The following is a 72,089-nucleotide window of genomic DNA, read 5'->3' on the forward strand; positions in this document are numbered from 1 at the left end:
CCATGTTTGCAAAACTATTGGAAAGATATTTTTGGTATTATTTCAACAGTTCTGAATATCAAATTGCAACCACATCCTTTTACTCCAATTTTCAGTTTACCAATGGTGGATAATAGCCGTTTATCCCCACCCCCCCCCCCACAGCTTGGCGGATAATTGCATTTGTTACATTAATGGCTAGAGGATCTATCCTATTGAATTGGAAAGAAATTAATCCTCCAACGATATTTCAGTGGTTTTCTCAAACTATTTCTTGTTCGAGTTTAGAAAAAATTACAAATGTTGTCTTTGACCCTTCAGTTAAATATGAAGAAACTTGAAGACCATTTATTCAACATTTTCATATGAGCTAAACTGACTTTTCCTGAACCTGACTTTTATTGTCCTTAATTATTTGGATGGAGGTGCGGAGTTATTGACGGTACTGTGTATAGTTGATATAATGAAATGGCCCATGTCGGTTAGGTATTTTTTCCATTTTTTTTTTTGGGGGGGGGGGTTTCTTATTTTCTCCATTTTTTGTAACCACCATGAGTTTGGGAGGTTATTTTCATCTATTTGTATTTATACCTTAAACTATTAATTATGTACTCTCAAGCTCTTTGTATTCATGTTTCACTTATGTTTGTTTAAAATCTAGAAAAAGATTTAAAAAGGACTATTCTGAGGAAAGGGTGGAATAGGCGCAACGGGCCGAATGGCCAGACATGCTCCTGTTTGTTATTTTCTAAAGCACGAGTTTACCTTTGCCCCTTGTTCTCCCTTGGTTTTCAGCCGTTCGGATTGCACAGGGGAGCGGTGAGAGCCCCGGAGATCCACCGGCAGCCGCTGCGGGGCAGCTCCCGTCTCCCAGCAGGAAGGGACGGGTCTGGGAGACAACTCCAGACAACAGGCCCCGATCCTCGGCGGGGAAAGGCCGGGCGCCTCCGTGTAGCTGGAATATCTCACGGAATCTCCGCCGGTCGCTTCAGCTCTGCCTTCGAAAGGATTCACGACCCGCCGGTGGTGCAGCCGAAACCCGAGGCGCAGCTCCCGGTCTCCGGCCCACTCGGTCCCGGTCCAAACAGCGTCCCGCCCACTGACACCCCTCAGCCAATGGCAGCATCCCTCTCCCAGCGGTGATCGCTGATTGGCTGTGTGTGTGAGGACGGGCTGCTACTGGGAGCTGGAGATGTCAGTCACAGTTTGTCCCCAGAATTAAAGGAAAATCCCCGAAACTCAAATTTCAAAAATAAATTTTATTATCAGAGTACAGATAAGTCACCACATTCAACCCCGAGAAGCATTTTCCTGCGGACGTACTTAGAAAAAGTATAGAATAGTAACCATAACAGAAGCAGGCAGTGAAAGATCAGCCAGAGTGCTGAAGGTAACAAACTGTGCAAAAACAGAGAAACACCGATAAAATAACGAGAGCATGAAATAACCGCAGCGGCTGCTGGTGGATCTCCGGAGCTCTCACCGCTCCCCTGGGCAATCCGACAGGCGGAAGGCCAAGGGAGAACAGGCGCAAAGGTAAATTCGTGATTTAGAAAATAAGAAACAGGAGCAGGCGTGGCCATTCGGCCCGTTGCGCTGTTCTGCCCCTCCCTCGGAACATGTTGAACTTTGACTTCAGCGCTACTTTCCTGAAACGTTCCCAACATCGCCGAGCTCCTAAATATGTCCGTTTAATTTAGGAAACTTGTGGAGAAAACTCCAAATATTCACTGTATTGTGTTGGAGAAATTTCTCCTCATCTCAGTCCTGCTGAGGTGACCTCGGATTTTGAGTCTGTGATCCCGGGATCCACTGCCCAGCCAGGAGAAACAGCATTCCTGCCCCTACCCTGTAAATACCCTGTAAGACTGTGTCTGTCTCAGTCAGGAAGCTTCTCCATGTGAACCTTGTGTTAATGAAATTGGTGACAGTTCTTTCAGACCAGCAGCTTTGACCACAAGAACACCAGACAGTGGTCAGCACGGAATGTCCTGCAGTTACTGCAGGAGAAGGACTGGATGGACACAGTGGAGTGGTTCCCTGAGCAGACAGTCCAGACCATCTGGCAGAATGCCTCATCACCAGATCTCACCAACAGGCAGCAAGACCTCAGCTGTCTGGCGGCGATTCGGGCCCCTCCCAGTCTGATCCTTGCTGCATGCCCGGAGATCACTCCCACAGCGCGCTGCCCCGAGATTACTGCAGTGGAGACGAGAGGGCCCCTCCCAGTCTGATCCTTGCTGCATGCCCGGAGATCACTCCCACAGCGCGCTGCCCCGAGATTACTGCAGTGGAGACGAGAGGGCCCCTCCCAGTCTGATCCTTGCTGCATGCCCGGAGATCACTCCCACAGCGCGCTGCCCCGAGATTACTACAGTGGAGACGAGAGGGCCCCTCCCAGTCTGATCCTTGCTGCATGCCCGGAGATCACTCCCACAGCGCGCTGTCCCGAGATTACTGCAGTGGAGACGAGAGGGCCCCTCCCAGTCTGATCCTTGCTGCATGCCCGGAGATCACTCCCACAGCGCGCTGCCCCGAGATTACTGCAGTGGAGACGAGAGGGCCCCTCCCAGTCTGATCCTTGCTGCATGCCCGGAGATCACTCCCACAGCGCGCTGCCCCGAGATTACTGCAGTGGAGACGAGAGGGCCCCTCCCAGTCTGATCCTTGCTGCATGCCCGGAGATCACTCCCACAGCGCGCTGCCCCGAGATTACTACAGTGGAGACGAGAGGGCCCCTCCCAGTCTGATCCTTGCTGCATGCCCGGAGATCACTCCCACAGCGCGCTGTCCCGAGATTACTGCAGTGGAGACGAGAGGGCCCCTCCCAGTCTGATCCTTGCTGCATGCCCGGAGATCACTCCCACAGCGCGCTGCCCCGAGATTACTGCAGTGGAGACGAGAGGGCCCCTCCCAGTCTGATCCTTGCTGCATGCCCGGAGATCACTCCCACAGCGCGCTGCCCCGAGATTACTGCAGTGGAGACGAGAGGGCCCCTCCCAGTCTGATCCTTGCTGCATGCCCGGAGATCACTCCCACAGCGCGCTGTCCCGAGATTACTGCAGTGGAGACGAGAGGGCCCCTCCCAGTCTGATCCTCGCTGCATGAGAGACAGTGTACGAAAGAGTGACAGGCAGGGGGGGGGGGGGGGGAGAGAAGAGGGGAGCAGAGGTGAGCGTAAATTGGGACATTTGCTTTCAATTAATCAAGGTACAGTGATAACTTTTGATTCGCAGCCCGTCCATAGAGATCAATTCATCTTCTCGAGACTGGGAATTCGGGGTCGCGAAATGCGAAATTAACTTAACGAATCATACAGACCATTTAATCACAACACTGCATTAGGGAGATTGTGAAGTTCGGGGTCCATCTCTCAGGAAGTCAGAATGTTCGACGTGTGTGGGGTCTTTGATAATGTGGACTGTTTTATTGAGGCAGAGAGATGTGTAAACAGTCCATAGTTTCCATGATGTACTGAACCTGTTCACAGCTCTCTGCAGTGTTTCCGGTGGTGGCCAGTGCTGTTGCCGTGACAACACGACTAGTTTCCGCACAGGATGTGTTCTGTAAAAACAAATGATGGTCGCCCAGGAGGCACCGATTTTCTTCAGCCTCTAAAAGAAGCAGAGAGGCCGCTGAGCTTTCTTGGCGATAGTGTCCTTGTGGCTGGACAAGGACAGGCTGTCAGTGGTGTTCACTCTCAGGAGATTGGAGCTCTCAACCCCCTTATCCTCTGCCGTTGATGTAAACAGGAATGTCGGCATCGCCCCGGCTGACTTCCTGTTGTCAGTAACCAGCTCTATTGTATTGGTGAAATGGAGGGGGTGGGGAGGAGGGAGACTAAGGGATAATAAGATGTGGGGAGAAGTAAGTGTGTAGAAGGAGAGATAGAACAGATAATGAGCTCGGTGGAAGTTGAGAAGCAGGAGATACCGGGAAGATGGAAAAACAAGACTAAATGGAACCAGACAGGAGAGGAATTTCACTCTCACCCTCTCCATCTCCCTCTCCCTATCCGTCCCCCTCCTCACTCTTTCTCTGTCTCACTCTCTCTCTTTCTCTCTCCCTCTCACTCTCTCTCTCTCACTCTCCTCTCTCCCCCTCTCTGTCTCCCTCTCATGCTCTCTCACTCTCTGTCTGTCTGTCTCTCACTCTCCACACCCTCTCTCTCTTCCCTTCTCTGTCTGTCTCCCTCTCCCTCTATCTCAATCTCTCACTCCTTCTCTCTCCCTCTCTGTCTGTCTCTCCCTGTCTCTCTTTCCCTCTCTCGCTCACTCTCCCCACCCTCTCTCTCTCTCTGTCTCTCTCCCTCTGTCTCTGTCTCCCTCTCTCTCTCTGCCTCTGTCTCCCTCTCTCTCTGTCTGTCTCTCTCACTCTCTGTTTCTCTCTCTGTCTCTGTCTCTCCCTCTGTCTGCCTCTCTCTCTGTCTTTCTCCCTCTCTCTGTCTCTCTCACTCTCTCCCCACCCTCTGTCTGTCCCTCTCACTCTCTGTTCCTCTCTCTCTCTCTCCCTCCCTCACTCTCTCCCCACCCTCTCTGTCTCTGTCTCATTCTCTCCCTCTGCGTGTCTCTGTCTCTTTCCCACTCTCTGTCTGTCTCTCTTGCACTCTCTCTTTCTGTCTCTGTCTCTCTCCCTCAGTCTGCCTCTCTCTCTGTGTCCCTCTCACTCTCTCCCCACCCTCTGACTGTCTCTCTCCCTCTGTTCCTCTCTCTGCCTGTCTCTCTCCATCTCTCCCTCTCTCTCTCTGCCTGTCTGTTTCCCTTTCTCCATCTCTCCCTCTCCCTCTTTCTGCCTGTCTCTCACTCTCCCTCCCTCTCTTTCTGTTTCTCTCTCCCTCTCACTCTCTCTTTCTCTCCCTCTCACTCTCTCTCTTTCTCTCCCTCTCTTTGTCTCTCTCTCTCTCCTGTCTCTTTGTCTCTTTCTCTCTCAGTGTACTATAAAGGCATGGAGGAAGGATATGCAGTCTGGGGGAAAGGCGGAGCTGGGGTCACTGAACGAAGCCAATGCCGATACAATCAATACGAACAATCTACTAAACAAGTGTAAACAGAGCACAGAATCATTCTGTGAGAGGGGGTGTAGAGGGGGAGATAGGGTGGGAGGGGGAGAGTGGGGGAGACTGGAGAGGGGTGGAGAAAGGGGAACAGGGAAGGGGGAGAGGGAGGGAAGAGAGTGAAAGAAAGAGAACGTGGCAAGAGAGGGTTCAAGATTAGGAGAATGGGGTATACTGGGGAGGAAAGAGTGAAGCAGAGAGTTGGGAGAGTGGGAAGTGTGGGGAGAGAGTGTGGAAGAGGGGAGGAGAGTGTGAGAGATAGGGAGAGAGTTGAGGAAGGGGAGGGAGGGAGAGAGAGAAGAGAATGGTAAGCAGTGAAAGTGAAGTTTGTAGGCAAGAGAGTGAGGAGGGGAGGGACAGAAATGGATGGGTATGGAGTGGGAGGTACCTCACCTCATCTTGCCCTGATGACGGATGTTGCTTTTCCTTTTGCTAAGGCAGACGTTGATGGACTTTCGATCGGTCAGGGCATGAAAGGATATGCGGCGAAGGCAGGAAAATGGGGCTGGGAGGAAAAATGGATTTACCATGATGAAGTGGCAGAGCAGTTTTGATGGGCCAAATGGCCTAATTCTGCTTCTGTCTCTCATGGTCTTATGGTCCAAGAGCAGCCTCTCATTCAATGAGAGCAAGAGCAATGAACTGGTTCTGGACTTTGGAGGAGGAAACAGGAACCCATGAGGCAATCCTCGTCAGGGCTCAAAGGTGGAGACGTTCAGCAACTTTAAATTCCACAGTGTGAACATTTCAGAGGATCTGTCCCGAGCCCGGGACACAAGTGCAATTACAAGAAAGCAGGAACTGTCTGTCCTCAGTAGTATGGCCCAGCACATCATAGTGGATATGGCCTAGTACATCACGGGTAAAACTCTCCTCACAACTGAGCACATCTCTGTGGAGTGCTGTCGCAGGAAATCAGCATCCACCATCAAGGACCCCCACCACCCAGGCCATGCTCTCTTCTCAATGCTGCCATCAGGAAGAAGGTGCATGAGCCTCAGGAGCCTCAACCCCAGGTTCAGGAACAGTGATTACACTCAACCAACAGGTCCTGCTTTCTTTTTACAATGTTTTTATTCAGAAGAAAAAAAAAATTTACAGAGTGCAACACATGGATACATTTCAACATAACTTGTGTACTTTTATATCTTGTAATAAAATTGTTATAGCATAATACATAAAGGTATACCACTCTGTAATCAAAAACTTAAAGATAGGTCATACATCATAAAAGAAATTTTTTATATATATAAAAAAAATCAACACCCTACCAACTACCAAAGAAAAAAGCTGATGGATGACAATGGATAATTAGAAAAAAAACATATTCACTTAAGAAGAGAAAAATATACGTAAAAGTATATTTATAAATTGGAAAAAGTAATTTAGGAAAGGTCCCCAAATATCATTAAAAGATTGTTTCAAATTTCAGGCTGAGCAGCAGATCTTTTCTAAATTTAAATACTACATAATATCACGTAGCTATTGAAGATGTGTAGGAGGGGTAGACTCCTTACATTTAAGCAAGAATGCTCTTCTTGCTAAAAGGGAGGTAAAAACTAAAACCTGTAGGTTAGGATTATTTAAAGTTATATCTTCATTTGCAATAATACCACACAAGGTAGTAAGCGGATTTGGGTCAAATTGGACCCTAAAAAGTTGAGAGAAGGTATGAAATACTACCCGCCAAAACTTTTCAATTCTAGGGCAAAACCAAAACATATGAATTAAAGAGGCATCAGCAGAGTTGCATTTATTACAAAGTGGAAAAACATTCGGGTAAAAACCGGAGAGCTTCTGTTCAGAAATGTAAGCTCCATGAACCACTTTAAATTGTAGAAGAGAATGACGAGCACAGAAAGATGATTTATTTACCCATTTAAGAATTTTATTCCATCTATCATCAGTAATCTGACATTATAGGTCATTCTCCCAAGCTTTTTTAAGTTTATTTTAAAAGTCTTGCCTAGAATCAATCAACAAGTTATAGATACCGGTAATAGAACCTTTAAGAAAAGGTTTTAAATTTAAAAGATCGTCCAGTAAATTTTTATCAGGACCTATAGGAAAAGTAGCTAATTGGAAATGTAGAAAATCTCTAACTTGAAGGTATCTGTAAAAATATGATTTTGGGAGTGCTAATTTATTTGACAATTGGTCAAATGACGCAAGAGATCCTGAGATAAACAAGTCCCAAAAACACTTAATACCTAGTTCATCCCAATCCTTAAAGACTTTGTCAGTCATGGAAGGGATAAAAAATAATTAAGGAGAATGGGAGACGATAATGAAAAATTCGCTAAACCAAAACATTTTCTATTTTGACAAATTTTCTAAAATTATCAATTTTCTAAATTGAGACCAGATCCTTAAACTTTGCTATTCCCATAACCAATGGACACAATCAACAGCTCTTCATCTCATGTTCTTGATGTTTATTTCTGGGTTATTTTTTTAGTTTTATTTATTTTGTATTTGAATTTTGTTTTCTTTTGCACATGGTTTTGTTTGTCCTGTTGGGAGGCAATCTTTCATTCATTTTATAATGGTTCTTGAGTTTACTGAATTTACAACATATTCAAATCCCAGGATTATACATGGTGATGTGCCTATACTTTGATAATAAATTTACTTTGCACATTTTAAGTTCTACATTTCAATTTGTAAATAACTGAAACACAAGAGCTCAGTCAGCTGGGTAAATGATTTTGTTCTGATCTGAATGGTCTGCCCAACACTGTGTCCCATCTTTCGAGGCACACCAATTACTGGAAATATTACTGCATCGAACTGGAAAGCCTCAAATACTCTGTCTCTCTGCTCAAGCTTGCAAACACATGTAGACACACACACACACACACGTTTCAAAACGCCGACAATCATACCAGTGCCCAAAAATACCAGGGTGACCTGCCTCAACGACTATCGCCCAGTGACGCTCCCTACTGTGATGAAGTGCTTTGACGGGATGGTCATGGTCAATCAAATTCTGTCTGTGTGTAGGGACCCACTGCAATTTCCCAATCTCTACAATCTGTCAACAATCCTCACTGGCTCACACTCGGTCTGGATAAAAGCAAGTCAGGCTGCTGATTACAGCTCAGCATTCAACACAATCAGACCCTCAATTGTATCAACAAGCTCCAAAACCTGGGCCTCTGTACCTCCTTCTGCAACTGGATCCTCACCAGGAGACCCCCGTCTGTGTGGATCAGAAATAACATCTCCTCCTTGCTGACAATCAACACTGGCACACCTCAACGATGCGTGCTCAGCCCACTGCTCTACTCTCTCCACACCCACGTCTGTGTGTCTGGGCTCATCTATAAACTTGCTGACAACCCAACTATTGTTGCTGGAATTTCAGACGGTGACGAGGAGGAGTACAGGAGTGAGATAGATCAGCAAGTTGAGTGGTGTCACAGCAACAACCTTGCACTCAGCATCATGAAGACAAAGGAATTGATTGTGGATTCAGGAAGGGGAAGTCGAGGGATCAAACACCAGTCCTCATCGTGGGATCAGAAGTGAAAAGGGTGAGCAGTTTCCATTTCCTGCCTGTCATCATCTCTGAGGAACTATCCTGGGCCCAACATATTGATGCAGTTACAATGAAGGCACAACATCGGCTATATTTCATTCGGAGACTGAGGGGATTCGGTCTGTCACTAAAGACACTTGCAAATTTCTACAGATGTACTGTGGAGAGCATTCGAACTGGTTGCATCACTGCCTGGTGTGGAGAGGCCAGTGCACAGGATCAGAAATGGCTGCAGAAAGTTGTAAACTCAGCCAGCTCCTTCATGGGCACTGGACTCCACAGCATCCAGGACACATTCAAAAGATGATGCCACAAAAAGGTGACATCCATCATTAAGGACCCCCATCACCTAGGACGTGACCTCTTCTCATTGCTACCATCAAGGAGGATGTACAGGACCCTGGAGACACACTCACCGGTTCAGGAACAGCTTCTTCCCCACAATCAGATTTCTAAATGGACAATGTACCGATAAACACTTTCTCAGAATTTTCCCTCCCTTTTTGCACTTCATTTTAAATATAATTTCACATACTAATTGTAATCTGTAGTTTTTATTACTAAATATTGCAATCTACTGCTGACAAATTTCACCACAAACGCCGGTGATATTAAACCTGATTCTGATACGCAAACACACACAGCTGGGCTCAGACATACAACACTCTCACATTCCTCCCTTTGTGACACCCTGCTTGCTCCACGGCCCCCGGTATGAAGCTCAAACTGTTGCAACACCTGCCCTTTGAATTCATGTCTGATGGTGCGCTGTATCTGTTCACTGTTTGAGTTTGATATTAAATGAAGAGGATTGAATGGGAAGGAACGTTTGAATAGAAGAATAAAGATCTCCTCTGAAGGTATATGGGGTCCTGGTGAGAGCGTACATGGAACACTGTGCACAGGTCTGGTCTCCCTCCCGGAGTCAGCCTGTGGGATGAAGGGAATGAAGGGATTTCCCAGATTGATTTAGGAGGTGGGGTAGTGTCCTCAGAGAGATTGAACTGACCGGGCCTGTCTCATTTTGGGGCTCTGCGATGCTGGGAACGTTGCGCGAAAGTGGCGCTGAGGTCAAAGATCAGGCATGTTCCGAGTGAAAGGCAGAACGGACGCAAGCGGCCGAATGGCCTGCTCCTGTTACGTATTTTCTAAAGTCCGAGTTTACCTTTGCACCTGGTTCTCCCTGGGCCTTCAGCCTGTCCTTTTGCACAGGGGAGCGCTCACACACCGGAGCTCCATCGGCAGCCGCTGCGGGCCAGCTCCCGTATCCCAGCAGCAGGAGACAGGACCGGGAGGAATCTCCGGACAACAGGCCCCGATCCACGGCGGGGAAAGACCGGGCACCCCCTGTGTGGCTGAAACATCTCACGGAATCTCCGCCCGAATCTTCACCTCCGCCATCGGAAGGGTTCAAAACTCCGGCCGCTGTTGCAGCCTTTACCCGGGGAGCTGCTCCCGATCTCGGGTCTCTCACCGGGTCCACTCGTTCCCGGTTCCAAACTTCGGTCCGCCCAGCGTCCCGCCCACTGACACTCCTCAGCCAATGGAGGCCAGAGTCTCCCAGCGGTGGTCTCTGATTGGCTGTGAGTGTGTCCGAGGGGAGACTGTTACCGGGAGCTGGAGATGTCAGTCACAGTTTGTTCTCAGAATCAAAGCAAGTTCCCCGGGGCTCAAAGTTCAAAGTAAATTTTATTATTATTTTTTAATATTTTAACGTTTTATTGAAAACAAACAAAAACAGAAACATTAAACATATGCTAACAAAGTCAGGGAAGCACACAAAAGCAGCAACGAATATATAACCATTAACTTTAAATATACAAATAAACAAGGAAAGCCGCTCTAAATATTTGTGACAGAGAAATGATCCCCATGAGATTTGGTGTTATTAGTAAACCCAGATAAGACATTTTCAAAACTAAAAGTAAAATCTACATTAATATATTGATCTTTAAATTGACAAACATCAACCTAAAATGTTTTAACATATTCACAATCCCAAAACAGATGAAATAAATCCTCTGGATATAAACCACAGAAAAGAACAGTTAGTTTCAATATCTGAATTAACCCGTCAAATAAACATTGGTTGGATAATATCTATGTATAATTTTAAATAAGCCCCAAGTACTCCTCCACCTCAGATTCCCCAAGCAACTATTCCAAAAACTAACAGAGTACGTATAAGTCGCCACATACAACTCCTACAAACATACAGAGAAAAGCTACAGAATGGTAACTATATCTGGATCACTGAAAGATCAACCAGAGTGCAGAAGACAACAAACTTCGCCAATGCAAATAAACAATGAGAAGATGAAATAACCGCAGCAGCTGCCAATAGATGTCCGGTGCTCTCAGCTCTCCCTGTTCAATCTGACAGGACAATAAACGGTGAGGCGCAAAGGTAAACTCTTGGTTGAGAAGATAAGAAACAGAGAAGGCGTGGCCATTCGGCCCCTTGCACCTCTTCTACCCTTCACTCAGAACATGCTTGACTTTTGACCTCAGCACCACTTTCCTGCAACTTTCCATCACCTGCGAGCCCCAGGATATGTCTATTCAATTTAGAAACCTTGTGGAGATAACTGCAATAATTCACTGCACTCTGGGTGAGGAAATTTCTCCTCATCTCAGTCCTGCTGAGTTGTCCTCGGATTTTGAGTCTGTGAGCGCTGGTTCCACACCTTATGGGAAACATCATACCAGCCCTTGCGCTGTAAATATCCTGTGAGATTGTATTTCTCAAATTCTGAGACAGGAAATCGATCTGTCTCAGTCAAACCACCTCTTATTTCACTCATTTTGAGACAGTCCCAGTACGATGATTTGTTGTGGGAGCATCTCTATGGGCTGCATGTGGGTACAGTTATCCTGTGTTGTTCCACAGCCTGTTGTTTGAGGGGTAGTAACTGTTCCTGACCCTGGTGGGGAGAGTCCTGAGGCTCTCGTAACTTCTACCTGATTACAGCAGTGAGAAAAGAGGCTGCCTGTGTGGTGAGCCTGATCACAGCCGCCTGTATCACCGTCCCCTCTGGCCTGTCCTATCCGGGACCAAAGGGATTGTGGAGAGTAAATGTGGTACTCTGTCGAGTATCACTTGTGATCCGTCCCCTCTGGCCTGTCCTATCCGGGACCAAAGGGATTGTGGAGAGTAAATGTGGTACTCTGTCGAGTATCACTGTGATCCGTCCCCTCTGGCCTGCCCTATCCGGGACCAAAGGGATTGTGGAGAGTAAATGTAGTACTCTGTCGAATATTACTGTGATCTCGGCTCCCTTCCTGGCCTTTATTGTTCTTGTCTTTGATTCAGTGCGATAATCTCTGGTCCAATGTCCCCTCTTTCTACAAACCCCGTTTCTGTCCTTAGCCAAGTGTCCTCTTCATCTGCACCGTCCGCACGATTCTGCCACCCTTTCTGCGTCGGGACTGGAACTCCATCTCCTCACTACCGATTCTCTGTGCACACTCTCTCTTTTACCCAGTCCCTTTAAAGAGTCAATTGCTCTCCCTATTCATCAGAATTTATGTCACCTTGGGGCCAGATCTGACACAGCAAATTGAGATTAGTTAACTTAAAGGAGTGGGCAGGATTGGGCCTGAGACAGTTTAGGAAAGTCTGCACTGGCAGCTGGACACACTGATCTGTCCAGGGGTTTGCCGGCATTGGACTCTCACGTATCCTTAAAACGAGCTATAAAGTACGCAAGGGATTCTCCTTTTTTCTGTAGCTATCGGTTAAATTCACCAAAATCCGTGTGCAGTCGGGCTGTCATTCAAATGGGTTCCCTTACCTCAGTGACCCACCGTGCCAGGGCTTGTATTCCATCAGCCCCTCTGGTGGCTCCCGGTCACCTTCAGGCGTCTGCCTGGGAAAGGGGAACCCACTCCCTGTCCCTGCCCGAGAGATTCCATATATAACCCTGAGGAGTGGCACGTCCCCGAGCAGGGTCTGGAAAGGGGAACCCACTCCCTGTCCCTGTCTGAGAGGTTCCATATACAACCCTGAGGAGTGGTACGTCCCCGGGCAGGGTCTGGAAAGGGAAACCCAGTCCCTGTCCCTGTCCGAGAGGTTACATATATAACCCTGAGGAGTGGCACAAGTCCCCGGGCAGGGTCTGGAAAGGGGAACACACTCCCTGTCCCTGACCGAGAAGTTCAATATATAACCCTGAGGAGAGGCACAAGTCCCCGAGCAGGGTCTGGAAAGGGGAACCCACTCCCTTTTTCAATGAATTCAGGTAAAGCCCCTGGTCCGGATGGTTAAACTGCTGAATGTTTAAAGTCCTTTTCTTCTATACTCGCTCCTAAGCTTTGTAAACTTTTTAAAAATAACCACAATCTTTTTATGATGCCTCCATTAATCCAATTCTTAAAAAAGATAAAGACCCCACTGAATTTGCATCCTATCGGCCAATATCCTTGCTGAATACGGATTCTAAGATTTTTACCAAAATTTTGGCCTCTCCATGAGAAAATGTATTACCTCAAATTATCTCTGAAGATCAGACCGGATTTATTAAAATCTGTTATACATCTTTAAACATTAGAAAATAAATTAATATAATTTATACTTCTTCATCTAAAATACTAGAATGTCATTTCTTTAGGTGCTGAAAAAGCATTTGATAGAGTTGAATGGCTATATTTATTTAATACATTGCAGAATTTTAATTTTAGCTTGAAATTTAGCCGTTGCCATTCGTGAATCACCTAATATTTTTGGTATTACCCGTGGGTAAGGGACTTATAAGATATCATTATATGCTGATGATTTGCTACTATACATATCTGACCCTGAGAGATCTATTCCTGCTATTTCATCCTTGCTTGCTCAGCTTAGTAGCTTTTCTGGCTAGAAGCTGAATTTTAATAAGAGTGAATTATTTCCATTAAATATGTAAGTTCCAATTTATAAACACTTACCGTTTAAAGTTGTCACAGATTATTTTACTTATTTGGGTATTAAAATTACCAAGAAACATAAGGGTTTATTTAAAGTTAATTTTTTACCTTTAATTGAACAAATCAAGCAACTTGTTACCAGGTGGTCCCCATTATCTCTATCATTGGTTGGTCAAATTAATACTATCAAGATGATAGTATTACCCATATTTTTATATTTAATCGAAGCATTACCAATTTTTATTCTTAAATCTTTTTTTGATATTATTGATTGCAAAATATCTTCATACATGTGGCAGAATATAAATCCTAGATTAAGTAAGAAATATTTACAGAAGCCTAAGTAGGAAGGTGGTTTGGCTTTGCCAAACCCAAGATTTTACTACTGGGCAGTTAACATCCGATAGTTAATATCTTGGACACGAGAATTGGTCGTAGTACCTTGCCCACAATGGGTAAATTTGGAGTGTAAATCTGTACAAGACTTCTCATTATTTTCTATTTTAGGATCTTTGCCTCCTTTTGCTTTATCTAAACCAAATAAACAATTAACTAATCCTATAGTTAAACATACATTAAGAATATGGTTTCAATTTCGTAAATTCTGCAGCTTGAATAAGTTTATCTTATCAACACTTAATATATCTAACTTTTTGTCCAGCCCTCTTTTATGGACTAAGCCTTTGTGTTATGGAAAGCAAAAGGTATAACATGTTTTTGTGATCGATTTTTAGATAACAGTTTTATGTCCTTTGAACAGCTATCCAGCCTAAAACTCATTTTTTAAAGATACTTGCAAGTTAAAAATTTCTTGAATGTTAGTCTTTTCTGAAATTATGTCCAATGGACATTACAGAAAAAAATCTGGCTCTGAATCCTTGCCAGAAGTGTTAAGTAGCCATCATTTATCGTATGATCATGAAAATACAGCCAGGAGTATCAGAAATAATTAAGAAGGAATGGGAAAAAGAACTTCACTGTCTTATACACACAGGGCAGTGGGAGAACATTTTACAATTAATCAATTCTTCTTCTATTTGTGCTAAACATGCCTAATACAATTTAAGGTTGTTCATAGGGCTCACATGTCCAAGGATAAACTCGCTAGATTTTATTCTTATGTTAATCCAGCCTGTGACAGATGTCATTCTGAAGTCGCTTCATTGACCCACATGTTCTGGTCTTGCCCCGTTTGCAAAATTATTGGAAATATATTTTTGGTATTATTTCAACAGTTCTGAATATCAAATTTTACTGCAATTTTCAGTTTACCAATGGTGGATAATAGTCGTTTATCCCCCCCCCCCCCCGCAGCTTGGCGGATAATTGCATTTGTTACATTAATGGCTGGAGGATCTATCCTATTGAATTGGAAAGAAATTAATCCTCCAACGATATTTCAGTGGTTTTCTCAAACAATTTCTTGTTCAAGTTTAGAAAAAATTACAAGTGTTGTCTTTGACCCTTCAGTTAAATATGAAGAAACTTGAAGACCATGTATTCAACATTTTCATATAAACTAAACTGACTTTTCCTAAACCTTACTTTTATTATCCTTAATTATTTGGATGGAGGTGCGGAGTTATTGACGCTACTGTGACATTGACATGCAATGGCCCATGTCGGTTAGGATTTTTTCCATTTTTTTGGGGGGGAGGGTTTCTTATTTTCTCCATTTTTTGTAACCACTATGAGTTTGGGAGGTTGTTTTCATCTATTTGTATTTATACCTTAACCTATTAATTATGTACTCTCAAGCTCTTTGTATTCATGTTTCATTTGTGTTTGTTTAAAATCTAGAAAAAGATTTAAAAAGGACTATTCTGAGGAAAGGGTAGAATAGGCGCAACGGGCCGAATGGCCAGACATGCTCCTGTTGATTATTTTCTAAAGCACGAGTTTACCTTTGCGCCTTGTTCTCCCTTGGTTTTCAGCCGTTCGGATTGCACAGGGGAGCGGTGAGAGCTCCGGAGATCCACCGGCAGCCGCTGCGGGGCAGCTCCCGTCTCCCAGCAGGAAGGGACGGGTCTGGGAGACAACTCCAGACAACTGGCCCCGATACTCGGCGGGGAAAGGACGGGCGCCCTCCGTGCAGCTGAAACATCTCACGGAATCTCCGCCGGTCGCTTCAGCTCTGCCTTCGAAAGGATTCACGACCCGCCGGTGGTGCAGCCGAAACCCGAGGCGCAGCTCCCGGTCTCCGGCCCACTCGGTCCCGGTCCAAACAGCGTCCCGCCCACTGACACCCCTCAGCCAATGGCAGCATCCCTCTCCCAGCGGTGATCGCTGATTGGCTGTATGTGTGTGAGAACGGGCTGCTACTGGGAGCTGGAGATGTCAGTCACAGTTTGTTCCCAGAATTAAAGGAAAATCCCCGAAACTCAAATTTCAAAAATAAATTTTATTATCAGAGTCCAGATAAGTCACCACATTCAACCCCGAGAAGCATTTTCCTGCGGACATACTTAGAAAAAGTATAGAATAGTAACCATAACAGAAGCAGGCAGTGAAAGATCAGCCAGAGTGCTTAAGGTAACAAACTGTGCAAAAACAGAGAAACAGCGATAAATAACAACAGCATGAAATAACCGCAGCGGCTGCTGGTGGATCTCCGGAGCTCTCACCGCTCCCCTGTGCAATCCGACAGGCTGAAGGCCAAGGGAGAACAAGGCGCAAAGGTAAACTCGTGATTTAGGAAATAAGAAACAGGAGCAGGGGTTGCCTTTCGGCCCGTTGCGCCAGTTCGGCCTTTCACTCCGATAATGTCTGATCTTTGACCTCAGGGACACTTTCTTGCAATGTTCCCATCTTCGCTCCGCCCTTCAATATTCCTTGTGAATTTAGAAACCTTGTGGGGAAAAAATCCAAAGATTCGCTGCACTCCTCATCTGCGACCTGTCAGACGACATCGGATTCTGAGTCTGTGACCTTATTCAACACCCAGTGAAGAAAAACGCCATTCCTGCCCCACCCTGTCAATACCCTGTCAGACTGTGTCTGTCTCACTCAGACCACCTCTTATTTCTCCAATTTTGAGACAGGCCCAGTCAATGTAATCTCTCTGAGGACACTACCGCACCCCCCAAATCAATCTCTGAAACTTCTCCTCATTCCCTTCATCCCACAGGCTGACTCCAGGAGGGAGACCAGACCTGTGTACAGTGTTCCATGTACGCTCTCACCAGGACCCCATATACCTTCAGAGGAGATCTTTATTCTTCTATTCAAACCTTCCTTCCCATTCAATGCTCTTCATTTAATATCAAACTCAAACAGTGAACAGACACAACACAGCCTCAGCCATGAATTTAAAGGGCAGGTTTGCAACAGTTTGAGCTTCATACCGGGGGCTACGGAGCAAGTAGTGTGTCACAAAGGGAGGAATGTGAGAGTGATGTATGTCTGAGCCCAGCTGTGTGTGTTTGTGTGTGACAGAAGGCTCACTGATCCTCGGGCTGTTCCCAGGATGCTCTGGAAATAGACAGCGATTGCTGCTGGAAGATCATCAACTCGGGGAAAGACGCCCGAAACTTGTTGGCCTGCCATCACATCGAGATGTCTGGAGAGCAGCGGTTCCCAACCTGAGATCCACGGTTACTGGTATTGGTCCTTGGCATTAAAAAAAGTTTGCGAAGCCCAGTCGTACAGGAATGCTGCCTACTGACACATTCCAGACGACAGGGACACCATTGGAACTACAGGGGTCCTCTACACTGGACAGGGAGAGGCCGGGTTGGCTGAGGAAGCCTCACAGTTATGGTAGTAGTGAACCACCCCAGGGGGCACATGGCTTCTCCTTTCATCTCAGGACTTCAATCGTCTTCCAGGGGAATGTCCTTCCGACCGCATGGATGAGGCCTTTGGAGATTCAGCTGACGTTTTTGTCGCACTGGAATTTTACAAGATGGGGTTGCCAGCCATACGGCCAACCGTCCTCCGCTCGTAGCCGGGCTTAGACAGTCCATGGATGCGTTTTCGTATCTGTTGTCTCTTTAATGTGTGTTTGATCCCACACTCAACATAGAAAAGGCCAGAATTTCCACTGAACACATCCAGCAAAACCACTTTGATTCCCTGAGCAAACACGAGGAAATCTGCAGATGCTGAAATTCAAGCAACACACACAAAATCCTGGTGGAACACAGCAGGCCAGGCAGCATCTATAGGAAGAAGAACTGTCGACGTTTCGGGCCGAGACATTTCGTCAAGACTAACCGAAAGGAAAGATATTAAGAGATTTGAAAGTAGGAGGGGGAGGCGGAAATGCGAAATGATAGGAGAAGACCGGAGGGGGTGGGATGAAGCTAAGAGCTGGAAAGGTGATTGGCCACAGGGATACAGAGCTGGGGAAGGGAAAGGATCATGGGACGGGAGGCTTCGGCAGAACGAAAGGGGAAGGGAGCACCGGAAAGAGATGGAGAACAGGCAGTGATGGGGAGAGGGAGAGAGAAAAAAAAAGACGAACAACTAAATATGTCAGGGATGGGGTAAGAAGGGGAGAAGGGGCATTAACAGAAATGAGAGAAGTCAATGTTCATGCCATCAGGTTGGAGGCTACCCATGTGTTGTTCCTCCAACCTGAATGCGGCTTCATCTTGACAGTAGAGGAGTCCATGGATAGACATATCAGAATGGGAATGGGACGTGGAATTAAAATGTGTGGCCACTGGGAGATCTGCTTTCTCTGGTGGGCAGAGCGTAGGTGTTCAGCGAAACGGTCTCCCAGTCTGCGTCGGGTCTCACCAATATATAAAAGGCCACACCGGGAAGACCGGACACAGTATACCACACCAGCTGTCCTGACGAAGGGTCTCGGCCCGAAACGTCGACAGTGCTTCTCCCTACAGATGCTGCCTGGCCTGCTGTGTTCCACCAGCATTGTGTGTGTGTTGTGTGATTCCCGAGTCTGCAGCGCGCGTAGTGGACAATCGCGGTACTGCAGGGGATCAGCAGCTCCCCGAAAGTGAAAGCATTCTGAATCAGGAAGTGCCGGAGTTAACATGGCTTCGAAAGGAGAGACCGACAGTTTGAGCGAGGAGGTGATTTGTCCCGTCTGTCTGGATTTCTTCACCGATCCGGTTACACTGGAGTGTGGACACAACTTCTGTCGGTCTTGTATCACACAGTATTGGGAAAGGGAGGAGAGAAACTCCTGCCCGGAATGTAGAGAGGAGTTTGCTGACCGCACCCTCAGGGTGAATCGGGCCTTAGCAAATCTGACACAGAAAGTTCGGAATCTAAGCCTGAATCCGAAAGGGAAGGAAAGTAAACGTCACTGCGAGGAACATGAGGAAGAACTGAAGCTGTTTTGCGAAACGGACAAGACACTGATCTGTATGATCTGTGCAGTGGCGGAGGAACACCGAGAGCACCGCTTCCGGCCGATTAAAGAAGCTGTTAAAAAATACATGGTAAAAACTAACGTTAGTTCAATACTTCACACATTTCCTTTGTCCTACATAGCATCACACGAGACTCCATAACCAACACATCAATCTTTGCAACTTTCACCGACACCTGCAAGCGGGACAAGTGCTACACCTGACTCCTAACCTCCTCCCTCGTCACCATTGAGGGCCGCAAACAGCTCAGTTCCTCCCGTTTCTTCCATGGTCGATTGTCTTCTCGTATTAGATTCCTTCTTCTCCAGCCCTTTACCTCTTCTACCTGTCCCCTCTCAGCTTCTCACTTCATCAGCCTCCCCCACGTTCCCCCTCACGTTGTCTCACCCGTCACCTGTCAGCTGGTTCTTGTCCCCAACCTTTTTATTCTGGCTTCTGTCCATTCCTTCCCAGTGCTAATGAACGGTCTCATCCCGAAACACCGGCTGTTTATTTCCCCTGAATAGATGCTGCCTGACTCACTGAGTTCCTCCGGCATTTTGTGTGATAATCGGGTTTGATCACCTGTTTCTTTTGATGCATCTTTGTTTCTATTTCCTTCACTCTCTGACTTCCAGGATCAGCTAAAATCTTCCTTAGACTCTCTCACAAAAAAGGAATCAGACTTCCAGGAAAAGGAGCAGCAACAGAAAGAGAAGATTTCCGGAGTTCAGGTGAGGCTTCCTGAGCGGAATTTCTGATATTACTGTCGAGTTTTGCTCCATTTAATGCAGAACAGCCGAGTATCGCAGCTCCAGTGACCTGGGTTCGATCCTGACCTCTGGTGCTGTCTGTGTGGAGTTTGCATGCTCCCCCTGTGACCACGAGAGAATCCTACACATCTCAAGGACATTCCGGATGAGTGGCTAATTACCGTTAACCCTGAAAAGGTGGGGAGGGTGTGCGTGAATCAGATGGGAGTTTATGTGTCAATAAGTGAGAGTAGGTTTCAGGAAAACGTGAGGGAATGGTGTTGACAGGAATGCTCTCAGAAGTAGCATGGACTCCAATGGACCGAACTGAACGACAAAAGGAAACAGAATACAGCAATGCAGTATATTAATCTTCACCTTTCATTCGACAGGAACATTCACACAGCCTTCAGTCCCACATCACATCCCAGTTTGCTGAACTGCGCCAGATTATCACTGAGAAAGAGCAGAGCTTACTTAGGGATCTCAGGGAAGAGGAGAAGAGGATTCTCAACCCAATGGAGAAAAATCTTCGGGAGATTCAAGAGAATATAAGGATTATTCAGGAGGAAATCACTAAGTTAAAGGAACAGATGGATCAGAACGACAGTGTGATGTTTCTCAAGGTGAGGGATTATATTTCAATTTGTTTCTGTCAAAGGGCACTGAATGAACAGTGGTATATTTGAAATAAACACAGCACAGCGGCCAATAACAAATCAATTGTCGCTCTGGCGAACTCACACAGAAGGCAGTGAAGGCCAAGTCTCTAGATACATTCAAGGGAGAGTTAGATAGGGCTCTTATAGATAGCGGGGTCCAGAGATATGGGGAGAGGGTTGGAATGACGTACTGACTGTGCATGATCAGCCATGATCACAGTGAACGACGGTGCTGGCTAGAAGGGCCGAATGGTCTACTCATGCACTTATTGCCTATTGCCCCAAAACTGGACTTCCACAGATTCTGTATATTCCAGGACAGAATGCAAATCTCTCTGAAATTATTTACTCCGATCATAACACATAGCTGCTGACTGTTTCCTTAATTACCGCATTAAATATCCTCCAAAACTCTCATTATCTCCCAGTTCCAGTCACAGGCTGTGAGTGTGTCTGGTGCGGTGGGTGTGAGGGTCTCTCTGTCAATCAGTGAGAACCAACACATCAGACTTATCCTCCATATCCGTTTTGCATCAGATGGGTATCTTTCATTGTCTCTTTAATTTTTGCATACATTACAGCACAGGGGCCAATTCTAACAAATCAATTGCCGCTGCTGGCGACCTCACACAAGTTGTTTTACCTGCATGATGCGCCCTCCCATCGCTCCAATAATGACATTTCAAAATGTCCAAGATACGCTTTCAGTCCTTCATTAAAAAAACACAACCTTGAAGCGATGAAACTTCAGGGTAATTCATTGTAAAGTAAGCTGCAACACAGCGGTCAACAACAGAATGACATCCGCCCGTCCCCAGCTCAAAACTGTCCAGAACAAAGTACAGATACGTAACCTTTCCCCTTCGCCTTTACCACATCCCCACTCACGTGACGAGTTACCATAATAAACACGTAACACAGAATACAATGCAGACAGAAAACAGACGTGTTGCTCCTACACACAGCATTTACAAATGGCAGCAAACTGTTTCTCACCAGACAACTGATGCAACGATTCAGGGTTGTTGTTGTCCCATAATAATAAGATTATTAAGGGATTGGACACGCTGGAGGCAGGAAGCATGTTCCCGCTGATGGGTGAGTCCAGAACTAGAGGCCACAGTTTAAGAATAAGGGGTAGGCCATTTAGAACAGAGATGCAGAAAACTTTTTCACCCAGAGAGTGGTGGATATGTGGAATGCTCTGCCCCAGAAGGCAGTGGAGGCCAAGTCTCTGGATGCATTCAAGAGAGAGTTAGATAGAGCTCATATAGATCGTGGGGTCAAGGGATTTGGGGAGAGGGCAGGAACAGGGTACTGATTGTGTATGATCAGCCATGATCACAGTGAATGGCTGTGCTGGCTAGAAGGACCGAATGGCCTACTGCTGCACCTATTGTCTATTGTCCCAAAACTCAGCTTCCACAACTTCTGTACATCCCAGGACAGAATGCAAACTCTCTGAAATTATTTACTCCGATCATAACACAGAGCTGCTGACTGTTTCCTTAATTACCGCATTAAATATCCTCTGAAACTCCCATTAACACCCGGTTCCAGTCACAGGCTGTGAGTGTGTCTGGTGCGGAGGGTGTGAGGGTCTCTCTGTCAATCAGTGAGAACAAAGAATTTGACCCACACATTAGACTTATCATCCATATCCGGTTTCCATCAGATTATGGAAACATTCACTGTCTCTTTATTTTTTGGATATATTTCGCATGGGATTATATCCCATTCTCTATCATAAACAGGCCATTAGGTCCATCTTCTATCAGTTTCCCTGCTTCACAAGCCCCCTGCCACCTACTCACCACACCCAGCAACAGTGCCCCGAACTCCCTGGTCCCTCACGTGTTTATCCAGCCTCCCCATACATTCAATCTCTGCTGTTCCATTTCACCCACTCCTGTGGCAGCAAGTTTCACATCCTCCTCTCTGAATTTCTTGTGGAATTTGTTAAAATCCATCTGGAATTACATCTCCCCACGAGTCTCCCCATAAATAGAGGTACTTCCTCCACCTGCACACAATCAGAGACATCACTGATCTTAAATTCCTCCATCCTATCACACTGACGTCATATCCAGATGAAAATGCACAGCCTGTCCTGTCTTCCCTGTGAGTTTCTTCCTCTCAGTAATGGTCTGACATTCATAAACTTTCCCTGTCATTTACCCCATGGTTCTGTATTGTCCGTGTGTCTGAGTGATTGTGGGAGTGGGAATTTTCAACACCTCGTAATGATTTGGATGAAATTCAGGATGTGGACAGTAAGTGCAAGTCTAATCAGATTTGTGTTTTATTTATTTCAGGAAGAAGCTCGTCGGAACGGAAGGTAGGACAGGCTCTTTACTGAAACCCTGAATGGATTTGAAAATAGTTCAGAATAGCAATTTATCACCAGCAGTTTAATATTTACAGGATTAATGACGATGTCCAGGAATTGTCAGTGACAGATGAGACCCTACCGGTTGAAAAATTCGATCACCTCTATTTGTTGAACACAGTGCTGAGAGAAACGCTTGATGCTATTAATCGAGGTAAAACTTACAAAGATTCATTTCTCCTTGTTTATGAAGATCGATGTAGTTCCAATTTGAGGCAAAGATTGTCTGTAATACTGGGGTGCAGGGGAACTGAAGTTTATTCCACATCAGCCCCACTAACTGGGAGACATCACTGTCACATGGTCAGCTGGAGATGTCAGACCCCTGGACTCACCAGCACAGGGTCACAATACAACCAATACACGGGACTGGCAGATGAACCACTGTGTTCCAATCTCAGGCGAATGCACTAACACACCAGTACATAAGTTTGGATCTAACCAGAGGAGCTGGGAATTTAATACTGACAATAATATTGTAGGGAATAAAAATGAGTATCAGTGTGGTGACCGGGATTGTCAGGAAAATACACAAGTCCTTCATGTGCCCTGTGAGTGCAGACTCTGACTGACACAGGTCTTCCCCCTTCCGGATCAGCAACTCTCACTGTTGTTAGAGGCAGAAGAGGGGAGTGGTCATGATCGGGGACTGAATCGTCAGGGGAACAGACAGGAGAATCTATTGATGTGAACGGGACACCTGAATGGTATGTTGCCTCCTGGGTGCCAGGGTCATTGCTTCCTCGAATCATGTCCGCAGCATTTTAGAGAGGGAGGGAAAAGAGCCAGATATCTTGGTAAATTTATGACAATGACATTGGAAGTAAAAGCAAAGAGGTCCTGAAAATAGAATTTGGAGTGCTTGGTAGAAAGCTCAGAAGCAGTACCCCCAGTGTTGTAATTTCTGGATTGCTGCCTGTGCCACATGCTGGTGAGGATAGAAACAGGATAATTTGACAGATAAACATGGCTGAGAAGATGGTGCTGGGAACAGGGATTCAGGTTCTTGGATCATCAGGATCTGTTCTGGTGGAGGAATCACCTGCTCAAAAGGGATGGGTCGCACCTCGACCTGAGGGAGAAGAATATTCTCACAGAGAGGTTTGATAGATCTGTTGGGGAGGGTCTGAACTAATTTGTTGGGGGGGAGGGGTCGGGAACTGGAGTGAAGGGATAGGACTGATGGTAAAATGCAAAGATAGCGTACAAAGATAGCGTACAAAGATATCTGTCAGATATGGCGGACAGATGCGAGGACAAAATGTCAGCCAGCAGGGTGAGTATCAGTGCATTAGAGATGCAGATTTAAAAAGGGTAGCAGATACAGTACACAAAGTGTTATATCTGAATGCATGGAGTATGAGAAATAAGGTGGATGATCTTGTTGCACCATTACCGATTGTCAGGAATGATGTTGTGGCCATCACGGAATCATGGTTGTAGTTGGGATCTGAATGTCCAAGGTTACACAATGTATTGGTGGTGTAGGAAGGTCGGGTGAGGGGGTGGTGTGGCTCTGCTGGTAAATCAGTACCAAGATGTGACATAGGATTGGAAGATGTTGAATCCTTGTGGGCTGAGGTAAGGAACTGCAAAAGTAAAAATGACACTGACACTAGTCATATACAGGCCTCCCAACAGTCAGTGGGATGAGGCCCACAGATTACAACTGGAAATAGAAAAGGCTGATGAAAAGGACAATGTTATGATAATCATGGGAGATTTCAACATGCAGGTCAATTGGGAAAATCAGATTTGTAAAGGATCTCAAGAGAGTGAGTTTGTTGAATGCAATGTGATGGCTTTCTAGAGCAGTTTGTCGTTGAGCCTACTCGGGGAGCAGCTCGACTGGATTGGGTGTTATGTATTGAACCAGAGGTGAGTAGTTAAAAGAAACCTTAGGAAGCAGTGCTCACAACATGACTGAGTTCAAATTGAAATCTGATAAGGAGAAAGTAAAGCCTGGCGTTGTGGTATTTCAGAGAAGTGAAAGAAATTACAGTGCTCTGAGAGAGGAGTTGGCCAAAGCAAATTGGAAGGAGATGCTGCCAGGGATGAGAGCAGAGCAGAAATGGTGTCAGTTTCTGGGAAAATGAGGATAGATGTACTCCAAAAATAAATAAATACTCAAATGGCGAAATAGTACAACCATGGCTGACAGGGGAAGACAAGTTAATGTAAAGGCAAAGGAGAGGGCATACAACTAAACAAAAATTATTCGGAAGAGAGAGGATTGGGAAGCTTTTAAATATCTACAGAGAGGAACTAAAAGGTGGGAAAAAATAAACAAGAAATTGATTTGAATTGAACTGGCCTGGTTGAAGAAGCTGTCCCGGAGCCTGTTGCTCCCGGCTTTTATGCTGCGGTACCGTATCCCGGATGGTAGCAACTGGTACAGGTTGTGGTTGGAGTGACTCTGGTATCCAATGATCCTTCTGGCCCTTTTTACACACCTATCTTTGGAAAACAAGATAGCAAACAATATCAAATTGTTTTTCAAGTATTGTAAAAAAATAAAACAGAGATGAGAGTGGATATAGGACAGCTAGAAAATGAGGCTGGATACATAATAACAGAGGATGAAGAGATGGCAGATAAGCCAAATATTTTGCACCAGTATTCACCGTGGAAGACACCAGCACTGTGCCCGGTGTTGAAGAGTGCGAGGGAAGAGAAGTGAGTGCAGTTACTGTTACAAGGGAGAAGCTGCTCAAAAAGCTGAAAGCCCTAAAGGTACATAAGTCACCCAGACCAGATGAACTGCACCCCAGTGTTCTGAAAGAGGTTGCAGTAGAAATTATGGAGGCATTTCAAATGATCTTTCAAAATCATTGGACCCTGGCATGGTGCCAGAGGACTGGAAAATGGCAAATGTCACTTGACTCTTTAAGTAAGGAGGAAGGCAGCAGAAAGGAAATTATTGACCAGTTTGCCTCACCTCTGTGGTTGGGAAGAAATTGGAGTCAGTTGTTAAGTATGAGGTTATGGAATACTTGGTGACACTGGACAAGATAGGACAAGTCAGCATGGCTTCGTTAGGGAATATCCTGCCTGACAAACCTGTTGGGATTCTTTGAGGAGATTACAAGCAAGATCGATAAAGGGGATGCAGTGGATGTTGTATATTTGGAATCTCGGAAGGCCTTTGACAAAGTGCCACGCATGAAGGTGGTAACCAGGTTAAGAGGCCATGTATTACAGAAAAGTTACAGGCATGGTTAGAACATCGGCTGATTGGTAGGAAGCAGTGAATGAAAGTAAAGGTATCCTCTTCTGGTTGGCTGCCAGTGAGTCGTGTTCCACAGGGACACAGGTGTTAGGACACCTTCATTTTATGCTGTATATCAAGATTTAGCTGATGGAATAGACAATAAGATATAGGAGCAGAAATAGGCCATTCGGCCCATTGAGTTTGCTCCAATATTCAGTCATGGGAAGACCCAATTCTTCCGGACATCCCCACTCCCCTGCTTTCACCCCATACCATTTGATGCCCTGGCTAAATGAGAACCGGTACATCTCTGCCTTAAATATGCCTTGGCCTCCACAGCCACATGTCGCAACAAATTCCACAGATTCTCCACACACACTGACTAAAGTAATTTCTCCACATCTCAGTTCTAAAAGGACGTCTTTCAATCATGAAGTCACACCCTCTTGTCCTAGAGTAAATGGCTTTGTTTCCAGGTTTTGCAGATGATACGAAGATTGGCGGAGGGGCCGGTAGTGTTGAGGAAACAGTTAGGCTGGACAAGGACTTGGATGAGGAGAATGGGAAAGAAATTGGCAAATTATATACGATGTTGGAAAATACATGGTCCTGCACTTTGGTCGTAGAAATAATGTGCAGATTTTTTTTTCAAATGGGGAGAAAATCCAAAAATCTGAGACGAAATTGGACTTAGCAGTCATTCTGCAGAACTCCCTAAAGGTTAACTTGAAGGTAGAGTCACTGGTGAGGAAGGCAAATCCAATGTTAGCATTGAATTCAATCGGTTTAAATAGCATTCAGTTCAAGAGCAGGGATGTGATGCTGAGGATTTATAAGGCACTGGTGAAGACTCACCTTGAGTATTGTGAACAATTTTGGGCTCCTCGTCTAAGAAAAGATGTGCTGGCATTGCAGAAGGTTCATTTCATAAGGATGACTCCAGGAATGAAAGGGTTATCATACGAGGAAAGTTTGATAGCTCTGTGTCTGTACTCGCTGGAATTTAGAAAGATGAGGGGGAATCTCATTGAAACCTTTCAAATGTTGAAAGTCCTAGAAACCTTTCGAATGTTGAAAGTCCTAGACAGAGTAGATGTGGAAAGGATGTTTCCCATGGTGGTGGAGTTTAGGACAAGAGGGCACAGCCTCAAGACAGAGGGGGAATCTATTTAAAACATGTGGAGAAATTTGTGCCAGCAGCAGTTGAATTTGTGGAACCTGTTGGGTGTATTTAAGGCAGAGCTTGATAGGTTCTAGATTGGACACAGCATCAAAGGTTACGGGGAGAAGACCAGGTAGTGGGGCTGAGGAGGGAAAAAAGGATGAGCAATTATTGAATGGCGGAGCAGACTCGATAGGAAAATGGCCTAATTCTGCTCCTATGTCTCATGGTGATCAGACCACTACATTGAAGCATTGTGAGAATGAGCTCGGACACACCAACAAGAATTGACATGGGTCAAGATTTCATCTCGGGAGAAGCACACACAGCATAACCGGACTGGCAAAGCTCCCTCACACACATACACAGGAAGGACTGGCAGATTGTAGTCAGAGCCTCAGCAATGTACGTTGTTATTTCCCTCAGTAACCTGGAAACCAGTCTCTTCAGAGACAGTCATTTATTCATTTAAACAACTCAATCACGTGTGACACATTGTCAACACACACCAGACATGTGATGACACACTGAAACATACAAATTCTTCAATGTGCACACTCTCCTTCAATGTGTATACACTCCACACGGATATTTACCACAATCAACACACACACACACACACACACACACACACACACACACACACACACACACACACACACACACACACACACACACACACACAAACAGAGTGTGACACACGGCCACAGAAATAGGCACAAATTCCCATTTAGGATTGAAATCTGCCGTCCTTACCCAGTCTGTCTGTTCTGTGGCACTGAGCTGCCCTCTGACGTGACGTCACATCAACACTTCACAGACAGACTCCGGGGTGAGATTCCTCAGGAGAATGATCTGAGAGGGTTTGATGGATGTTGAACTCACGGCCCACTTCATCAATTTGCAAGACTAAGATGTCTTCTTGAGCATGGCCCATTTGTGTGTATTTGCCACACCCCCCATCCCTCTAACCATTTCCCATCTGTGTATTTATTTTAAAATATGTTATTTTTTACCTGTTTCTACAGCGTCTGAGGGAAAATTCCGTTCACCAACCTCCCTCTCTTAGAATGTTACCCGATTTCCCATCTCACTTTCAATCTGAGGCCTCTGGTTCTGTACTCCCATTTCTTGGAAAAAGAACGTTATTTAAGCTCCTTAGAATTATTTACCTTGATAAGGGGTCATACCTGAACATCCTACACTACAGCTGAATAGCCCAAGCTTACTCACTCTTTGCTTTTAACTCAAGCCCCCAGTCCTGGTAACATCCTCCTGAAGCCTCCTGTCCAGTGTAATGACATCCTCCCCATATTCGGGAACCGGAAAAGCAGACAATACTCCAAGTGTGGTCTATCATCGACATCAAAGGCCTTGCTAAATTTCATGTGGACAGTGTGGAATAGGCTGATGAATACAGGACTGAAGGTGTTTTTTAGATTGGGACAAGAAGGGTGGCGTGGGAGCTAAATTCTGAAGGAAGACAGTCTAAAAAAAAAACTTTGTGTACAAGAACGGCGAGACTGCGCAGGACAGCGCGGAGAGTTTAAAAAGATGACCACCCTATACAGCGGGCAGCGGAGTGGGTGGCAGCAGAGTGTAGGGCTTTGGCTCAACGGGCTTAGGCGGTAATGGGAAGAGGCGAGAGCGAAGCACCGACTCTTTTTCTCCCCTTGGCAAATCGGCCCGACGGACGGGAGAACAGCAGGGCACATTAGCTAATGGTTTAAAAAGTCCGTGTGCTTGGCGAAGTAAGTGGGTGAGTAGACCTATCTTTCTTTGTTTCATTCCTGTAGAATTAGGTAGCATGTCTGCAGGGTTAGTGCTTTGTTCAGGGTGTCAGATCTGGGAATCCTGGGAGACCTCCAGCCTCCCTGATAGCCACATCTACACCAGGTGAACCGAGATTCAGCTTCTCGGAGACCGTGTTAGGGATCTGGAGCAGCAGCTTGATGACCTACTGCTTATTAGAGAAAACGAAGAGGTGATAGACAGGAGCTACAGGGAGGTAGTCATCCCTAGGCTACAGGGGTCAAAAAACTAGGTGACTGTCAGGAGAGGGAAGGGAAATGCCAGGGTAGTGGAGAGCACCACTGTGTCTGCCCCCCTCAGCAACAAGTATATCGTTTTGGATGCTGTTGAGGTGGATGACCTGACAGGGGACGGCCACGGTGACCGGGTCTCTGGCACTGAGCCTGGCGCTGTTGTGCAGGAGGGAAGGAGGGAGAAGAGGAATGCGGTAGTCATAGGGGATTCCATAGTCAGTGGAACAGACAGGAGATTCTGTGAGCCTGATAGAGATACCCGCATGGTGGGCTGCCTCCCAGGTGCCAGGGTATGGGATGTCTCAGATCGGGTCCAGAATATCCTGAAGGGAGAGGGCGAGCAGCCAGCTGTCTTGGTACATGCTGGTTCCAATGACATAGAGAGGAAAAGGGAGGAGGTCCTGAAGAGAGATTTCTGGGAGTTAAGAATGAAGCTGAGAAGCAGGACCTCCAGGGTAGTTATCTCAGGATTGCTGCCTGTGCCACGTGCTAGCGAGGGCAAGAATAGTAGGATCAGGCTGATGAATGTGTGGCTGAGAGACTGGTGCAGGAGGCAGGGCTTCAGATTCTTGGATCATTGGTGTCTCTTCTGGGAAGTATTACCTGTTCAAAAAGGACGGGTTACACCTGAACCCGACGGGGATCAATATCATAGCAGAAATGTTTAATAGAGCTGTTACGGAGGGTTTAAACTAATTTGGCAGGGGGATGGGAAAGAGGTGACATAGGATCGGAAGGTGCAGAATCTTTATGGGTTGAGCTAAGAAATCGCTGGGGTAAAAGGACCCTGATGGCAGATATCTACCAACCTCCTAACAGCTGCAGTGTTGTGGACTACAAATTACAACAGGAAATAGAAAAGGCTTGCCAGAAGGGCAGTGTTATGATAATTGTGGGGATTTTAACATGCGAGTGGATTGGGAAAATCAGGTAGACACTGGATCTCAAGAGAGAGAATTTGTAGAATGTCTACGAGATGCTTTTTCAGAACAGCTTGTTGTTGAGCCCACTAGGGGATCAGAGGTACTGAATTGGATATTGTGTAATGACCCAGAGGTGATTAGAGAGATTGAGGTGAAGGAAATGTTAGGTGACAGTGATCGTAACATGATTGAGTTCACTGTGAAATTTGAGAAAGAGAAGCAGAAATCCGATGTGTCGGTATTGCAGTGGAGTAAAGGAAATTACAGTGGCACGAGAGAGGAACTGGCCAAATTTTACTGGAAAGGGACACTAGCGGGAGGACAGCAGAGCAGCAGTGGCTGGAGTTTATGCAAGAAGTGAGGAAGGTGCAAGACAGATATATTCCAAAAAAGAAGAAATTTTCGAATGGAAAAAGATGCAACCGTGGCTGACAAGAGAAGTGAAAGCCAAAGTAAAAGCAAAGGAGAGGGCATTCAAGGAAACAAAAATTACTGGGAAGACAGAGTATTGGAAAGTTTTTAAAAGCTTACAAAAGGAAACTAAGAAGGCCATTAAGAGGGAAAAGATGAACTATGAAAGAAAGCTAGCAAATAATATCAAAGAAGATACCAAAAGCTTTTTCAAGTATATAAAGAGTAAAAAACCGGTGAGAGTGGATATAGGACCGATAGAAAATGATGCTGGAGAAATTGTAATGGGAGATAAGGAGATGGCTGAGCAACTGAACGAGTATTTTCATCAGTCCTCACTGAGGAAGATATCAGCAGTATACCGGACACTCAAGGGTGTCAGGGAAGAGAAGTGTGCGCAGTCACAATTACGACAGAGAAAGTACTCAGGAAGCTGGATAGTCTCAGGGTAGATAAATCTCCAGGACCAGATGGAATTCACCCTTGTGTTTTGAAGGAAGTAGCTGTGGAGATCGCAGAGGCATTAGCAATGATCTTTCAAAAGTCAATAGATTCTGACATGGTTCCGGAGGAGTGGAAGATTGTAAATGCCACTCTGGTATTTAAGAAAGGGGCAAGGAAGCAAAAAGTAAATTATAGACCTGTTAGCTTGACATCGGTGGGAGTCAATTGTCAAGAATGAGGTTACGGAGTACCTGGAGGCATATGACAAGATAGGCCAAACTCAGCATGGTTGCCTTAAAGGAAAATCCTGCCTGACAAACCCATTGACATTTTTTGAGGAGATTACAAGTAGGCTGGACAAGGGAGATGCAGTGGATGTTGTGTATTTGGATTTTCAGAAGGCCTTTGACAAGGTGCCACACATGAGGCTGCTAAACAAGATAAGAGCCCATGGAATTACGGGAAAGTTACATCTGTCGATAGAGCGTTGGCTGATTGGGAGGAAACAGAGAGTGGGAATAAAGGATCCCATTCTGGTTGTCTGCCGGTTAAAAGTGGTGTTCCAGAGGGGTCCGTGTTGGGGCCACTTCTTTTTACGTTGTATATCAACGATTTGGATTATGGAAAAGATGGCTTTGTTGCTAAGTTTGCTGATGATACAAAGGTAGGTGGAAACTCCCCCACCTGAGGAAACAGAGAGTCTGCAGAGAGACTTGGATAGATTTGGAGAATGGTCAAAGAAGTGGCAAATGAAATACAATGTTGAAAAGTGTATGGTCATGCACGTTGGCAGATTATTATTTAAGTGGAGAGAGAATTCAAAGTTCTGAGATGCAACGGGACTTGAGGGTGCTCGTGCAGGATACCCTTAAGGTTAGTCTCCAGGTTGAGTCGGTGGTGAAGAAGGTTGACATTCATTTCTAGAGGAATAAAATATAAGAGCAGGGATGTGATGTTGAGGCTCTATAAGGCAGTAGTAAGACCTCACTTGGAATACTGTGTGCAGTTTTGGGCTCCTTATTTAAGAAAGGATGTTCTGACATTGGAGAGGGTTCAGAGCAGATTCACCAGAATGATTCTGGGAATGAGAGGGTTAACATGTGAGGAACATTTGATCACTCTTGGACTGAACTCCGTGCAGTTTAGAAGAATGAGGAGGAACCTCACGGAAACATGTCGAATTTTAAAAGGCATGGACAGAGTGGATGTGGCAAAGTTGTTTCCCATGGTGGGGGAGTCTGGTACGAGAGAGCATGACTTAAGGATTGAAGGGCGCCCACTCAAAACGGAGATGCAAAGAAATTTTTTTAGCTAGAGGGTGGTGAATCTGTGAATTTGTTGCGGCAGTGGAGGCCAGGTCATTGGGTGTATTTAAGGCAGAGATTGATCAGTATCTGAGTAGCAAGGGCATCAAAGGTCATGGTGAGAAGGTGGGGGAGTGGCACTAAATGGGAGAATGGATCAGCTTATGATAAAATGGCAGAGCAGATTCGAAGGGCCGAATGGCCGGCTTCTGCTGCTTTGTCTTATGGTCTTATTTGAATGCACCAGTATATGGAATAGGGATCTTGTAGTACAGGTAGAGTTTGACAGGTACAAACTTAGGCAGGTACAACTTTGATCGAAGCAATAAAGGCATGGACAATTCTGTAAACAGGGCAAAATTCAAAAATCAGAGGTGCAAACAGACATGGGTGTCCTTGTGCAGGATTCCCTGAAGGTTAACTTGCTGTTTGTGTCTGTGGTAAGATTGGCAAACTCAATGTTTGCTTTCATTTCGAGAGGATTAGAGTACAAGAGCAAGGATGTAATTCTGAGGTTTTATAAGGCGTTGGTCAGACCACACTTGGAGTACTGTGAGCAGTTTTGGGTCCCTTCTATCGGAAATCATGTGCTGGCATTGGAGGGGGTGCAGATGATTCACTAGAATAATTCCAGTAATGAAAGAGTTAACATATGAGGAGTGTTAGATGGTTCTGGGCCTGTACTCACCGGAGTTCAGAAGAATGGCTGATTTATCATCCCTCTCAACCCTATTCTCCAGTCTCCTCCCCATAACTTTTGAGACTCTGACCAATCAAGAAGTTTACTTATTAACTTCTGCTTTAAAAATCAAACACAAGAAAATCTCCAGATGCTGGTAATCCAAGCTGCACAGGTCCTGATGAAGGGTCTCGCCAGATCTCTCTGACACCTGTCTGGAGAGAGTTGATGTTGGGAGGATGTGGGTGGGTCGAGAACGGTGAGCACAGCCTCCGACTATAGGGATGTCCATTTAGGACAGAGATGAGGAGGAATTCCTTTATCCACAGGATAGTGAATCTGCCACAGGCAGCGGTGGACGCCAAATAATTGAGTATATTTAAAGCAGAGTAACACAAACAAATTGTTGGGGGAACATCAGGCCGGGAAGTTTCTATGGAAAAGAGTAAACAGTCGACGGTTCAGACTGAAACACTTCATCAGGACCAGTGTTGCTTAAGGGTTCCTGCAAATTCATCCCCTGTCCTAATGAGGGTCTGAGGGGGATGGGGTTGTGGGAAAGGGGACAAAGTCATCCTCATCTGCCATCTTTGCCCCCTCCAGCTTCTCATTACGTCTACACACACAGTTCACCCACAGGCTTTCAACCCCTCTCCCTCCTGGTCCAATCTGCCATTCATCTCTCCCCTACTGGTTCCCATTATCACCTCCTTTACTGTCTCAAACCATCACACTGCCCCACTTCGCACTCACAAATGAATGTGAACATTGTATGACGGGCCTGTTCCTGTGCTGTACTGCTCTATGTTTTCTGTTCCCAGTTTCGAAGAATGAGAGGAGATCTCATGGAAACACAAAATTCTTTCAGGGGTCAACAGGCAGGAGTGAGGGAGGATGTTTCCCCTGTTCAGCGGAAAACCCTTGTGGAGACATCTGCTTTTGTCAAATCAAAGGTTCGTGTCGGCCACCCGACCGCGCCTGAGATCTCCAAAACCCCCGGTCCACGGGGCCGCGCTGACCGAGTCTCCCCCCGATCCCCGGGGCCCCGCTGTCCGAGTCTCCCCCGATCCCCGGGGCCCCGCTGTCCGAGTCTCCCCACGGTCCCCGGGACAACGCTGCCCGAGGCTCCCCCGATCCCCGGGGCCCCGCTGTCCGAGTCTCCCCCCGATCCCCGGGGCCGCGCCGTCCGAGTCTCCCCCCCGATCCCCGGGGCCCCGCTGTCCGAGTCTCCCCCCGATCTCCGGGGCCGCGCTGTCCGAGTCTCCCCCCGATCCCCGGGGCCGCGCTGTCCGAGTCTCCCCCCGATCCCCGGGGCCCCGCTGTCCGAGTCTCCCCCCGATCCCCGGGGCCGCGCTGTCCGAGTCTCCCCCCGATCCCCGGGGCCGCGCTGTCCGAGTCTCCCCCCCGATCCCCGGGGCCGCGCTGTCCGTGTCTCCCCCCGATCCCCGGGGCCCCGCTGTCCGAGTCTCCCCCCGATCCCCGGGGCCGCGCAGTCCGAGTCTCCCCCCGATCCCCGGGGCCGCGCTGTCCGAGTCTCCCCCCGATCCCAGGGACCGCGCTGTCCGAGTCTCCCCCCGATCCCCGGGGCCGCGCTTTCCGAGTCTCCCCCCGATCCCCGGGGCCGCGCTGTCCGAGTCTCCCCCCGATCCCCGGGGCCGCGCTGTCCGAGTCTCCCCCCGATCCCCGGGGCCGCGCTGTCCGAGTCTCCCCCCGATCCCCGGGGCCCCGCTGTCCGAGTCTCCCCCCCGATCCCCGGGGCCGCGCTGTCCGAGTCTCCCCCGATCCACGGAGCCGCGCTGTCCGAGACTTCCCCCGATCCCCGGGGCCGCGCTGTCCCAGTCTCCCCCCGATCCCCGAGTCTCCCCCCGATCCCCTGGGGCCGCGCTGTCCGAGTCTCCCCCCGATCCCCGGGGCCGCGCTGCCCGAGTCTCCCCCAGAACCCCGGGGCCGCGCTGTCCGAGTCTTCCCCGATCCCCGGGGCCCCGCTGTCCGAGTCTCCCCCGATCCCCGGGGCCCCGATGTCCGAGTCTCCCCCCGATCCCCGGAGCCGCGCTGTCCGAGTCTCCCCCGATCCCCGGGGCCGCGCTGTGCGACTCTCCCCCCGATCCCCGGGACCGCGCTGTCCGAGTCTCCCCAGCCCCGATCCCCTGGGGCACGCTGCCCGAGTCTCCTCCCGATCCCCGGGGCCCCGCTGCCCGAGTCTCCCCCCGATCCCCGGGGCCGCGCTGTCCGAGTCTCCCCCCGATCCCCGGGGCCGCGCTGTCCGAGTCTCCCACCGATCCCCGGGGCCGCGCTGTCCGAGTCTCCCCCCGATCCCCGGGGCCGCGCTGTCCGAGTCTCCCCCCCGATCCCCGGGGCCGCGCTGTCCGAGTCTCCCCCCGATCCCCGGGGCCGCGCTGCCCGAGTCTCCCCCCGATCCCCGGGGCCGCGCTGCCCGAGTCTCCCCCCGATCCCCGGGGCCGCGCTGTCCGAGTCTCCCCCCGATCCCCGGGGCCGCGCTGTCCGAGTCTCCCCCGATCCCCGGGGCCGCCCTGTCCGAGTCTCCCCCCGATCCCCGGGGCCGCGCTGTCCGAGTCTCCCCCCGATCCCCGGGGCCCCGCTGTCCGAGTCTCCCCCCGATCCCCGGGGCCGCGCTGTCCGAGTCTCCCCAGCCCCGATCCCCTGGGGCCGCGCTGTCCGAGTCTCCCCCCGATCCCCGGGGCCGCGCTGTCCGAGTCTCCCCCCCGATCCCCGGGGCCGCGCTGTCCGTGTCTCCCCCCGATCCCCGGGGCCCCGCAGTCCGAGTCTCCCCCCGATCCCCGGGGCCGCGCAGTCCGAGTCTCCCCCCGATCCCCGGGGCCGCGCTGTCCGAGTCTCCCCCCGATCCCCGGGGCCGCGCTGTCCGAGTCTCCCCCCGATCCCCGGGGCCGCGCTGTCCGAGTCTTCCCCCGATCCCCGGGGCCGCGCTGTCCCAGTCTCCCCCCGATCCCCGGGGCCCCGCTGTCCGAGTCTCCCCCCGATCCCCGGGGCCGCGCTGTCCGAGTCTCCCCCCGATCCCCGGGGCCGCGCTGCCCGAGTCTCCCCCAGAACCCCGGGGCCGCGCTGTCCGAGTCTTCCCCGATCCCCGGGGCCCCGCTGTCCGAGTCTCCCCCGATCCCCGGGGCCCCGCTGTCCGAGTCTCCCCCCGATCCCCGGAGCCGCGCTGTCCGAGTCTCCCCCGATCCCCGGGGCCGCGCTGTGCGACTCTCCCCCCGATCCCCGGGACCGCGCTGTCCGAGTCTCCCCAGCCCCGATCCCCTGGGGCACGCTGCCCGAGTCTCCCCCCGATCCCCGGGGCCCCGCTGCCCGAGTCTCCCCCCGATCCCCGGGGCCGCGCTGTCCTAGTCTCCCCCCGATCCCCGGGGCCGCGCTGTCCGAGTCTCCCCCCGATCCCCGGGGCCGCGCTGTCCGAGTCTCCCCCCGATCCCCGGGGCCGCGCTGTCCGAGTCTCCCCCCCGATCCCCGGGGCCGCGCTGTCCGAGTCTCCCCCCGATCCCCGGGGCCGCGCTGTCCGAGTCTCCCCCCGATCCCCGGGGCCGCGCTGTCCGAGTCTCCCCCCGATCCCCGGGGCCGCGCTGTCCGAGTCTCCCCCCGATCCCCGGGGCCCCGCTGTCCGAGTCTCCCCCCCGATCCCGGGGCCGCGCTGTCCGAGTCTCCCCCGATCCACGGAGCCGCGCTGTCCGAGTCTTCCCCCCGATCCCCGGGGCCGCGCTGTCCGAGTCTTCCCCGATCCCCGGGGCCCCGCTGTCCGAGTCTCCCCCCGATCCCCGGGGCCGCGCTGTCCGAGTCTCCCCCCGATCCCCGGGGCCGCGCTGCCCGAGTCTCCCCCAGAACCCCGGGGCCGCGCTGTCCGAGTCTTCCCCGATCCCCGGGGCCCCGCTGTCCGAGTCTCCCCCGATCCCCGGGGCCGCGCCGTCCGAGTCTCCCCCCCCCGATCCCCGGGGCCCCGCTGTCCGAGTCTCCCCCCGATCCCCGGGGCCGCGCTGTCCGAGTCTCCCCCGATCCCCGGGGCCGCGCTGCCCGAGTCTCCCCCCGATCCCCGGGACCGCGCTGTCCGAGTCTCCCCCCGATCCCCGGGGCCGCGCTGTCCGAGTCTCCCCCCGATCCCCGGGGCCGCGCTGCCCGAGTCTCCCCCCGATCCCCGGGGCCGCGCTGCCCGAGTCTCCCCCCCGATCCCCGGGGCCACGCTGTCCGAATCTCCCCCCGATCCCCGGGGCCGCGCCGTCCGAGTCTCCCCCCGATCCCCGGGGCCGCGCCGTCCGAGTCTCCCCCCGATCCCCGGGGCCGCGCTGTCCGAGTCTCCCCCCGATCCCCGGGGCCGCGCTGCCCGAGTCTCCCCCAGAACCCCGGGGCCGCGCTGTCCGAGTCTTCCCCGATCCCCGGGGCCCCGCTGTCCGAGTCTCCCCCGATCCCCGGGGCCCCGCTGTCCGAGTCTCCCCCCGATCCCCGGAGCCGCGCTGTCCGAGTCTCCCCCGATCCCCGGGGCCGCGCTGCCCGAGTCTCCCCCCGATCCCCGGGGCCGCGCTGCCCGAGTCTCCCCCAGAACCCCGGGGCCGCGCTGTCCGAGTCTTCCCCGATCCCCGGGGCCCCGCTGTCCGAGTCTCCCCCGATCCCCGGGGCCGCGCCGTCCGAGTCTCCCCCCCCCGATCCCCGGGGCCCCGCTGTCCGAGTCTCCCCCCGATCCCCGGGGCCGCGCTGTCCGAGTCTCCCCCCGATCCCCGGGGCCGCGCTGTCCGAGTCTCCCCCCGATCCCCGGGGCCGCGCTGTCCGAGTCTCCCCCCGATCCCCGGGGCCGCGCTGTCCGAGTCTCCCCCCGATCCCCGGGGCCGCGCTGTCCGAGTCTCCCCCCGATCCCCGGGGCCGTGCTGTCCGAGTCTCCCCCCGATCCCCGGGGCCCCGCTGTCCGAGTCTCCCCCCGATCCCCGGGGCCGCGCTGTCCGAGTCTCCCCCCGATCCCCGGGGCCGCGCTGCCCGAGTCTCCCCCAGAACCCCGGGGCCGCGCTGTCCGAGTCTTCCCCGATCCCCGGGGCCCCGCTGTCCGAGTCTCCCCCGATCCCCGGGACCGCGCTGTCCGAGTCTCCCCCCGATCCCCGGGGCCGCGCTGTCCGAGTCTCCCCCCGATCCCCGGGGCCGCGCTGCCCGAGTCTCCCCCCGATCCCCGGGGCCGCGCTGCCCGAGTCTCCCCCCCGATCCCCGGGGCCACGCTGTCCGAATCTCCCCCCGATCCCCGGGGCCGCGCCGTCCGAGTCTCCCCCCGATCCCCGGGGCCGCGCCGTCCGAGTCTCCCCCCGATCCCCGGGGCCGCGCTGTCCGAGTCTCACCCCGATCCCCGGGGCCGCGCCGTCCGAGTCACCCCCGCCCCGATCCCCGGGGCCGCGCCGTCCGAGTCTCCCCCGATCCCCGGGGTCCCGCTGTCCGAGTCTCCCCCCGATCCCCGGGGTCCCGCCGTCCGAGTCTCCCCCCGATCCCCGGGGTCCCGCTGTCCGAGTCTCCCCCCGATGCCCGGGGCCGCGCTGTCCGAGTCCGCCCCCAATCCCCGGGACCGCGCTGTCCGAGTCTCCCCCCGATCCCCGGGGCCGCGCTGTCCGAGTCTCCCCCCGATCCCCGGGGCCGCGCTGTCCGAGTCTCCCCCCGATCCCCGGGGCCGCGCTGTCCGAGTCTCCCCCCGATCCCCGGGGCCGCGCTGTCCGAGTCTCCCCCCAATCCCCGGGACCGCGCTGTCCGAGTCTCCCCCCGATGCCCGGGGCCGCGCTCCCCGGGGACTCTCTAATTCTCTGTTTCTCCCCCCGATCCCCGGGACCCCGCTGTCCGAGTCTCCCCCCGATCCCCGGGACCCCGCTGTCTGAGTCTCCCCCGATCCCCGGGGCCCCGCTGTCCGAGTCTCCCCCCGATACCCGGGGCCGCGCTGTCCGAGTCTCCCCCCGATCCCCGGGTCTCTCTAATTCTCTGATTCTCCCCCCAGTCTCTGTCACCCTGGATGTGGAAACGGCGAATCCGTATCTCGAGGTGTCTGAGGATCGGAAGAGTGTGAGATGGACCCGGACCCGGAGGAATCTCCCTGACACCGGGAAGAGATTCACAATCTGGCCTTGTGTGCTGGGATCGGAGGGATTCACATCGGGGAGACATTACTGGGAGGTGGAGGTGACGGGGAATCGGGTCTGGTTTCTGGGAGTCGCCGCAGAGTCTGTGGAGAGGAAGAGACGGGTCAGTCTGAGTCCGGAGACCGGATTCTGGGTCATCAGGCGGGTTGATGACGTGTTACATCGGGATTATGACGTGTCCCGTCTCCCCTCCCCCGAGTCCCGTCTCGCTGCCGGTCCCATCCCCGGGAGGGTGGGAGTTTATCTCAGTTACGAGTCCGGGACAGTTTCATTTTACAACGCGGACACCAAGTCCCATCTCCACACCTTCACAGGGAATAAATTCACGTGGAAACTTTATCCTCTCTTCGCGACCTGGGATAGAAACCAGTGGCTGAGAATCTGCTCCGGTTCCGCTCCGGGTCTGTAAACGGGTCGGGTCCCGGGACCGGCGTCAGGAGTAAAGTCCCTGTAAATATAAATGTGCGGAGAATGCAGCTAAATACGTGGCTAAGGAGATGGTGCAGGAGGGAGGGCTTCATGCTTCTGGTCAATTGGGCTTTGTTCCCGGGAAGGTGGGGCCTGTTCCGACGGGACGGTTTGCCCCTAAACTGGGCGGGGGGGGGGGGGGTAATAACATTCTTGCGGGTAGATTTGCCAGTGCTGCTCCGGGGAATTTAATCGAGATTTGCAGAGGGAGGGGAACCAGAGTGTTAGAGCAGATAGTGAGGTGCAGGAGGATAAGGAACATGAGAGGACTGCATGTATAAACGGAAATGAAAAAAAAAGCAGATGATATACATATTCTCAAGAACATCTATTTCAATGCACGGAGTATTGTCGGTAAAACAGATGAGTTTAGGGCTTGGGTTGACACGTGGGATAACGTCATTACTGCTATTAGTGAGGGGCAGAACTGGCAGCTTAATGTTCTTGTAAAACTGGAGAACGGCCAATTTTGTGGAAATGAAAAAGGATCTAGGAAGAGTGGATTGGGATAAGTTTTTTTTCTGGCAAGGATGTGTTCAGTAAGTTCACAGGCATAAGAAATTAAATAGAGATTGGGTTGGAAATGTTATAGCAACTTCATTTAATTCAAAATCGAGAGGAGTTGCAATTTCGGTTAACAAATCTTTACCAATTAAAATACAAAATGTAATAATTGATTCTGTGGGGAGATATGTGATTATACATTGTCAAATTTTTTCAGAATTATGGAATTTTATGAACATTTATGCACCAAATGAAAATGATGCAAAATTCATACAAGAAGATTTTTTGAACTTGGCTGACGCAAATGATAAAATATTAATAGGCAGAGATTTTAATTTTTGTTTAGATCCAGTTTTGGAAAGGTCAACTACAGTTGTTACAACATTAAAAGTAATAAAACTAACTTTATCATTAATGAAAGATTTAAACCTGATTGATATATGGAGGAAAATTAATCCAAGAGAAAGAGATTATTCATTTTATTCAAATAGACATAAAGCTTAGATGGAGATTTAATACAATTTTATTAAAACGTCAACATTTTTGTGATTTTATGAAAAAACAGATTCAATTTTTTTTGGATACAAATTTACATTCAGTTGAGGGTAAAATTGTATTATAGGAAGCGATGAAAGCATATTTAAGGGGTCAGATTATAAGTTATACATCTAAAATTAAGAAGGAAAATTGGGAAAAGATATCATAAAGTTAGAAAAAGAATCTCAAAGATATATGACAGAACAAAAACAAAGACAACTTGTTAATAAAAAACTACAATATAATACACTCCAGACATATCGTACAGAAAAAGTAATTATGAGAACTAAACAGAAATATTACGAATTAGGTGAAAGATCACATAAAATTCTTGCTTGGCAGTTGAAAACAGAACAGGCTTTTAAAACAATAAATGCAATTAGAACAAGTGTAAATAAGGTTGCTGATAAACCTTTAGAAATTAATGAAACTTCATTTTTTTTATATACTGAACTATATCAATCAGAATCACAAAATAAGATTACTGAGATGGATAAATTTTTATCACAAATAACCCTTCCAAATTTTAATTTGGAAGAACAGAAAGGATTAGATATGCCCTTTACATTAAAAGAGGTTGAAGCAGCTTTAGGATCACTTGAGAGTAACAAATCCCCAGAAGAAGATGGTTTTCCTCCTGAATTTTATAAAAAAAATTTAAAGATATATTAATTCCTCCCTTTATGGAATTAATATACCAAGTGGAAAGAATGCATAAACTCCCACAATCTTTTTTAACAGCGATCATAACTGTATTGCCAAAAAAAGAGATCCTCTAAAACCAACATCATATAGGCCTATTTCTTTGTTGAATACAGATTATAAGATAATAGCAAAAATTTTATCTAATAGAATATCTAAATATTTACCAAAATTAATGCATATGGATCAAACAGATTTTATTACAATCAATGGATAATCTAACCTGGTTACTTAGTATAATTCATCTGGCACAAAAAAAAGAGAGGAAATGAGTGTGGCATTTGCTTTGGATGCAGAAAAAGCATTTGATAGATTGGAATGGGATTTTTTTGTTTAAGGTATTGGAAAAATATGAGCGAGGAAAATCTTTTATACAATGGATTAAAACCTTAAATACTAATCCTCAAGCTGAAGTAGTTACAAATGCTCAGATTTCAACACCATTTTGCTTAACGAGGTCAACTGGACAAGGCTGCCCGTTATCACCTGCTTTATTTGTATTGGCAAAAGAACCATTAGCTGAATTAATTAGAACAGATTCAGATATTGGCGGTTTTAGAGTTAATCAAGAAGAATATAAAATTAATTTATTTGCTGATGATGTTTTGATTTATTTTACAAACCTATTACAATCTTTGCAAAGATTATCTTTTAAATTGGAAGAATACGGGAAAGTATCAGGGTATAAATTAAATTGGGATAAAAGTGAAATTTTACCCCTTACAAAAGGAAATTATAATCAATGTCGATTAGTAACTCAATTTCGATGGTCAATAAATGGGATAAAATATTTAGGTATCAGAGTTGACAATGATGTAAAAAATTTATATAAACAAAATTATTTGCCATGATTAAAAAAAAAATAAAAGAGGATCTTGATAAATGGATGATGTTACCAATAACATTAATAGGTAGAGTTAATGCTGTAAAAATGAATATATTCCATAGATTGCAATATATATTCCAAACTTTACCAATACAATTACCGCAGAAGTTTTTTCAAGAACTAAATAAATATGTAAGGAAATTTCTTTGGAAAGGAAAGATGTCAAGAATATCATTGGAAAAATTGAGATGTAAATTTGATTTAGGAGGGTTACAACTTCCAAATTTTAAGAATTATGATAAAGCAATTCAACTTAGATTTATTGCATCTTTTTTTGATGAAAAAAAAACCCGGCATGGATTAGAATAAAATTAGATAAGATAGGAGAAAACATACCAGAAGATTTTACATATAAATGGGAATCCAAATTGATACGGGAAAAAAAAAAGAATCTCCTATATTAAGACACTTGAATGATTTATGGAATAAGGTAAATATGGACGATAAGATAAAGAAATCTTTATTAGCAAAAATAAACTTTAATTCAAAATAGGCTTATTCCTTTTACAATGGATAATAAACTTTTACATAATTGGTTCCAAAAGGGGATTAAATATATATGTAATTGTATTGATGAGCAATGAAAAAATAAATATAAAATATCAAACAACACTCTTTTCTCTTATTTTCAATTAAAGGACAATTACGAGAAAAGCTGGGTCAAACAATGTTGATGCCAAAACTTAGTGAAATAGAAATATTAATTCAAAAAGGAAAAATTTAAAAAATTACATCTTGTATGTACAATTTGATTCAAAAACAGACTGAATCTGGAATTCATAAATCAAGACAAAAATGGGAAACTGATTTGAATGTTAAAATTGTTGGAATATGTTGGTCAAGATTATGTTCTGATAGTATGATAAATACAATAAATGTTCAAATTAGATTAAAACAATATAATTTTTACATCAATTATATATAACACCACAGAAAATAAATAGATTAAATTCAAATATGTCTGACCAATGCTTTCTATGTAATCAAGAAATTGGTACTTTTTTACATTCTACTTGGTCTTGTTTTAAAATTCAACCATTTTCGATATATCTGACTTTTATTGGAACAAAGTACTGGAGTTCAACTCCCAAATAGTCCAATATTATTTTTATTAGGAGATATTGAAGGGACAATACCGAAAATTAAATTGAATATGTATCAGAAAAAAATTATAAATATTGATTGGCAGTAGCTAAAAAAGTTATCGCAATTACTTGGAAATCTGAGTTATATTTAACTATGGATTATTGGAATAATGAAATATATAGTTGTATTCCACTTGAAAAAATTACATATAATCTAAGAAATGAATATGATATATTTTTCAAAATTTGGCTCCCATACCTACAAAAGATAGGATTAAATATATAGGTCCTTTGAAGATAAAATTATAATGTAATTGGGGAAAGTAAGAATAAATATTAAAATTATTTTGAACTCCATGGAGCATGTGGGTATCCTCCAATATCGAGGCAATCTTTTTCTTCTTTATTTCTTTCTTTAGATAAGGGTTAAGGTGGGGAGGGGGAGGAGGACTAATATTATTTTTCTTTTTCTTACTAATTTTTCATTACATTTATTCTTTGTAATTTTCTAAAAATTTAATAAATAAAAAGAGCATCTCAGTAATCCAACAGCCCACTCACCTTTGCTACCCTTTATGTCATTTCCTTACGTTTAACACAATTATTACGTGCCTTTTCCAGCTCAAACTGTGAATTGATTTAAAGTCAGTCCCATAATTTAATAGCTTTTATTTGAAAACTATCTACCCTCGCAAAGATTGTACTGAAGACTGCACTTGATTTTTCTTCAGCCTTGTACGCTTCACATTGAAATAGTATGTGTTTCGACGGTTTCATAATGACAAAATGTACACGACACAGAATGAAGTTTTCCAATTAGTTACAAGCCATAATTAAGCATAGTTTGGATATTTCTGTCATGTGAATATCATTCCTTCACTTGTTTTAAGCCCTTCTTCTGTAAACCCAACAGGTTTATGTATTCTGTAAAGGTGTCTGTCTTTACGTCCATTATCCTACGTCTTGCCATAAGCCCCTAATTCTTAACACTACCAACCTTTTAGCTTCTAATTTGCTAAGTGGCAAGTCTATATCCACAGCTTAATATTTAACAGCTTATGGTGGTAAACAGTCAACATCATCATTTCCCTCAACAGCCTGATGTGCAGGGCCCATAATGTGCAGACATATAAATCAAACTTTATATATGAAATACCGTTTGACAAGTTTCCAACAGTCAATCTGACCGACTGCCAGAATGACCTGTTTAAGACTCATCAAAACCGAAATGTATTCTGAACTAATTATAAGGACCAATTTCCTCCCCCCACTGTAAGCCTAAACTGTTGGCAAAGAATTCTGCTTCCTATGCTGATAAATGGCTATAAGTCATTTATCATTACCTGCAATTCAGTCACACAAAAACAGCCACACCAACATCCCCAGTTAACTTATCTTTTGATTCATCTGTAAAAATAGTTACTGTATGATAATAACTTTCATTAATATACTGATAAACCAACAGACTCTCGGGCAGAACTGAATCCGATCGTGTAACCTAAAATCAACTGAAGTCAGTGGAAAAAACAAGGTGGGGTTGCAGAGAAAGCTACAGTGGGACATATTGTATCATCAAATACACCCGTATTCCCAGCGTGGAAAGAACACAGCCACCCGAAACAAAAAAACACTCTTCTTGTGATGTCCCCAACCGTCCTCCAGCACACCTTTAACAGGATGATCATTTCCTTGAGCCGCAAAGTAATCCAGTATGTTGACATCAACTTGAACCTCTGTTACTTTGAGGGCAATTGTCCCATTGCAATCAGCAAAGCCAAAACAGGAGACAACATTACTGCACTAGAAAACAATAAGCTTCCACGTCAGCTTATTATCCATCCACATACTGAGAAATCTTACCACTGACACTTCCTCAAGACATTAATCATATAATTTAAAATCAAGTGTAAGTCTATTAATGCTGGTTGTAAACCACGCAATGTGTTTTAACGACTGAAAGCTTACAATCCTCATCAATCTGCCCACTGTTTGACCTATTAATTGTAAATTGCAGTTAATACCTCAAATCCATAAAGCTAAGTCATCTGTATGTTGTGATTTACCCAGGGAATCCCATTTTCCCATCTCAGAGAAAATATCATTAATCATAATATTAAATAATGAAGGGCTACAAATACTGCCTTGTGGGATCTCATTCTCTGTCTCATAGAAACACAAACATAACATGCCGACCCGTCCTTGCACAGTCCGTCCAAATAAAAAAAACTCTGAAAAACTATACAATTACCCCTCACTCCCAATTTCCATAATTGAATCAAAACTCCTTCCTTCCATATCATTTACCCTTTCAGTATCAAGAAATACTGCTATTACAACATCTTTATTTAATTCTGTTTTCCGAATATCATCTTCCAAACCTAAAACTGAATCTAATGTCATTTCACCCTTCCAAAATCCACTCCAATAAAACACTTTATCACTACTCTTTCCAAGATATAACTCAAGTGCTTGATTACCATACATTCCATCAGTTTACACAAATGAGACATTCACGATATGGGCCCCTAAACCAGAAGGATCAAATGGGGATCTGCCAGGTTTTAGAATAGGCACTACTATTTCCATTTTCCATGAGGAAAGTAGATGCACAATTCAAACATTTCAAATATCACTGTTTCCTGGGGACACCTGACCTGCATTATTAATAGACTTCTCAAATTCATACAAATAAATCTCTCCATCAGTGATACTATCATTGCTGCAGCTGACTTCCAGCACATCAGAGTATTCACTGAAAAACATATCCCTCCATTGTTTAACCTCTTCACTTAAATTATCCTGATTATGAATCTCAGCAAATGACCCAGCCAGTAACACAACCTTCCCTGTTTCAGTAACAATCATTTTGCCCTCATTAATCAACACTGGAATATTATGATTCCCCCCAAATCCCCCCATTTTCTAAATCATATCCCAAACAATTCCAAGTTTGATATCCCTTCCAATATTATCTCCATATAACCTCCAGTAAATCACCTCCTTCCTCACCACGGCCTTTGCCCTTTTATTGTTAATAATGTAACTCGGAGACTGATGCACCATCACATAAAAACTCACATTTCTCCCAATTTGCTTCCTGTCCCGTTATAAATCCAAATCCAAACTCATAGACAGGAAGGCTGACTGACGTTCACATAAACTAATCACCCTCCGAGTTCCCATTTGAGCGACAGGCACTGCAGCCAATGACAGCAGGGGTCAGTGTTACGTCTGAGCTGCGATAGGCTGGAGGAAATCGGCCCACGACCAGCCCCTCCTCTTCCGCTCCGTCGCCATGGCGGAGATCAGCGAGTCGCTTCTGTCGGTGTCGCCGGCCTCGGCGCCCACAAGGACGGGTGTGATTTCCCTTCGCGCCTCGGTGGGTCTGTTTCGGTGGCGTCTGTGGTGGCTGACGAAACATGCTTTGACAGGGAGCGAGCGAGGACCAATGACTACAACTCCCAGAAGGCCCCACTGATGACGTTGTGGTGTTTCAGGGTAAGGTATCAAAGCAAAATGGAGGAAAATGTAATGCATTACGTTTTCTGTAAAAAATTAAATTAAAAGAGAGATCCCAGCGAGAAATAGATAGAACATAGAACCATACAGCACAGTACAGGCCTTTCGGCCCACAATTTTGTGCCGACCCTGAAACTCTGCCTCCCTAATGTTCAATTCCTCCATATACCTGTCTAGTAGTCTCTTAAACTTCACCAGTGTATCTGCCTCCACCAGTGACTCGGGCAGTTCATTCCACGCACCAACCACTCTCTGAGTATAAAATCTTCCTCTAATATCCCCCTTGAACTTCCCTCCCCTTATCTTAAAGCCATGTCCTCTTGTATTGAGCAGTGGTGCCCTGGGGAAGAGGCGCTGGCTGTCCACTCTATCTATTCCCCTTAATATCAACTATACCTCTATCATTTCTCCTCTCATCCTCCTTCTCTCCAGAGAGTAAAGCCTTAGCTCCCTTAATCTCTGATCATAATCCATACTCTCTAAACCAGGCAGCATTCTGGTAAGTCGCCTCTGTACCCTTTCCAATGCTTCCACATCCTTCTTATAGTGAGGTGACCAGAAATGGATAGAGTACTCCAAGTGTGGCCCAACCAGAGCTTCATAGAGCTGCATCATTACATCGCCACTCTTGAACTCTATCCCTCGAGTTATGAAAGCTAACACCCCATAAGATTTCTTAACTACTCTGTCTACCTGTGAGGCAACTTTCAGGGATCTGTGGACATGTAGCCCTAGATCCCTCTGCTCCTCCACACTTCCAAGTATCCTGCCATTTACATTGTACTCTGCCTTGGAGTTGTACCACCTCACACTACTTCAGGTTGAACTCTATCTGCCACTTCTCAGCCCACTCCTGCATCCTGTCAATGTCTCTCTGCAATCTTTGACAATCCTCAGCACTATCCACAACACCACCGACCTTTGTGTCTTCTGCAAACTTGCCAACCTATCCTTCTACCCCACATCCAGGTCGTTAATAAGAATCACGAAAAGTGGGGCCCCCAGAACTGATCCTTGTGGGACACCACTGGTCACAACCCTCCAATCTGAATGTACTCCCTCCACCACAACTCTCTGCTTTCTGCAGGCAAGCCAATTCTGAATCCACCTGGTCAAACATCCCTGGATCCCAAGCCAACTGACATTCTGAATAAGCCTATCGTGTGAAACCTTATCAGATGCATTACTAAAATCCATGTAGATCACATCCACCTGTTGGCAGTGTTGTTAGGAAGACGTCTGGTGTGATGGCCTTCATCATCCGTGGGATTGAGTTCAAGAGCTGTGAGGTGATGTTGAAGCTATATTTCTCCTAACCTGTACATAAGTAATTGTAACAAGATGATGAGAGGCTTTGACCATGTGGATAACCAGAGGCATTTTCCCAGGCTTGAAGTGACTAACACGAGGGGACGTAGTTTTAAGCTGCTTGGAAGTCGGTACCGAGGGAATGTCAGGGTAAGTTTCTTACACAAAGAGTGGTGGGTGCACTGCCAGCAGCGGTGGTGGAGGTGTATACAATAGGATATTTTAAGAGACTTGGAATCCATTTTCATAACTCCCAGATAGTGGTTCCATTGTCAGGCAGTTATGTTGCAGTTGTATAAATCTCCAGTTTAATCACATCCGGAGAATTGCATTTGAAGACAGGAATAATGCGGAGGTTTTGGATGGTGAGTGGAAGAGGCTTAACAGGATGCTGCCTGGATAAAGTGAGACCGGACAATCTCGGGGAATTTTCTCCGGAGTGGCAGAGGCTGAGGGAGGTCTGACAGACGTTTACAGGAATGTGAGAGACACAGACAGAGTGGACAGCCGGGATTTTTTCTCTAAGGAGGAAATGTCCAATGCCAGAGGGCATGAACTTCAGGAGAAAGGGGGAACACATCCTCATTGGACTTTTTGCAGTATTGAGGTATTTTGTAATTTAGTGCATTTTGTATCTTTTCTTTGCATAGCTGCTGTTGAAAACAAAAACAATTAGAAAAGACAATGATGTTAAAAACCTGACTCAGGATGTTTAAAGGAGATTTGCGTTTCAAGTTTTGTTTTTCATTCCCATCGTGGTGGGTGTCTGGAGTGCATACCGGGTGGTGGTGGAGGCAGATGTGATAGAGGCTATTAGATACCACGTGAATGTGAGGAGAATGGAGGGATGTGCTCCTTGTGTAGGCAGAAGGGATTGGTTTAGTAAGGCATGAAGTGACCAGTTCAATTGTTTCAGAACAACACAGTGAGCAGAAGGGCCTGTTCAAGGACAAGTACAGCAAGCAGAGCAGGTAAACTGGATAAAGTGATCCCACTCAGAGGACAGACTGTGACGTCAGTGGATATATGCCGGCAACACAGTTCTCTCACCAAAGATACTTCACTGCTGGATAAAATGAAGTTTGTGATGTTTGTCCTGCTCAGACATCTCATCCTACTGAGGAAATTAAAATTATTGTGAAAGCTGCAGAAAGGTATCTTGGTGTAACTAGTGTTTTGTGGGAAGCTGAAAATGAAGCTCTGATTTGTGGGGGTTTCTGCATCCCAGTCTAATTGTTAAAATATGTAATGCGATTGAAATATTGAAGCGAAATGCTAGAAGCCTGATTTTACATGGTCAACACTTTCAGCAGTTTATTTCTGATTTGTCAGATTCTTCCGATGTTATATCTGTTCAGGAAACCTGCACATTTTAAATTTTATGCCTGTGCAGGATTATATTGTCGTTTGGCTTGACAGGTTAGTTGGTAGAGGGGTGGTAGTGTCAGTTTTATAAGGAAAAGGGCAGGGTATAGTGTTGTGAATGGGAATAAAATGAACTTATAGAAAATCTTGATTCAACAGGTATGTGTGTAATTTTCTTTTGTGAAAATATTAACTTTCTGAATCATATTTGGAGGTTTGGCCATCTATGTTTCTTATGGAAAATGGTTGTAGTAGTTCTTTAAAGGCTCATTTGTGTAAACTTGTGGAATGTATGGTAATTAAGTGTTTGAATTATATTTTTGATAAAAGAGCTAATTTCACGTTTTATCAGAGGGGAATTTGGAATGGTAGAATAAGACCATAGGAGAAAGGAGCAGAAGTCGGTCATTCGGCCCGTCGAGTCTGCTCTGCCATTTTATGATGAGCTGATCCATTCTCCCATTGAGTCCCACTCCCCCACCTTCTCACCATGACCTTTGATACCCTGGCTACTCAGATACCTAGCAATCTCTGCCTTAAATAACATTGGAATCAGTTTGGGTTTGGAAGATCATATTAGGAAAGTACAGTTAAATAAAGATGTAATAGATTTTTTTTGATATTGAAAAGGCAAATAATATTTATTGAAGGATGGACTTTTGATTAATATTTGGAAATGCAATTGAGAGGGCTATTGTACAATTTTTTCTGATTTTTTTATTTGTACGTCTTGCAAAGGTCTGGATGGGCAAGTATGACCTTGAATTCATTTTTATATTTGGAAGATAGTATTAGTAAAGCCAGTTAAATATAGATGTTGTAACAGCAGTATTTTTACTTTTCAAAAGGAAAATGGTATTTATGGAAGGAAAGAATTTTTATGAAATTGTGGAAATGAGGTTGGAGGTGCTATTATCTAACTTTGAGTTGTTTTAATTGAATGGTTGTGTCAGGTATGGGTGGGAAAGTTATATTCAGGTTGTTATGAGATAGAGACTGGGATCCCTCAGGCAGTATTTATTATTTTATATTATAATTAATAATATTTTCCTCTGAGACAGGTTTTTTATTCTGTAAATCCCTATATGCAGATATGGAGGTTTATGGATTAGAGGTAGAAATTTCACTTTTACTGTATATAGGATGTTTTAGCAATTAGTAAGGTCGAACAGATGGCGAATAGATGGGATTTGAGCTTTCAGTAGCAAAAACGTAAGTTATTTGTTTTACAAACAGGATTAGCAGACCTGTACTTGATTGGAAATGATATGGTCAAACTCCTTAAAAGGTGTCAGTGGTAAGATTTCCAGGCATGTGGACGGATAATTAGCTGACATGGAAGCACCAGATCAGAAAATAATTGATAAATGTAAAGAAACTTTAAATACTCTTTGTTATCTCTGTGAGTATTCTGGGGTGTTACATGAAAATATTTGTTGACCAATCTCGTTGGTTTAATTGGATCTGTTCTTGATTATGTTTGTGGTTTATAGATCACCTTCCTCTTCAACTTTATGATGTTTGGGTGTGATTCATTTCGTGCTTTAAGATTGTGTTGTGGTTAAGTCAGGTCGTCCCCTGATTCGGCTTTACTGGTTGAACTGGGACAATTGCCCTTACAGGGACAGAGGTGGAAGTTGATGTTAACAAATTGGATTGAACATCCTGTGCTAAAGGGTGGTGGGGAACATCACAAGAAGAATGCTTTTAGTTCTGGGTGGCTGGGTTCTTATCACGCTGGGAATATGGGTGTATTGGATGACCCACTGTAGCTTTCTCGGTAACCCCACTTTGTTGATTTTTCCAACGACTGTAGTTAATTTTAGGTTACACAATTGGATTCCGTTCTGCCTGAGAGTCTGTTGGTTCACGAGTATATTAATGAAAGTTATTATCATACGGTCAGCATTTTTACAGATGGATTAAAACAAAATTTAACTGGGAATGTTGGTGTGTCTGTTCTCATTTTATGTGTGTGTGCCTGAGTTGCAGGCAATGATAAAGAAAACACTTACCAGCCATTTGTGGGTATATGGAGCAGAATTCTTTGCTTTGATTTTAGGGTTACTGTATGTGGAGGAAATTGGTCCTTGCAAACTTGTAATTTGTTCAGATTCCCTTTCGGTTTCGATTAGCCTTAAAACAGGATATTCTAGCAGTAGGTCAGATTGACTGTTGGAAACTCATCAAGCATTATTTCATATACAAAGTTCGGTTCATATGTCTGCACCTTATGGGCCCTGCACATCGCACTGTTGAGGGAAATGATGGAGTTGACTGTTCAGCAACAAAACCTGTTAGAAGTTCAACTGAGGATATAGACATTCCACTTCGCAAATCAGAAGCTAAGGGGATGGCAGGGTTAAGAGTTAAGGACTTATGGCAAGATCTGTAGGTAAATTGACACAAGGACTGATGCCTTTACAGAATACATAAACAAGTTGGGTTTTTGGAAGAAGGGCTTAAAACAGGAAAGGAAGGAATGATATTGACACGACTTAGAATTGCCAACACTGTGCTTAATTATGCCTTGTATCTAATTAGAAAACTTCATTCTGTGGCATAGGACCATAGAACACGACAGCACAGAACAGGCCCTTCAGCCCTTCACGTTGTGCCGACCCATATAATCCTAAAAAAACGTACTAAACCCACACTACCACTTAACCCTATAATTGTCTTTAATCCATGTGCCTCTCCAAGAGGTTCTTAAATACCCCTAATGTTTTCGCCTCCACCACCATCCCTGGAAAGTCATTCCAGACACTCACAACCCTCTGTGTAAAAAACTTACCCCTGATATCTCCCCTGAACCTGCATCCATTAATGTTGTACCTGCACCCTCTGGTGTTTGCTATTGGTGCCCTGGGAAACAGGTACTGACTATCCACCCTATCTATGCCTCTCATAATCTTCTAGATCTCTATCAAGTCCCCTCTCATTCTACGCTCCAAAGAAAAAGGTCCCAGCTCTGCTAACCTTGCTTCATATGACTGTCGTGTACATTTGTATCGGGACGTTACTCTGGGGATGACGGCTTAACAGAGGTGGCTGACAGATGTGGGAACAGCAGGAGAGACATGTCCCACTGAAGAAGTTCTCCAATGGCGGGGGTAGGATTCCATTCTCTATCTCATAGACACAAACATGCCGACCGTTACTTGGACAGTCCATACAAAAAAAATGTCCCCCTTACTCCTAATTTAATCAAAAGTCCTTTCTTCCATATCATTTCCCTTTTCAGTATCAAGAAATACTGCTATTACAACATCTTTATTTAATTGTGCTTTCCGAATATCATCTTCCAAACCTAAAACTGAATCTAATGTCATTTCACACTTCCAAAATCCACTCTAATAAAACACTTTATCACCACTCTTTCCAAAATATAACTCAAGCGCTTGATTACCATACATTCCATAAGTTTACATAAATGAGACATTCACGATATAGGCCCTTAACTAGAAGGATCAAATGGGGATCAGCCAAGTTTTAGAACAGGCACTACTATTTCCATTTTCCATGAGGAAAGTAAATGCACAATTCAAACATTTAATATTTTCACAAAAGAGAATTATATACAATTACAATTTCAAATATCACTCTTTCCTGGGACACCGGACCTGCGTTATTAATAGACTTCTTAAATTAATACAAAGAAATCTCTCCATCGGTGATACTATCATTGCTACAGCTGACTTCCAGCACATCAGGGTATTCACTGAAAAAACATATCCCTACATTGTTTAACTTCTTCACTTAAATTATCCTGATTATGAATCTCATCAAATCACCCAGCCAGTAACACAACCTTCCCTGTTTCAGTAACAATCATTTTGCCCTCAATAATCAACACTGGAATATTATGATCCCCACAAATCCCCCCATTTTCTAAGTCATCCCAAACAATTCCACGTTTGATATCCCTTCCAATAATATCTCCATATAACCTCCAGTAAATCACCTACTTCCTCACCACGGCCTTTGCCCTTTTATTGATAATGTAACTCGGAGACTGATGCACCATCACATAAAAACTGACATTTCTCCCAATTTGCTTCCTGTCCCGTTATAAATCCAAATCCAAACTCATAAAGACAGGAAGGCTGACTGACGTTCACATAAACTAATCACCCTCTGAGTTCCCATTTGACCGACAGGTACTACAGCCAATGACAGCAGGGGTCAGTGTGAAGTCTGAGCTGCGATAGGCTGGAGGAAATCGGCCAATGATCAGCCCCTCCTCTTCCGCTCCGTCGCCATGGCGGAGATCAGCGAGTCGCTTCTGTCGGTGTCGCCGGCCTCGGCGCCCACAAGGACGGGTGTGATTCCCCTTCGCGCCTCGGTGGGTCTGTTTCGGTGACGTCTGTGGTGGCTGACGAAACATGCTTTGACAGGGAGCGAGCGAGGACCAATGACTACAACTCCCAGAAGGCCCCACTGATGACGTTGTGGTGTTGTTTTGGGGTAAGGTATCAAAGCAAAATGGAGGAAAACGTAATGCATTACGTTTTCTGTACTGTGTCGTGCCTTCAATAAAAAATTAAATTAAAAGAGAGATTCCAGCGAGAAATAGATAGAACATAGAACAATGCAGCACAGTACAGGCCCTTCGGCCCACAATTTTATGCCGACCCTTACACTCTGCCTCCCTAAGCTTACATTCCTCCATATACCTGTCTAGTAGTCTCTTAAACTTCACTAGTGTATCTGCCTCCACCACTGAGTCGCGCAGTTCATTCCACACAACAACCAATCTCTGAGAATAAAATCATCCTCTAATATCCCCCTTGAACTTCCCTCCCCTTACCTTAAAGCCATGTCCTCTTGTATTGAGCAGTGGTGCCCTGGGGAAGAGGCGCTGGCTGTCCACTCTATCTATTCACCTTATCACTATAGCTCTATCATTTCTCCTCTCATCCTCCATCTCTCCAGAGAGTAAAGCCCTAGCTCCCTTAATCTCTGATCATAATCCATAATCTCTAAACAAAGGCAGCATTCTGGTAAATCTCCTCTGTACCCTTTCCAATGCTTCCAAATCCTTCTTAGAGTGAGGTGAACAGAACTGGACAGAGTACTCCAAGTGTGGCCCAACCAGAGTTTTATAGAGCTGCATCATTACATCGCGACTCTTAAACTCGACTTATGAAAGCCAACACCCCATAAGCTTTCTTAAATACTCTGTTTACCTGTGAGGCAACTTTCAGGGATCTGTGGACGTAGCCCCAGATCCCTCTGGCCACACTTTCAAGTATCCTGCCATTAACTTTGTACTCTGCCTTGGAGTTTGTCTTTCCAAAGTGTACCACCTCACACTTGTCCAGGTTGAACTCTATCTGCCAATTCTCAGCCCACTCCTGCATCCTATCAATGTCTCTCTGCAATCTTTGACAATCCTCTGCATTATCCAGAACACCACCAACATTTGTGTCTTCTGCAAACTTGCCAACCCATCCTTCTACCCCCACATTCAGGTCGTTAATAAAAATCACGAAAAGTAGGGATTCCAGAACTGATCCTTGTGGGACACCACTAGTCGCAACCCTCCAATCCAAATGTACTCCCTTCACTACAACTCCCTGCTTTCTGCAGGCAATCCAATTCTGTATCCACCTGGTCAAACATCCCTGGATCCAATGCCTTCAGTCCAATGCTTTCTGAATAAGCCTACCGTGTAGAACCTTATCAAATCCATGTAGATCACATCCGCTGCACTACCCTCAGCTATATGCCTGGTCACCTCTTAAAATAACTCCATCAGGATTGTTAGACACGATCTGCCCTTCAGAAAGCCATGCTGACTGTCACTGATCAGACCATCATTCTCTAAATGCCAATAGATCCTATCTTTGTGAATCTTTTCCAACAGCTTTCCCACCACAGATGTAAGGCTCAATGGTCTATAATTATCCAGACTAAGATGATGAGAGGCTTTGACCATGTGGATAACCAGAGGCATTTTCCCAGGCTTGAAGTGACTAACACGAGGGGACGTAGTTTTAAGCTGCTTGGAAGTCGGTACCGAGGGAACGTCAGGGGTAAGTTTCTTACACAGAGAGTGGTGGGTGCATGGAATGCACTGCCGGCAGCGATGGTGGACCTGGATACAAGAGGATAATTTAAGAGAATCTTAGATAGGTTCATGGAGCTTAGAAACATAGAGGGATATACGTTCAGGAAATCCGAGGCAGTCTGTAGAGTAGGTTACATGGTCGGTACAACATTGTGGGCTGAAGAGCCTGTAATGTGCTGTAGATTTCTGTGTTCTGTGACAAAGACAGGCACAGGGATTAGTTTAAATGGACAGGAGGACAGCATGGAAAGGTTGGGCGGGGTTCTGTCCCAACCATCGACTCTATTCCCCTGAACAGATGCTGCCTGACTTGACAACGTTCTGTAAAAGTTGCATTCAGTTCCGCTTAGCATTCTGTACAAAGGATGTTTTATTCTGGGAGAGTGCAGAGGAGATTCATCATGATGGAGGGGGCTTGTGTTCTTAAGTCCATAAGGTATAGGAACAGAATTAGACCATTCAGCCCATTGAGTCAGCCATCTTTCCATCATGGCTGATCCCAGATCGCACTCAATTCCGGATATCTGACCTCCCGCCATATCCTCTGATGCCCTGACCGATCAGGAAACGATCAACTTCCGCCTTGAATATACCCACACACTCGGCCTCCACCGCAGTCTGTGGCAGAGAATTCCACAGATCCAATACACCTTGGCCAATAAAAAAAATAAGCTGCTTACCTCTGTTTGAAAAGGTGGCCCTTCAACTTTGTGGCTGTGCCCCACCACAGGAAATACCTTCTCCACATCCACCTTATCCAGGCCTTTCAACATTCGGTAGGTTTCAATGAGATGCCCCCGCATTTTTCTGAGTTCCAGTGAACACAGGGTCAAAGCTGCCAAGTGCTCCTCATTTTAACCCCTTCATTCCCCAAATCTTCTTTCTGATCCTCCTCTGGATTCTCTCCAATGACAACACATCCTGTCTGAGATATGGGGCCCAACATTGTTGACAATACTTCAAGTGTGGCCTGACTCATGTCTTATCAATCCTCAGCATTATCTCGTTGCTGTTATATTCATGGGGCGAGATTGGACTGTGTTGATCTGCAGGGGGATCTTGGAATCCGAGTTCATAATTCCCAGATAGTGGTTCCATTGTCAGGCAGTTATGTTGCAGTTGTATAAATCTTTAGTTTAATGACATCTGGAGAATTGTATTCGAAGACAGGAATAAGGCGGAGGTTTTGGATGGTGAGTGGAAGAGGCTTAACAGGATGCTGCCTGGATAAATTGAGTCCGGACAATCTCAGGGAATTTTCTCCGGAGTGGCAGAGGCTGAGGGAGATCTGACAGACGTTTACAGGAATGTGAGAGACGCAGACAGAGTGGACAGCCGGGATTTTTTCTCTAAGGAGGAAATGTCCAAGGCCAGTGGGCATGAACTTCAGGAGAAAGGGGGAACACATCCTCATTGGAACTTTTTTCACTTTTGAAGTATTTTGTAATTTAGTGCACTTTGTCTCTTTTCTCTGCATAGCTGCTGTTGAAAAAAAAAATTGAAAAGGCAATGATGTTAAAAACCTGACTCCGAATGTTTAAAGGAGATTTGCGTTTCGAGTTTTGCTTTTCATTCTCATAGTGGTGGGTGTCTGGAGTGAATATCGGGTGGTGGTGGAGGCAGGTGCAAACGAGGCTATTAGGTACCACGTGGATGTGAGGAGAATGGAGGGATGTGTTCCTTGTGTAGTCAGAAGGGATTGGTTTAGTAAGGCATGAAGTGACCAGTTCAGTTGGTTCAGAACAACACAGTGAGCAGAAGGGCCTGTTCAAGGACAAGTACAGCAAGCAGAGCAGGTAAACTGGATAAAGTGATCCCACTCAGAGAACAGACTGTGACGTCAGTGGATATATGCCGGCATCACAGTTCTCTCACCAAAGGTACTTCACTGCTGGATAAAATGAAATGTGTGATGTTTATAACCAATGTGGTGAATTGTACTGATCAGACATCTCATCCTGCTGAGGAAATTAAAATTACTGTGAAAGCTGCAGAAAGGTTTCTTGGTGTAACTGGTGTTTTGTGGGAAGCTTTAAATGACGTTTTGTTGGGTGGGTTGTCTGTATCCCAGTCTACTTGTCAACTTACAGAATATGATTAAAATATTGCAATGAAATCCGAGAACTCTGATTTATAATGGTCAAGACTTTAAGAAGTTCATTTCTGATTTTCTGTTTCTTCGGATGTTATATCTGTTCAGGAAACCTGCACATTTTAAGTTTTTATTCCTGTGCAGGATTATATTGTCGTTCGGCTTGACAGGCTAGTTGGTAGAGGGGTGGTGTTGCCAGTTTTATAAGGAAAGGGGGAGGGTTGATGAACCGACACAAGGTATTGGATTCGGCCCGGTACATTCCGGGTGGATCCCTCCCAAACATCGAACACATCGACATGAAACGCTGTCGGAGTAGAGCAGCGTCCATCATCAGAGATGCTCACCACCCAGGCCAGGCTCTGCAACCAGATAGAAAGAACAACAGCCTCAGGACTCGCTCCAGGTTCAGGAACAGTTACTAAACCTCAGCCACCAGGCTTTTGAACAATACAAGAGAAAAACACTCGCTTGCCCATCCATTGAGATGCTCCCGCAACCAATTATTGCATTGGGCCTGTCTCAGAATTAGAGAAATCAGAGGTGGTCTGACTGGGAAAGACTCATTCTCATAGGGTATTTACAGGGTAGGGGCAGGAACGATCTCTCCCCTGGCTGGACTTATCTGTACTCTGATAATAAATTTTGAGTCTTGGGAAACTCTTTGCTTCTGATAACAAACTGTGACTGACATCTCCAGCTCCCCTGATTACTGCAGATTTTCTCTTGTTTGCGACAGTCACTGTCCAGTCTACTACTGACTCGAGTCCTGCAGTACCGGCCCTTCTGCTCACTGTGTTGTTCTGAACCAACTGAACGTCATTCAATGCCTTACTATACCAAACCCTCCTGACTGCACAAGGTCCACATCCCTCCATTCTCCTCACACTCACGTGGTATCTAATAGCATCTATCGCGTCTGGTGCCTCCATCACCTCCCCAGGCATTCATTCCAGGCACCCACCACTATGAGTGTGAAAAATAACTTGCATCGCACATCTCCATTAAACATTCCGAGTCAGGTTAAATATTATCGTATTACTCGGTGGTTTGTAGTAGATTATTAAGTAGGTGGTTTCGGGGTTCCTGGAGGCACATGATAGAATAGGCCGTCGTCAGCGTGGTTTTGTCAGTGGAAATGTTGGAATTCTTAGAAGAAATAACAATCAGGGTAGACGAAAGAGCAACAGAGGATGTTGTCTGCGTGGATTTTCAAAAGGCCTTTGACAAGGTACCACACATGACGCTGCAAAACAAATGAAGAGCCCATGGTATTACACAGAAGCTGCTGGTATGTAGAAAACATTGGCTGTTCGGCGGGTTGCGAAGCGTAGGAATAAAGGGAACCTTTTCTGGTTGGCTGTCGGTAACTAGTGGTGTTCCACAGCGGGCTGTGCTGGGACCTCTTCTTTTTACATTATATGTCAATGGCTTGGATGGCAGAATTGAGTGATTTGTGGCCAAGTTTGCGGATGATACAAAGATAGGTGAAGGCGCAGATAGATTTGGGGAAGTAGAAAGGCTACAGAAGGTCTTAGGCAGATTAGGAGAAAGGGCAGAATGTAACAGATGGAATATATTGTCAAGAAGTGTATGGCCATGTACTTTGGTAGAATAAAAAAAAAAGTAGACTATTTATTAGTTGATAGTTTTTTTATATAAATGAGGCGCAAAGGGTCTTGGGAGACTGTGCAGGATTGCATGAAGGCTAATTTGCAGGTTGAGTAGGTGATGAGGAAGGCAACTGCGGTGTTGGCATTCACCTCGAGAAGACGAGAATATAAAAGCGAGGAGGGAATGTTGAGACTTTATAAACCACTGGTGAAACCTCATTTGGAGTATTGTGAGCAGTTTTGTGCCCCTTATCTTAGGCAGGATGGGCTGTCGTTGGAGAGGGTTCACAGGATGTTCACATGAATGGTTCCTGGATCGATCCCCTTGTCGTATTAAGAGCCAATGTGGATCTTCATTTGGTTTTATCACGTGTAGAATCATCTGCTCTTATGTTGGTCAGTGACAAAGCTCAATTTATGACCCAATCTATTAACTGCCTAGGAATTATGGACCTGTATTCCCAGTTTCCTCCATTCTCCCGTACTCCTCAATTCCCTACCATTCACTGTGCATGTCCCAAAGTTCAACACCTCACACTAATCTGCATTAAATTCCATCTGTTATTTTTTAGAAATTCTTTCCAGCTGCTTAATTCAGGCTGAAAGCTTTGATCACCTACTTCGCTGCCCACTCACGCTCTGAATTTAGGTGTTATCTGCAAAACCAATTTACCAGAACACTATTGAAATTCGAAAGTTTCTATATCCTGCCCCTTAAAACGTCTTCCAATAAGTTACCCACGACTGATGTCAGACGCAACTGCCTCTAATTTCCAGGCTTATTCTTCGAACTTTCCTTGATCAAGGGAAGCTAATCTCCAGCACCTCACCCGTGGCTGAGGACATTTTAAATCCCTCTGCCAAGGTTCCTGCAATCTCCGCATTAGCCACCGACATGAACCGGGGAGGACACCCTATCTGTTCCTGGGCATTCATCCACCATAATTTGTCGCAAGTCGGCCAACACCCCTTTCCCCATAATCCGTATATGGTCCATGACCTCAGTGCTGTTCTGCCCCATTTCCTTTGTCCATGTGCCTGTTGCTGAAACACATACAGATACAAAAAACATTTACAATATTTCCCCCCGTCTCTTGGAAGACTATTCTGATTGCCAATGGACACCATGTTTGTCCCTTGCAATCCTCGTGCTCTGCGTACATCTCCAGATACCCTTGGGATTCTCCTTCACCTTGTCTGCTCGAGAAAACTCATGCCTTCTTTGATTCCTGCTGAAACTCTGTGAAATATTTCAAGTTTTCTTATACTTCACGAGCGATTCATTTCATACGAGCTGTCTATGCCTCTTTCGTCGTCTTAATCAGACTCTGAGTATGTCTCTAAAATCAAGATCGCTGAAGCTTTGGCATTTGTTCCAACAGGAACATATAAACTCTGCACTGCTGAATGTTTTCAACTTAGGAAGCCTTGTAACCCAATCGACACCGGCTTGAACTCTGCTGATGACATCGAAATTGTAGTGTTTCCAAACTACAGTCAGATTCGGAGGACCGGTTTTAACAATCTACGCAATTATCTTGAAACTGATAGAATTATGATCACTAGATACAGAGATTTCCCGGGCACACATTTCTGTCACTTGTAAACTACGACCTCCAGCATCTCATCCACTCACTGAGGAACACTACTGCCTCGATCCGAGGTGTCTCTCACCCTGGCATGTAAGATTCAACATACCTTTCCGGAGTCTCATTCTCGCCAACAGAACACACAGTCTGTCCCACTAACTGGTGAATCCCCGCTTAGTACTGCTGAAAGGATGTGAAACCATTTGTAAGGATTTGGAAAAGTATGGCCTAATTCGGGACAAAAAGTAGAATTAGAGAAGTACAGCAAAGAGTCAGAACATTTGCAACGCGCAGGCCACGCTGAACCATGGAATAGTCCTCTCTGCCCCGACCATTTTGACCCTGTCCACACTTCGCTTAAACCTTGTAATCGAGCTCACAATGACCCGCTGCTGGCAACTGTTTCAACTATTGAGCGAAGAGGCTCCCTGCCATGTTCCGCTCAGGCTTTTTCCCTCTCACCATCAGCCCATGGCGTTTGCTTGTAGCCCCACACAACCTCAGCAGAAAAATCTTGCCGATCTGTACCCCCATAATTCTGTACAATTCAATCAAATTTATACTCGATCTTGCACTTTGCGAGGATAAAGTTTTAAGTTGTTCAGTCTTTAACTCAGATAATCCAGTCCTGGCAACATCTTTGTAAATTTCCCCTGTACCCCGTCAACCTTATTTACAGCTTTCCTGTAGCTCGGTGACGATAACTGAACACAGATCTCGTAGCAAGGCCTCATCACTATCTCTCACGTTACATCCCAGCTCCGATAATCGAATCATTGATTTATGAAGGCCAATGTTCCAAACAGTCTGTATCCTTTTGAAGCCACTTTGAATGAATTATAGACCTGTATTGCCAGATCCGTTTGTTCTTCTACACTCCTCAGTGCCCTTCCGTTCACTTGGTCAGACCGACCCTGTTTGGTTCTATGGAATAGCAACACCTCTCTCTCGTCTGCACTGAATTCGATCTAATATTTGTCAGCCCATTTTTCCAGCTGGATCAGATCATGCTGAAAAAAAAAACATGACAGCCTTCTTCACTGTCCACTACACCCCAATCTTGGTGGCATTCAGAAACTTGCTGATGTTCTGTATCATATTATCATCCAGATCGTTGATATAGATGGTAAACAACAACGGACCCAGCACCGATCGCTGCGGCACTCCACTGGTCACAGGCCTTTATTCAGAGAGGAGACCATCTAATACCACACTCTGGCTTCTCACACAAAGCAAGTTTGGCTGAGTCGGCGGATCTGAGGGTATGACGGTATGAGGTTGTTACATTTATAGATAACTTAATAATGCATACACTTCGAAGTTTGAACTTTGTTCTTGCTATTTTTAAGGGTGGGGCAGCTACTTGTGAACTGTTTGAAATCATTATTGCTCTGGGATAATCTAATGAGCATGTGGAGAGTGTCAGCGGGTTTGGGGTGCGCATGGATTCGGCAGTGCATATAGATTTGGAGGTGCTCACTGATATGTGGGTGCACACGGATTTGGCGTGTCTGCGGAATTGGTACTTTGACAAAACACAAGATTGTTCCATTTTTGAATAATTTAATGATAAATGCACCTTGAACTTTGTTCTTGCTGTTAGTTTAAGGTGGAGGCCTCTATTAACTGAACAGTTTGACATGATTATTGCTCTGAGATAATATTCCATGTATGAGGGGTGTTACTGGGTTGAGGAGTGCGCTCAGATTTGGGGATAAGCGCAGATTCGGGGTGTGTCAGCAAATATGGGGAGGTAGGGGTGTAGGTCGGTTCGGGGTGTGACGAATCTCAAGGTTGTTTCATTCAAAGTTACTTTACTGATAAATTCAGTCTGAATTCTGAACTTTGTTCTTGCTGTTTTTGTAAGGTGGAGGCAAGTATTTTGTAAACGGTTTGTAATTGTTCTTGCTGGGGGTGTAATCTAATGTGCAGGTGGGGTGTCAGCGTGTTGGGGCTGCACACTGATTTGGGGGTGCAGTTATCTTTTGTTCACACAAGTTTAGGGGTGTCCCTAAACAGGGGGTGCACACTGTTTTTGGGGTGTCGGTGGATTTCACTCTGCTCAGTGATGTGTGGGCGCATTGGGATTTAGGGGTGCATATGGATTTTGGGATGCACACAGATCTAGGAGCGTGTCGGCCAGTTTGTGGGTACACACTGATATGGGCTGTGTTATCAAATATGAGGTTGCACACGAATGTGGGAGAGCGCACAGATTTGTGTGCCTCGTTATATCTGCAGTGTACACACGGATTTGAGGGTGTAGGTCGATTTCGGATGTGATGACTCTGAAGGTACTTTATGAATAAATAAATCTTGAAGTTGGACTTTGTTCTTTTTTTGATATTTTTGTGAGGCGGAGGCAAATATTTTGTGAACTGTGTGAAATGATACCTGCTCTGGGATAATCTCATGTGCATTCGGGGCGTCACACTTTGCTATCAGGTGCGGGGAGAGAACCCGACGAGGTCACCTGTTGAAAGACAAACCGACGGACGGCAAGCCGCAACAGCAAGGAGTTTTATTTAGTGCCAGAGGGAAAAGTACAAAAGCTGCCGGAAAAGTTGTGTCGAGAATAAAATATATTTATAAAGAAACAAATGAAAACAAACGCCCATGCCCAAAAAGTACAAATATACAGACGCTTTCTCAACGACAAACTTTGTCTTTGAACTTTCCCTTATAAATATTTACCAACCGTCAAATCCAACCTCGCCACCTCTCCAGCAACGAAAGACTGGGGGTTTAAATCTGCTTCCGCCTGGCTGAGATTCTAACATGCTAGCGTTTTATTTCACAATATATGCGACAATTAAATCCATAGATCAGTGTACATATGCACAGATGAATATAAAGTAATAATGCCCTCCCCACCAGTGGTGTTACCTGTGCAGGGTGTGGGACACGTGACACCACAAACCCAGGTGTTATTTCTGGACCCCGCAAACAGTCCTTCCGGTCTTTTGGAGTCGTTCTACTGTTTACAAGCCCCTGTAACGGTGTGAGTGAAAATAAATGAAAGTGTTTGGAATGACTGTGTCCAGAATCCTTACTTTTATGAGTTATAGACCAGCAATGCAAGTTAAATGAAGGGATCGTTTTGATTGGCCATTGTTTCACTGCGGGGTGTGCAAGCGGTGAACTCTTAAGAGCTGTGGAACGGGAGTTGAAAGGGGATGAAACGCTGGGGAAAATAAACCATGGACAGAACGCAGGAAAGATACTAACCGGGCAAAGGGTCAAGGTTAGCGGAGAATTAGCATTATCAACCTGTTCAGTCACAGTTTGTTTATTTGCTGTATTGTGTCTGTGACTGACTCTACCGTGAAAGGAACAACAGGAAGATTGGCCGGAGAGTTTGTTTCCATGCCGGAGTGTCCGTTACTGACTCGAATGGGGGAGATGCAGAAGGAGGATGGGCCGAAATGTTTCTCTCTGTGCTATAGTTTCTTCTGATAATGGGATAGGATAGGTATCTTGATGGGCTGAAACGTCTATGCCAGAGCTGCAGTGTCTGTGGACAATGAGATAGAATTAGCAGGAAGATGGGCTGAAAGAGTGTTTCATTCCCTAACCCTAACAGCACTTCCCCCCCCCCTCTCTCTCTCATGTCTATATCGGACTCTAATGTGACATGAACAACAGGATAATGTGCCTGACGGTCTATGTGGTGTTGTGTCTGTAATTGACTCTCACAGCCAGGTTGATGTACGAAGGGTCTGGTTCTGAGTACAGAGTCCGCAGCTGTTAAAAATATTCCTTATCACACACACACTCTGATAAGCGACACTGTGCAGCTTCTCATATAACAAACACTTCTTTGTTCATACTTTATTCTCACAGCACGACTTCTCAGGCTGCCAATAACTCAGTTAGGCTTTAACTCTTTTAATTGTGCATATAATTTCCCAACGTTAGAGTCAGCCACAAACACGACAGCACATAGACTACCCTTCGGCCCGTCACACAGTTGTTCCTCTCACGCGAGAGACAACGAAACCGCAGTGCAGAAACAAACGCTTTGACCCATCAGCGTGTCGTTCCTGTCCTGTTAGAGTGAGGTTGTTACATTTATAGATACTTTAATAATAAATACACTTCAAAGTTTGAACTTTGTTCTTGACACTTTTTTAAAGTCGGGAAGGTATTTGGGAAATGTTTGAAATGATTCTTGCTCTGGTATAATCGAACGTGCATTTGGAAGGTGTCGGTGGGTTTGGGGTGCGCACGGATTTGGGAATGTACACAGATTTGGGGGATGCGCATAGTTAAGTGGGTGCACACCGATTTGGGGGTGCTCACAGATTTGGGGTCGTGATTAAAAAGAACGCTTTTCATTTTTCATTCCTTAATAACAAATGCACTTTGAATTGAACTTTGTTCTTGATGTTAGTTTAAGGCAGAGGCAGCTAATCACTGAGGAGTGTGAAATGATTCTTGCTGTGGGATAATCTAATGTGTATGTGGGGAGTCATTGGGTTTAGGAGTGCACACAGGTTTGGGGAAGTTTACAGACTTAGGGGTATGGCATCGAATGTGGGGGATTACGGGGTGCAGGTCGATTTGAGGTGTGATGAATCTCAGCGTTGTTTCATTCACAGATACCTCACTGATAAATAAATTTTGAACTTTGAACTTTGTTCTTGCTACTTTTTAAGGTGGAGCCAGCTATTTTGTGAACTGTTTGATACTGTTCTTGTTCTGCATAATCTAATTTTCAAGTGGGGGTGTCAGCGGGGTTGGGCTGCACACGGATTTGAGGGTGCAGATAGATTTATGTTTGCACACAGAATTAGGGATTTCGGTGGATTTGACGGTGCGCACTGATTTGTGGGATGCATTGGCATTTCAAGCTGCACATGGATTTAGTGATGGGCACAGATCTAGGGATGTGTCGGCTGATATGGGGATATACACTGATATGGGGATGTGTGTAAATTTATGAGTGTATTATCGAATAAGCGCGTACACTCGAATTTGATTGTCCGGACAGATATGGTGTGTGGGTAGATTTGGGGGTGTGCCTGTAGATTTGGGTGAGTGGGTAGATTTGGGGTGTGTCTGTGGATTTGGGGTACACACGGATTGGAGTGTGATGAATCTCACGGTACTTTTCTAATAAATACAGTTTGAAATTTGAACTTTGGTTTTGCTATTCTGTAAGGTGGAGACAGCTAATTTGTGAACTGTTTGAAATGGTTTTTGCTCTAGGAAAATCTAATGTGTATTTGGGGGTGTCACATCTCGCTATCAGGTGTGGGGAAATGTACACGACGAGGGTCACCGGTTGAAAATCAAACCAATGGCAGTTCGCACCAGCATATTAGTGCAAGGGGTTTTATTTAATGCAGGATGGAAAAAGTACAAAAGCTGCCAAAAGGTTGTATTGAAGAAAAGTATTTACAAAGAAACGAATGAAAACATTCTTATGTGGGAAAAAATACAAATATACAGCGGCTTGCACGACAACAAAAACTTTGTTTTTAACTTTCAGATATAACTTTCTCTAGGCTGCAAAGGTGGTCACAGCCGAAGGGTGGTAGTGGGGACGATTTCCCCCGACTAAACAAATGCTCTTCATGACGCGCGTTTCAAACAGCTTCTGACAACCAGATCCGACTCCTGGCCCTCACGTGGCGGAGCTGTTCTCACTGACAGGAGAAGAGGCAAAGGAGGGCCACTGGCGCCTTGAAACCAGTTGCCCCGGCGGATGGTAGCTCATCTGGGAGAGGGAAAACTCCGATTTCACTGGCGGTGTTACCTCTGCAAGGTGTGGGTAACCTGACCCCACTAACCCATGTATTATTTCAGGACACCCCATACGGTCCCTCGGAACTTTGGGGCCATTCTACTGTCTACAAACTGCGGTAACCAAGTGAGTGACAATAAATTTTTATCATTTATAGTCCAGTAGAGAAGATTACCTGAAGTCCTGTGTCTCTCATGTCTCTGCTGCGGTGTTTATACCGGGTCATGTCGCTTTCGGACCAGCCTCGGCGTTCTCAGCCGATTCAGCCTGAGAAGTATCGGAGGACAGTGTTGAAGTCACTTCCTGATGATTTTGGCCATTTGGTGCCTGAAAAGGCCAATCGATTGCTCAGATTGGTTCTACCGGCCGCTAATGAAGCTGGAGGACGAAGAATACAGCAAGACGTGCATTCGATGCATACTGCGGAAGACTGTCGACTCGGGCAGCTCCCTTGTCATATTTGTAGAGTGCAGGACCTCTGGACCTAGTATGGATTTCCTGTTGATAGACCCCGATGCAGCAACGCGGCCAATGTATTAGTCATCACGGACCACTACACCAGATATGCACAGGCTTTCACTACCAAGGATCAGAGGGCGTCCACGGTGGCCGAATTTCATTTATTATGGCCTCCCCAGGCTGATCCATGGTGATCAGGTTGGAATTTTGAGAGTAGGCTTATGAGCTACCAGGACTCGCCATGTTATCTGATGTCGGGCATGATCAGGAACAGTCAACGTGGATTTGTGCGTGGAAGGTCATGTTTGACAAACCTTATTGAACTTTTTGAAGAGGTTACGAGGAAACTTGACGATGGTAAAGCACTGGATGTTGGCTGTATGGACTTCAGTAAGGCCTTTGACAAAGTTCCACATGGAAGATTATTTAGGAAGGTTCAATCGTTAGGTATTAATATTGAAGTAGTAAAATGGATTCAGCAGTGGTTGGATGGGAGGTGCCAGAGAGTAATGGTGGATAACAGTTTGACAGGTTGGAAGCAGGTGACTAGTGGTGTGCCAGAGGGATCTGTACTGGTTCCAATGTTGCTTGTCATATACGTTAATTATCTGGATGATGGGGTGGTAAATTGGATTAGTAAGTATGCAGATGATACTAAGATATGCGGCGTTGTGGATAATGAAGTAGGTTTTCAAAACTTGCTGAGAGATTTAGGCCATTTAGTAGAGTGATCAGAACGATGGCAGGTTATCTTCCTGAAATTTGAAGTGTCATCTGAAAGATGTCATTGGAGAGAGTCCAGAGGAGGTTCACAAGGATGATTTCGGGAACGAAGGGGTTAAAATATGAGGAGCACTTTGCAGCTTTGAACCTGCGCTTACTGGAACTCAGAAAAATGCAGGGCATCTCATTGAAACCTACCGAATGTTGGAAGGACTGGATAAGGTGGATGTGGAGAAGGTATTTCCTGTGGTGGGGCACAGCCACAAAGCTGAGGGGCCAAATTTTCAAACAGATGTAACCAGGATTATTATTAGCCAGGCAGTAATGGACCTGTGGAATGTTCTGCCACAGACTGAGGCAGAGGTCAAGCGTGTGGGTATATTCAAGGTGGAATGTGATCGTTTCCTGATCAGTCAAGTCATCAAAGGATATGGCGATAAAGCAGGTGCATGGGTTTTAGTGCGATCGAGGATCAGCCATGATGGAAATGCGGCAGACTCGATGTGCTGAATGGCCTGCGTCTGTTCCTATCACTGAAGATTTCAGGTTACAAGCCCCCTCAGTCATGATGAATCTCCTCTGCTGTCTTCCAGCACAAAACATCCTTCGTACAGAATGCTCAGCAGAACTGAATGCAACTTTTCAAGAATGTTGGCAAGTGAGGCAACATCTGTTGAGGGGAATAGAGTCGATGTTTGGGACAGAACCCCTCCCTTACGGCTCTGACACAGGCCTTTCGGCCCAACCTTTTCCAAACTGTCCCGGTGTCTATTTAAACTAATCCCTTTGCCTGCCCTTGATATAGAACATAGAAATGTACAGCACATTACAGGCCCCTCGACCAACAATGTTGGGCCGACCATGTAACCTACTCCAGAAACCGCCTGTGCTCTTCATTTAATATCGAACTCAAACAGTGAACAGACACAACACAGCCTCAGACATGAATTTAAAGGGCAGGTGTTGCAACAGTTTGAGCTTCATACCGGGGCCCACGGAGCAAGCAGGGTGTCATAAAGGGAGGAATGTGGGAGTGCTGTATGTCTGAGCCCAGCTGTGTGTGTTTGTGTATCAGAATCAGGTTTAATATCACCGGCATGTGTGGTGGAATTTGTTGTTTGTGACAGCAGTATATTGAAATACATAGAAATAAAAATTATAAATTACAGTATGTATAAAATTAAATTTAAATGTTAGTGCTAAACGAGAGGGAGAATACTGAGGAAGTGTTCATGGGTTCATTGTCCATTCAGAAATCTGATGGAGGGGAAGAAGCTGTTCCTGAGACATTGAGTGTCTCTTCAGGGTCCTGTACGTCCTCCTTGATGGTAGCAATGAGACTAGGGCATGTCCTGGGTGATAGGGGCCCTTAATGATGGAAGCCATCTTTTTGTGGCCTCATCTTTTGAATGTGTCCTGGATGTTGTGGAGTCCAGTGCTCATGAAGGAGCTGTCTGAGTTTACAACTTTCTGCAGCATTTTCTGATCCTGTGCAGTGGCCTCTCCACACCAGGCAGTGATGCAACCAGTTAGAATGCTCTCCACAGTACATCTGTAGAAATTTGCAAATGTCTTTACTGACAGACCGATTCCCCTCAATCTCCGAATGAAAATAGCCAATGTTGTGCCTTCATTGTAACTGCATCAATATGTTGGGCCCAGGATAGTTCCTCAGAGATGTTGAGAGTGAGGAAATGGAAACTGCACACCCTTTTCACTTCTGATCCCACAATGAGGACTGGTGTGTGTTCCCTCGACTTCCCCTTCCTGAATCAACAATCAATTCCTTTGTCTTCATGATGTTGAGTGCAAGGTTGTTGCTGCGACACCACTCAACTTGCTGCTCTATCTCACCCCTGTACTCCTCCTCGTCACCATCTGAAATTCCACCAACTATAGTTGTGTCATCTGCAAGTTTATAGATGAGCCTAGACACACAGACGTGGTGTAGAGAGAGTAGAGCAGTGGGCTGAGCACGCATCGTTGAGGTGTGCCAGTGTTGATTGTCAGCAAGGAGGAGATGTTATTTCTGATCCACACAGACTGGGATCTCCTGGTGAGGATCCAGTTGCAGAAGAAGGTACAGAGGCCCAGGTTTTGGAGCTTGTTGATTACAATTTAGGGTCTGATTGTGTTGAAGGCTGAGCTGTAATCAGCAGCCTGACTTGTTTATTGCAGTTGTCCGAGAGATCTAAGGCTGAGTTGAGAGCCCTGATGTTCGACGACTCAACCCCTTATTCCGCGCAAACCCCCAAATCCGTCTGCATCCCCCAAAGTCATGTGCCTACAAACCACCAATCCATAGCTCAATCACAAACTCAGTGCGCACCCACACATGCTGACATCCCCCCGCAAACATAACCCTCAGAGCAGGAATTATTTCAAAGAGTTCAGGAAATAGCGGTCTCGGTATTAAAAATCCCCACTCCAGATCGGCCGACACATCCAATTCTGGGTGTCACTCTAAATCCGTGTACAGCCACATGTGCACCTCCATATTGGACGACACGGCCCTCAGTTTGCACATTTCGAGAATCAGTGCGCAACGTCATATTGGAGAATACACCCTGTGTCCGTGCGCAACCCCAGATCCCTAAATGTGCGCTATCCCCATTTCAGTGTGCACCCCAAATCCGCTGACACTCCAGATGCACTTTAGATTATCACAGAAGCAGAATCGTGTGACAGTTCAGAAAATGGCTGCCTCGACAATGAAATTCTAATTAAATCCATACTCGCCATGCCCATCCCCAAATCTTGTGCATCCCCCAAAGCCGACGCATCCCTACATGCACAACAGTTTATCCCAGGAGAACAATCATTTCAGAGTTCACAAAATATCTTACTCCGCAAGAAACAATAGCAAGAACAAAGCTCAACGTGCAAAGAGCAAAGACATTCCCAAACCAAAATCTGTGGATGCACCATGAGGTATATCGTCTGCTGACGCCTAAATCTGTGGCATTCAAATCCGCCGACACATGTCTGTACCGGAAAACCGGGAATGACTTGCGCAGGGCTACTTAGAGCGAGTGAGACTATTTCGAACGAGAATTGAGGCGACATCGGATGTACAACAGCTCTGGCAGGGTTTACTTCCTGCAAAGCGAAACCTAATAGTATGCAAACACGAGGAAAACTGCAGGTGCTAGAAAATTAATCAACACACACAAAATGATGGTGGAACGCAGCAGGTCAGGCAGCATCGATAAGGAGAAGCACTGTCGACGTTTCGGGCCGAGACCACTCATCAGGACTAACTCAAATGGAAGATAGTAAGAGATTTGAAAGTAGGAGGGGAGGGGAAAATGCGAAATGATAGAAGATCGGAGGGGGTGGGGGGAAGCTGAGAGCCAGACAGATGATTGGCAAAAGGGATACAGATACAAAGGGAAAGGATCATGGGACGGGAGGCCTAGGAATAAAGAAGGGGGGAGGGGAGCACCAGAGAGATAGGGAGAACAGGCAGAGTGAACAGAGAGATAAAAGAACAACTAAATATATCAGGGATAGGTGAAGAAGGGGAGAAGGGGCATTAACGGAAGTTAAAAAATTCAATGTTCATGCCATCAGGTGGGAGACTACCCAGCCGGTTTATAAGGTGATGTTCCTCCAACCTGAGTGTGGCTTCATCTTGACAGTAGAGGAGGCCATGGATAGACATTTCATAATGGGAATGGGACATGGAATTAAAATGTGCGGCCACTGTGAGATCCTGCTTTCACAGGCGGACAGAGCATATGTGTTCAGCGAAATGGTCTCCCAGTCTGCGTCGGGTCTCACCAACATATAAAAAGCCACACCGGGAGTACCGGACGCAGTATACCACACCAGCCGACTCACAGGTGAAGTGTCGCCTGGAAGGACTGTCTAGGCCCTGATTGTTGGTGAGGGAGGAAGTGTAAGGGCAGGTGAGACACTTGCAAGGATAAGTACCAGGAGAGAGATCGGTGTGAAGGGATGGTGGGGGGGGGGAACGAGTAGACAAGGGAGTCGCGTAGGGAGCGAACCCTGCGGAAAGCAGAAAGAGGAGGGAGGGAAAGATGTGCTTGGTAGTGGGATCCCGTTGGAGGTGGCGGAAGTTATGGAGAATTATAAGTTGGATCTGGAGGCTGGTGGGGTGGTAGGTGAGTACAAGGGGAACCCTATCCCGAGTGGGGTGGAGGGCGGATGGGGTAAGGGCAGATGTGCGGGAAATGGGAGAGATGCGTTTCAGAACAGAGTTGATGGTGGAAGAAGGGAAGCCCCTTTGTTTAAAAAAGGAAGACATCTCCTTCGTCCTGGAATGAAAAGCAGATGCGGCGGAGACGGAGGAATTGTGAGAAGAGGATAGCATTTTTGCAAGAGACAGGATGGGAAGAGGAATAGACCAGGTAGTCCAGGTAGAGTGTCTGTAGGGTTATATTTGATCTCAGTAGATAGGCCGTCTTCAGAGATGGAGACAGAAAAATCAAGAAAGGGGAGGGAGGAGTCAGAAATAGACCAGGTAAATTTGAGGGCAGGGTGAAATTTGG

General features: G+C 46.4%; 2 protein-coding genes across 2 annotated transcripts in view; one reads left to right on the top strand and one right to left on the bottom strand.

The window, feature by feature from the left end:
* LOC132385849 (zinc finger protein 229-like) overlaps positions 1-1,562 on the bottom strand; it is a gene marked incomplete at its 3' end in the record, with an annotated part of 15,960 nt that extends 14,398 nt beyond the window's left edge. Inside the window, exons 1-2 of the mRNA XM_059958078.1 lie at positions 1,463-1,562; positions 745-1,133 (exon numbers count right to left, since the gene is read on the bottom strand). Coding sequence (XP_059814061.1) covers positions 745-1,133; positions 1,463-1,562 — 489 coding nt within the window. The remainder of the gene's footprint in view (positions 1-744; positions 1,134-1,462) is intronic.
* Positions 1,563-17,706: 16,144 nt separating this feature from the next.
* LOC132385850 (zinc-binding protein A33-like) lies at positions 17,707-43,825 on the top strand. The gene is made up of 6 exons (XM_059958079.1): positions 17,707-18,889; positions 19,438-19,533; positions 19,944-20,177; positions 22,529-22,551; positions 22,638-22,756; positions 38,762-43,825. The coding sequence occupies exons 1-6, from the start codon at positions 18,479-18,481 to the stop codon at positions 39,310-39,312; spliced, it is 1,434 nt and encodes a 477-aa protein (XP_059814062.1). The 5' UTR covers positions 17,707-18,478; the 3' UTR covers positions 39,313-43,825.
* Positions 43,826-72,089: the final 28,264 nt, after the last annotated feature.

Source organism: Hypanus sabinus, assembly GCF_030144855.1.
Source record: "Hypanus sabinus isolate sHypSab1 chromosome X2 unlocalized genomic scaffold, sHypSab1.hap1 SUPER_X2_unloc_29, whole genome shotgun sequence".
Taxonomy (NCBI): domain Eukaryota; kingdom Metazoa; phylum Chordata; class Chondrichthyes; order Myliobatiformes; family Dasyatidae; genus Hypanus; species Hypanus sabinus.

What these genes read in the sequence shown, in the direction of transcription:
- LOC132385850 (XM_059958079.1), top strand. Translation starts at nt 18,479, where the DNA reads ATGGCTTCGAAAGGAGAGACCGACAGTTTGAGCGAGGAGGTGATTTGT. An exon ending in AGAAGATTTCCGGAGTTCAG is followed by an intron (nt 19,534 to 19,943) that starts GTGAGGCTTCCT and finishes TTCATTCGACAG; the next exon opens with GAACATTCACACAGCCTTCA. An exon ending in GAAGCTCGTCGGAACGGAAG is followed by an intron (nt 22,552 to 22,637) that starts GTAGGACAGGCT and finishes TAATATTTACAG; the next exon opens with GATTAATGACGATGTCCAGG.